This window comes from Aethalodelphis obliquidens, unplaced genomic scaffold (assembly GCF_003676395.1).
Source record: "Aethalodelphis obliquidens isolate GAN/ISIS:26980383/991018 unplaced genomic scaffold, ASM367639v1 scaffold52, whole genome shotgun sequence".
NCBI lineage: Eukaryota > Metazoa > Chordata > Mammalia > Artiodactyla > Delphinidae > Aethalodelphis > Aethalodelphis obliquidens.
Genome location: NW_020837996.1, coordinates 280,754 through 348,320, shown reverse-complemented (window position 1 = coordinate 348,320; position 67,567 = coordinate 280,754). Strand labels below are relative to the sequence as shown.

Genomic DNA, 67,567 nt, shown 5'->3' with positions numbered 1-67,567 from the left:
CACACACACACACACACACACACACACACACACACACACACACACACGGCTGAAAGCATACATCTGGTCGACCTTTGGGAGAGCACTTACCCATGAATCAAGGAGATTCCACCTTGAAGAATTTTCCAAAGAAAATATTGGACCAGTTCACGAAGATGCAAGTTCAAGGATGATGACATTGTTGGTGAGAAACCTAGAAACAACCTAGGTGTTCATCAATAGGAAAATCATCAACTAAGTGGGACAGCATGTCAGACAGTGGCCCTGTGATGCCTGGCTCCTTGTATTCACACCATTGTTTAATGTCCTCCCCTTGAGCGTGGGCAGGACCTATAACATGCTTCTAACCAATAGAACACCTCAAAGTTGAGTGGGTATCACTCTGTGATTGGATTCCAAAAGATCCTGACTTCTGTCCTGCTAACAGATTCTCTGCCTCTCGGCTTTGATAAAACTAATTGCTGTGTTGGGGAGGGCCATATGACAAGGAACTGAGGATACCTTCAGGCCAACAGTCGCTGGGGAGCTCAGGCCGTCAACCAAAAGGAACCAAATCCTGTTAACAACTCTGTAAGTAAACTTGAAAGCAGATCCTTACCCCCCTCAAGCCTTCAGAAGAGAACCCAACCCAGCTGATACCTTGGCTACAGTCTAGTAAGAGACCTTGAAGAGAGGACCCAGCTAAGCTGCACCCAGACTCCTGACTCACAGAAACTGTGCGATGATAAATGTGTGTTGTTTTGAGCCAGTAGGTTTGTGGTCATTAGTTGTGCAGCAGTAGATCACGGTTACAGAATCTATCACTTTTCAAAAAAGTTACATTAGATTTATTTGCATAAATGTGGGGAAATATCCATGTTACTCTTGTGTTTAAAAAAAAGTAGATGGGGCTTCCTTGGTGGTACTGTGGTTGGGAATCCGCCTGCCAATGCAGGGGACACGGGTTCGAGTCCTGGTCTGGGAAGATCCCACATGCCGCGGAGCAGCTAAGCCCGTGTGCCACAACTGCTGAGCCTGCGCTCTAGAGCCCGTGAGCCACAGCTACTGAGGCCTGTGCGCCTAGAGCCGGTGTTCCACAACAAGAGAAGCCACCGCAATGAGAAGCCCGCTCACCGCAACGAAGAGTAGCCCCCGCTCACCGCAACTAGAGAAAGCCTGCGCGCCGCAATGAAGACCCAATGCAGCCAAAAATAAATAAATTTTTAAAAATATAAATAAATAAATTTAAAAAGTAGATGGCAGAATAGTATATGTGATATGATCCCATTTTTGCAAATAAATGTCTAAAAATATTTGTGTGAATAGCTAAAAGTCTGGAATGAGATATAGATCAAACTACTCATAAGCTTATCTCTGGGAATAAGATTTCGGGAAACTCATGAAGGCCATATAGTTTGAATTTTTAAAACAAGCTTTATTGCTTTGAGAATCAAAATGATAATAATAATGAAAGTATTTCCATTTAGAAAAAACAATAATAATATGCAGTTAAAATATCAAAGAACTTTAAAAAATATATTTTGTCGTGTGTGGGAGATACTGCTTAATGGCCAACCCAACACTTCCATTCCCGGCCCTCTTCTCCTTTGCCTGCTGTCCACATAGAGGCTGGAAGGGTGACATGAGATGGCCATGTGATAGGTCTGGACAAACGAGACATAAGTGGAAGTCCAAAAAGAGGACAAATGTCACTGCCTTCTCCCGTTCCCCTTTCTTCCTGGCCTCACAAAGCGTCCCCTGGTGGAAAGAGGCCATTGCAAAACCATATGATGTGTGCTATGATAGCGAAGGGGCATCAGGTGAAGGCTTCATGGAGGGGCATGGGATCCAGACTGGGAGCTTGAAGCTGAACTTCCAGAGAAAGTTAATACCTAAGCTTGGCAGGGGAGCAGGTGGAGAGGAAAAAGGAAGAATGCCACAACAGAGGAAAATTGCCTTAGTTGCGGCATGCATGTGGGATCTAGGTCCCTGACCACGGATCGAACCCAGGCCCCCTGCATTGGGAGTACAGAGTCTTACCCACTGCGCCAGCAGGGAAGTCCCTGGGACCTTGTTAATCCAGTGTGAGCTACGGACCAACATCATCAGCATCACCTGTGAGCTTTTAGACATGCAGACTCTCAGGTCTCAGTCCTATTTAATTAGAATCTACATTTTAACAAGGTCCCTAGGTGGTTTGTATGAATATTAGAGCTTGAGAAGGACTGGTCAGACACAGGTTCTCAAACTTACCTTCATGTTGGAATTACGGGGCGAGATTTAAAAACTACCAATGCCTGGCGTGGCGGAGGGATCGACTGGGAGTTTGGGATTAGCAGATGCAAATTATTATATATAGAATGGTTAAACAACAGGTCCTACTGTATAGCACAGGGAACTATATTCAATATCCTGTGATAAATCATAATGGAAAATAATATGAAAGAGAATGTGTGTGTATATATATATATGTATAGAATGTGTGTATATTTATATGTATAACTGAATCACTTTGCTGTACAGCAGAAATTAACACAACATTGTAAATCAACTATACTTCAATAAAATACATTTTTTTTTTTTTTTTTGCGGTACACGGGCCTCTCACTGTTGTGGCCTCTCCCGTTGCGGAGCACAGGCTCCGGGCGCGCAGGCTCAGCGGCCATGGCTCACAGGCCCAGCCGCTCCGTGGCATGTGGGATCCTCCTGGACCGGGGCACGAACCCGTGTCCCCTGCATCGGCAGGCGGACTCTCAACCACTGCGCCACCAGGGAAGCCCTAAAATACATTTTAAAAAACTAAAAAAAATAAATAAATAAAAACAGAATGCCCCAACAGAGGAAAATTGAGTCACCATATTCTCAAAGAGCAGCAAATTGAGGATTCCGGATGGGATCACATTTTCTGCACATGTGTACGTTTCTTCCTTGAAGCAAGATGTGTTCAGCTGCAAATTGTAAAAACCCTGAATCACAGTGGGTGTTTCATTACTTCACAAGGGAAAAAGTTGGCAGGTCGGTGTTTACGGGGCTGGTGCAGGAGCCCTACAGCGTGTGTGTTCTGAGTCCATTTCTTCCATGGTTTTTCCCTCACAGTCACAACATGGCTGCCTCAGCTGCACGATCCAAAGAAGGAAGTAGCAGAACAAGCAGGTAGGGCAGCAGGAAAAGGTGTGCCTTCCATCCCTCTTTCCTGTTACAGGTGGGAAATTTCCCACCTCTGCCCCAAAGATTTCCCCTTTGTCTCATTGGCCAAACTGGGTCACATGATAGTCTCTATCTATAATGGAGGCTGGCAAAACAAGTCTTGGACTTTCTAGCCTTTAAGGTAGGTAAAGCAAGGACAAAGCAGGGGTGGAAATTGGTGTGGTAGACAACAGCTCTCTGCTCTCTGCCCCTGCCTGGATGAGGGACAAGCTGCCTAAGACTTCTTAAGCTGGGCCCCAGTCTCACCTCCAAACTCCTTGCCTCCCAGGACTCTGATTATTGACCCAGCCTGGCTCCCAGAGGATCAGCCTAGCATGAGGCCCAGACCTGGCTTTTCCTTTATTCCAGGAGTCCTCAGTTCTGGGCTGCCTGTGTCCACCAACACATCCTCCAGCTGCTCTAAATATTGTCTCCCATCCTTGCTTTAAGACGTGGCTAATAGCTCCTATTCTGTGCATTAGTCAGGGTTCTTCAGAGAGCAGAACCAATAGAATGTGGAGAGAGAGAGAAAGAGAATTATTTTAAGGAATTGGCTCATGCCATTAAAGAGGCTGACAAGTCCAAAATCCACAGGGTGGGCTGGCTGGTTAGAGACCCAGGATGAATGCATCATCTCCTCCTTTGGATTCCCATGGAACAGTGTATTTTCTAGTGGAGTGGGCTGGGAGAGCAGACTATTTAAAAGCAGGGGCTTTGGAGGTAGTCAAGAGAATCCCCCAGCTAACTGCAGGACCTTGGAGAAAACTCGGACTTTCTGAGCCTCAGTTTCCTCATCTGCAACCTGGTGGAAATAATAGTATTTACCTCACAGGGCTGTGGTGAGAATTATTTGAGATGATGCGTTATACAAAGAACACAGCATAGTACACAGAAGACGGTAGCTGCTCAACAAATTGTGTTACCTCCTATCCTGTGAGCCAGAACTGGGGCATCGTGCAATCTTAAAGTCACGGGGAAAATAGCCAAGTTGGGTTCCTTGGAGTAGCCCCAGTGGGGGGGGGAAACTGCTGCATCTGTCTGGGGACTCCAGCCCTGAGACCTTTCTGATGTTTCTCTCAAGGCTCAGAGCACATCACGGTCAGGAAGTGCACCCCACGCATCCCAACCACAGTCTAAGGTGCCCTACCACAAACCCAGAGCCACCTCAGAGCGCAGAACAGAGACAAGAAATAACTGATGACAAAACCAGTGGGTTTCATTGGAATTTTCTGCAGACCACTTCAGTAAATATTATCGCTATACCATGTCATTCGTTACGTTCATTGCCGCAAAATTTTTGTGGTTTTTTTTTCAATTTTAAACTGTCAGACTCGGCAGAGATTACTCATCCAAAGATGAGTAATCTCTCTCTCTCTCTCTCTCTCTCTCTTTTTTTTTTTTTTTTTTTCTATTTTGGTCAAATAGTGACTTGGGTTTCCTCAGAATGAGAAAGTTCTTCTGGCTTCCTTTGATAAATGGTTCTTACCTATTCAGAGCAAGGAGGAATTTGAGGCCATCAGATCCCAAAGCCCTCTTGCATGGTAAGCAGCCTACCAGTAATAATGATGACATCTTCTATGATCAAAGTGCTTAGCTTCCAAAGGGCTTCAGATTTTTAGTACAGAACTGGAAACTTTCAGAGCTGGAAGAGTTTGCAAATGTCATCCCAATCTGTTGGGTGGCCAACCATGGATTGCCTCACTTTACAGTGTATGAAGTGTGTCAGTTCTCTATTAAAACCCTCCAGTGGCTGCATTTCATTTAGGATGAAATCCACATGCCTCATCATGACCTTGCACCAATACCATTTCCAGCCACTGTCCCTCCCCCTCCTACACTCAGCCATGATGAACTTCCTCGTGTTCCTTGCCGAGGCCAAGCGTGTCCCTACCTTGGGGCATTTGCACCTACTGCTCCTTCTACACGGGACACTTCTCCCCCTTATCTTCATAATCCTGGCTCAGCTCAAATGCCACAATACCTCAGAAAAACTTTCTCCAACTGTCTTAAACAAAGTACCGCTCCCCGTCACGTTCAACTACATTACCCTGCTTTGCTTTTCTCATAGTAATTCTCTTTAGCTAAAATGATCTGGCTTGTTCATTGTCTTTTTATGCCTTCTAGCATGTCAGATCTTTGTCTATCTTGTTCATCACTGTATCCCAGAGTTAACTCAGTGCCTGACACAGTGTAGGTCCAGTATATCATGTGTTGAAAGAATGAATGCATTTAATATTCATTCCTTTTTTCATGTGAGCCTCATCCAAACCCTTTGAGGCAGAAGTTACTGTTACGCTTATTTAATGGTGAGTTGACATGGTTGAAATAAAGACACCTTTACAGATATCCAAGAAATGTATAGGTAACCCTTCAGTAAAAGGTCATAAAATGAATATCCGTCCATGTTTTCTAAATGATTAGCCTCAGTTTTGTAAACCATAAAAACTGTAATTCTCAGACCGTTATATCAGAAGAACAAGAATGTTTCTGAATGCTTGTAATCTGTATTTTGATTAAGGATCCGACAGTGGATTTTGAAAGGTTTTATTTAGACTATGTGTGAACTTCACACATGTTAACTAATAAAACCGAATGTTTTTTAATGTGTTTAAAAAAAAAAAAAAAGCCTATTTCCTAAGTGGGCTTAGAGATGCAAACTGATTCCCAAGGCCCCGTATCTAGTTATTCATTGCTTTGTAATAAACCACCCCAGAGCTTACTGGTGCAAAACAACAAGAATATGTCGTTTCTTTCGGTTTTGTGGGTTGGCTGGGTGGGTCTTCTGCTGGGCCTGCCTGAGCTCACCCATATGGCTATAAGAGCGGGGACAGCTGACCCTCTTCCTCCATGTGGTCCTTCAGATGTCTTCGCAGCCTGGTGGCCTCAGGGCCTTATCCCAAGAGAGTGAAATCCGAAGCACCAAGGTCTCTTAAGGCCTCGCCTCGGAAATGGCACAGAATTACTTGCTCTGGGTTCTAGCCATCAAAGGCAGGCCCAAACTAGGGGAAAGGACATGGACTCCACTCAGTGGGAGGGGCTGTCACATTGCAAAGGAGCCAGGGCCACACTGTGGCCATCTTTGAAAATCTGTCACAGATAGTTAAGGGCTGGAACCAGCTTGACTGAAGCTCTGACTCAGCAAGGAAGACCAAGGGACCATGATTACCCGTGACTCCGCAAATCTAAATGGCCTAAATCAAATTTATCTCTCACTCACATTACGTGTCCACCAGGGGCTGGTTGGGCTTCTGAGACTTCACTCTGGGACCCAAAGTAAGGGAGCAACCTCTTCCTGGCATATCTCCTGAACAGAGCCAGTCTCGTGACACACGGGAAAGGGAAATGACAAGGACTCACTGGCCCAGAGCCTCTGCACAGAAGTGACACAAATCACATCCACCAATACATCAGTGGCCAATCAGGCCACAGACATTTCCTCCTCTCCTGGGAGGGGCACTGAATATGGGTGGACAATAATCTCATCTGCATGGAGCCCATTTTCCTCTTCAGATCCTTTAAAAAAAATATCCTTCACAGAGCCAAAATCTGTCTCATTCTATTTCTACTGTTGGTCCAAGTGCTGCTGTCTCATCTGCTCCCTCTGCCCACAGAGCAGAGAGAAAAAGGTCACTGGAGCCGTTTCTTCTCCAGGACGCACATCCCAGCCCTTCCAGCCACCCAGTGCAATAACCTGCCACAGCCTCCCATTGCTCCAAAGTCCTACCTGTGTCCTTATAAGCCCCCCACGGTCCGATTCCTGCCGGCCTGCCAGTCTGCACTCCATGAGTGCCCCAGGCTGTTTGATGCCTTGTGCGGGTCTCCATGCTGTTTCCTCTGCCTCTGTGGCCCTTCCACTGTGAAATGTTTTCCTTTTAAGATCTGCCTCGAAAACCACTCCTCTCTGAAGACAATTTTTGTTTCCTTTGGCAGGGTCAACCAACTTTTCCTTTTTCTAAACCTCTTCATTATAGCATCTATTCATTCACTCGTTTGACCAACACTTTTTGATCATTTATGACTGCTCCAGGCTCTGAGGAGACACAGGAATAATACAAACAAGGTCCTTGCTCCTTCCTTCGTTCCATTCTGGTGCATTAAAGCAGGCGATAAGCACATAAACAAATGAATAAAAAAATAATTTTAGACAGTGATACGTGTTTTCATTACAATAGAAAAGGGATGGTAGGAAAAACCCAGTGGCATGGAGGTGACTGCTTTAGGTACGATGATCAGGCTTCGTGGCCTCTTTGATATTTGGGCAGCCGTGGGAAGATGTGGGGAAGAGCATTCCCGGCGGAGGGAACAGCCAGTGCAGATGGCCTGTCGTGTGGTCCAGCTTGGCCTGTTCTGGGCACGAGGAGGAAGCTACTGCTGCTGAGGCACACAGAGGGAGGAGGAGGATGGTGAGACATGAGCTCAGAGAGGTGGGCCGTGGCCAGATCACGTTGATGGTGAGAAGAAGCTTGGATTTAATTCCAACGACAACAAGAAGTCCTGGAAGGGTTTTCATCAGGGGGGTGGAGAGGCGCGATCTGATTTATACTTTTTTGAGATGACCTATATTGCTTCGTGAATTGCTGGTGAATAAGAGTAGAGGCTGCAAGACCAGCTTGGAGGCTCTTGCTGTCATTCCAAGATGCTGGTGACCTGGATGCACAGCCTTCAGCAGCCTCCCGGAAGCTGTGATCTCATAGGTCCAGGGAACTGTGACCTTAGTCTCTGCATCTCAGCACACACATAGCACAGGGTGGGCCCACAGTCACAGAATGACTTAGGATGCTGTGTCAATCATCAGTAGCACATGCCTGAAACCGACACTCAGCAGAACCAGCTCCCTTTCCCTCTCCTTTGTCAAGCTCCTGCTGAAACTCCCCTCCAGGTATCCTATGGGGCAGCCCATCTGACCACCTGCCTCGCTTACTCTGGGTTAGCAAGCCAGGCCTGGCACGGCCCTCGCCATCCTGCCCACCCAGGCTCCGCTCCACCGAGGTCTGCGTGGTTAGCAAAGCAGCCTTGACACCTTGATGTTTAAGAGAGGTTTCTCCCATTAGCCTCCATGTTTTCATCTGGAAGGTGGGTGTTATTTTCCCTACCCCAAGAGCCCCTTTTCCCAAGACCCTCCTCTCCCTACCTCTTCTCTCTCTCCGTCTATCCATTCAACTAGAGCAAATACACTCTGGGGGTTTCTGAAGCTCTACTGATTTTTTTTTTTTTTAATTAATAACCCCTGAACTGATTTCTCTGTGCCTTAAGCCTCAGGGCCCTCTGTCTTTCCAGACTTCAGATCCCAGAATTATCCAGACTTTTCCCTTGAAACTAGTTCTTTCTCTCTCTTCTAGCTTGATTCCAGGTGGCTAGGAGCTGGGCACCCAAGGGAAGGGGTGCCACCTGACCCCGTGGGTCTAGCCCTCCCGGGGCAGGCCTTCCAGCTATGGGCAGAAGCCAGCGCTGGGCCACAGAGGGAAGTCCCCTTCCACTCGGCCGGTTATTGCACAGCTGGAAGCTGGCTCCCAGGCCAGGCAGTGGGGGGAGTGCGGGGAGTGGGCGGGAGGGAGGGGGGAAAAAGCCAGAGAAATAGGGGGCAGCCTGACAGAAAGAAAGGCAGAGGGAAAGTGTCAGAGCCAGAGAGAGAAGGAAAAAAGGTCCAGGAGAAAGGAAAAGAGAGGATGTGGGAGAGCGTGCGGGGAGGAAGAAAAGCCAAGGAAGAGAGAATGTGAGTGTGTGTGCGCCGCGCGCACGGAGTGGGAGAAAGAGAGGAGAGAGGAGGAGAGAAAGAGACTTGGAGAGGGAAGGAAGGGAAGGAGCGGTTGGAAGCCAGGAGGAGCGAGCTGGAGGCGGAGACGAGGAAGTGGGGGCGAGGCGCAGGGCGCGGGCGGGGCGCACCGCCAGCTCCATCCCTGGCCGGAGCGCAGCCGGCGCGGGCGCTGGACGGAGGCGAGCCGGAGCGGAGCCACTTCAGCGGCAGCAGCTCCAGGTAGCGCCGCCGCCGCCTCCCCGCGGGGCCTGAGCTCGGGGTGGGGTCCCCTGGCGGGCGCTGGTGAGGAAGGGGGGCCGCCTCGGGCGGCTGCTCCCGGTTCCCCGCCGCCGTCTTGACTCTGACCCCGGGTTCGAACCCCGGCCCCTCCGCGCGCGCTGACTGTGCCTGACCTTGGGAAAGTCGCTCCGCTGGCGAGCCTCAGTTACCTTCTGTGACTCGCGGGGCCGGGGGCGTGGGGTGGCGCCCTGGGACGCCTTGCGAGCGCGGGATGCAACCCTGGTCGGCCTGCGGCAGTGACTCTGGGCGCGGGGTCGGGTGGATGTGCGCTCAAACCCCCTTGGGGGTGGATTTGGAAAATCCACTTTCGCCGAAATAGCCCCTGTTTTGTTCCCGGGTCTGGGCGCTGGCGTGTTCTCAGGGCCATGTGTCTGTGGGCACAGGGCACGACTTTCTGCTTAAGGAAAGCAGGTAGGGCGCCGGGGGTGGGCGGGGAGGAGACCCCTAGCTCCTCAGGCAGCCTTCGTCCTCCTGGATGCCCGATGCCCGGGGGATGGAGCTTCCAGGATGAGCCAGGCAAGTGGCCTCGGCTTAGCGGCTTGGAAATCCAATTGTGCCTCTTAAGTAGTACAGCTGACCTTGAGCGTGGGAGCCTCAGTTTCCTCCCCCATGAAAAGGACCATGTTAACGCCGCCTTTGGTTGTGAGGGTAAGGAGGTGGGGCCGGGGGGGAAGTACCTGCGGGTTGTGGTATTCCCCAGTGGCAGCTGTCATATCCTAACTCGCGTGGCCAGAGTCCTGGCGATGGTTGCCTCCTGGGAACTCACTTGTACGTGCCAGGTCCTCTCTGGTCTCCTTTGCCAGAGATGGTTAGTGGTCCAGCTGAGCATGAAGCCGGGCCCAGAGAATGGGGGGCGGTGGTATCAGGGGTCCCACTCCCCAACTCAGACGTACATCTTGGTGGTTCTTTTAGACATGAGATCTTTGAGATGACAGCTTATGTCCAGTAAAGCCTCCTGGCTGAATCTCTCCAAGCCTCAGTTTCTTTATTTGTGATAGAAAGTTATGAATTCCTCTCTATTCGTGAGTTTCCTGTTGCTGGAGGTTATGAAAGGCAATTAGTAAATTAGATTTATTGACATCTCTAGCTTGAGATATGAGGAGATTGAATAGAATGAGAAAAGAACACTTCTCTTGCACCTGCCCCGTGAAGGTCTGGTACTCAAAGCATTATGTATACAGTATTGGCTGTAGTCATCACGATAATCATGGAAGCCAGCGCCATTCAACCCCAATTTACAGATAAGAAAATCAAGGCTCACAGGGTCTGTGATTTCCACAGGGTCACACTGGTGGGATGTGCCTGCCCTGGGATTGGCCCCAGTTCTGTCTGACTGTAGAGTGCTTCTCATAGGACCAAACCACCCCCAAAATATGCCTGTGAATGGTGTTCCTGGCACCTGGCTAGTTGGTTTCTTGTTAAACATGTAATTGGAAGAGCTGCTACATAATCACTGGACAAAGTGGGTCTGAAGGCTGCCAGTGGGGTGGGGGGTACCTTTGCCAGGTGATTTCTCTCGGGGTCTGGAAGCAAGGAAGGTCACGACTCAACACCACATAGGAAGCAGACACCAGGCTGACTCACTCCAGCCCACCAACTTCTCTTCCTTCCTCTACCACCTTGTCCCAGTTCACCTCACCTCAATTAACCTTAGCCTAGACTTCTCTGGGCTGCAAGAACAATTTCTGCATCCTCCCCTGATGACTAATGCAACTGACCCTACCAGCTGATGTGTCCAACGAGAAAAGAAGGCCAGCTGATGTCCGTCTCCACTAAGGCCCCCAGAGAAAGGGAAACAGGATTAAGTCCCAATCCCAAGGATTTAGCTCAGTTTAGGGAGAAAGTCTCTGGTGATGGGAAAATGGACTCCTTGCTATGGGAAAATGGGTGTCCCAGCAGGCTGGAGAGGTTCCTTTGCCAAAAATGTTTTAAGAGAAGAGGAGGACATCCAAACAAAAGGATGGAAATACGGACAAAGGCTCTTTCAATTGGAAAGATATTCATCAACAATCAGAGAGCACCTAAATGTCTGATAGTAGGAGATAAATTAAATAAACTATGGGACAGCCATGTGGCTACTAAAAATGGACAGTCCTTTTTTTTTTTTTTTTTTGCGTTATGTGGGCCTCTCACTGTCGTGGCCTCTCTCGTTGCGGAGCACAGGCTCCGGACATGCTGGCTCAGCGGCCATGGCTTATGGGCCTAGCCGCTCTGCGGCATGTGGGATCTTCCTGGACCAGGGCACGAACCCGTGTCCCCTGCATCGGCAGGACTCTCCACTGCGCCACCAGGGAAGCCCGACAGTCCTTTTTTTTAATGATAAATTTTATGTTATGTCTATTTTACTACAATATTAAAATAAAAAACAAACTTGAATGGTCACCCATCTCAGGCTAAAAGCCTAAATTCTTTTTTTTTTTTAAATTATAGTTGATTTACAATGTTGTGTTAATTTCTGCCATACGGCAAAGTGATTCAGTTATACATATACATATATATGCATTCTTTTGTTAATATTCTTTTCCATTATGGTTTATCACAGGCTATTGAATATAGTTCTCTGTGCTATACAATAGGACCTTGTTGCTTTTCCGTTCTATATATAACAGCTTACATCTACTAACCCCAACCTCCCACTCCATCCCTCCCCCAACCCTCTCCCCCTTGGCCACCACCAGTCTCTTCTCTAAGAAACAATGGACAGTTCTTAGTGGATGGGGACATGCTTATGCTTATGCATATGCGTATATATGGCATAGTCACAAGTTGGTGACAAGCACATAAAAAAGACTGGAAGGAGATAAGCCAAATGGTGTTAACAGTGTTTGCCAGTGGGAGATTTATGCTTTCTTTATAATTTTTGAACTTTCCAGATTTTATGCAATGAACATATACTATAATAATTAGCAGACATAGAACTGTCTGGCTTCTAATGACAATGTACCCCACCCTCTCCCACCTCCTCCTGCCCAACACCCAGGACAGGGCTGGAGCATGGATGCTTGATAAGGACACCTCTGTGTTGAGGTCTGGCAGGCACCTTAGAAGGAAGAAGGAATACTAAAATTTTAATACCACTAATATCTGGCATTGGTTATGTTCTTACTGTGTGCTCGTGATAACCCTATGAGGCAGGTACTATCAATAGCCCATTTTACAGAGGAGAAACCAAGATTCAGATACCTTCAGCCACTTGCCTAGTGTCACACAGGATTCAAGCCCAGGCCATCTAAATTCAGAGTCTACATTCCTAGCCAGAGTCAGGAAGTGTCAACAGACTCCATTGGCTGACATTTTAGTACCTATTACAGAAACCCTGGGGGAAGCAATGCATCTCTGCACTTTACAGGTAAAGAAATGGCTCAGGGAATTCCCTGGTGGTCCAGTGGTTAAGACTCGGCACTTTCACTGTGGGCCCCGGGTTCGATCCCTGGTCATGGAACTAAAATAATAAATAAATAAAGATGGCAGCATCAACACCAATGTTCATAACAGCACTATTTACAATAGCCAAGACATGGAAGCAACCTAAATGTCCATCAACACATGAATGGATAAAGAAGATGTGGTACATATATACAATGGAATACTACTCAGCCATGAAAAATATATATTTTATATATATATATATTTATATATATCTCCTAATGGTTCTGTTTCTCTTCTCTGAAGAACTCTGACTTATACTTAGCATGTCAGAAATGGAACTCCCGTCCTTCCCTGAAGTCTGACCTACCTGCTCTCTTATTCATCTCAATTCATTGGCAACTCCATCCTTTTGGTTGGCCCAGAGCCATCCTTTTCTTTTGTATTTATTTTAAAAATTTTTAATCAATTTTTTAAGTTGAAGTATTGTTGATTTGCAGTGTTGTGTTGGTTTCGGGTGTGCAGCAAAGTGATTCAGATACCTATATGTACGTGTGTTCTTTTTCAGATTCTTTTCCATTGTGGGTTGTTATGGGATGTTGAGTATGGTTCCTGGAGCCATCCTTAAAAGTTCTCTTTTTCTCATATATCACATGCAATGCATCATCAAACACCATTGGCTTTATCTTAAAAATATGTCCAAACTTACAGACTGGGAGAAAATATTTGCAAATGATGCAGCCGACAAGGACTTAATTTCCAAAATATACAAACAGCTCATACAACTCAATAACAAAAAAACAACCTGGACTTCCCTGGTGGCTCAGTGGTTAAGAATCTGCCTGCCAATGCAGGGGACGTGGGTTTGATCCGGTCTGGGAACATCCCACATGCCATGGAGCAACTAAGCCTGTGCACCACAACTACTGAGCCTGCGCTCTAGAGCTCGTGAGCCACAACTACAGAGCCCGCGTGCCACAACTACTGAAGCCCGTGCACCTAGAGCCCATGCTCCACAACAAGAGAAGCCACCACAATGAGAAGCCCACACACTGCAACGAAGAGTAGCCCCTGCTCGCCACAACTAGAGAAAGCCCACATGCAGCAACGAAGACCCAACGCAGCCAAAAATAAATAATAAATTTATTAAAAAAAAATCCAGTCAAAAAATGGGCAGAAGACCTAAATAGACATTTCTACAAAGAAGACATATAGATGGCCAATAGGCACATGAAAAGATGCTCAACACTGCCAATTATTAAAGAAATGCAAATCAAAACTACCATGAGGTACCACCTCACACCAGTCAGAATGGCCATCATTAAAAAGTCCACAAATAACAAAGGCTGGAGAGGGTGTGGAGAAAAGGGAGCCCTCCTACACTGTTGGTGGGAATGTAAATTGGCATAGCCACTATGGAGAACAGTATGGAGGTTCCTTAAAAAACTAAAAATAGAGTTGCCATATGATCCTGCAATCCCATTTCTGGGCATATATCTGGAGGAAACTATAATTCGAAAAGATACATTCACCCCAATGTTCATTGCACTATTTATAATTAGCCAACCTAAATGTCCATCGACAGATGAATGGATAAAGAAGATGTGGTACATATATACAATGGAATACTACTCAGCCATAAAAAAGAACAAAATAATGCCATTTGCAGCAACATGGATGCAACTAGAGATTATCATACTAAGTGAAGTAAGGCAGACAGAGAAAGACAAATACCACACGATATCACTTATATGTGGAATCTAAAATATGTCACAAATGAATGTACCCACGAAAAAGAAACAGATTCACAGACATAGGGAACAGACTTGTGGTTGCTGGGGGTGTGGGGAGAGGATGGAGTGAGAGTTCGGGGCTAGCAGATGCAAACTATTGTATATAGAATGGATAACCAACAAGGTCCTACTGTATAGCACAGGGAACTACATTCAATATCTTGTGATAAACCATAATGGAAAAGAATATGAAAAAGAAGGTATGTGTATGTATAACTGAATCACTTTGCTGTACAGTAGAAATTAACACAACATTGTAAATCGACTATACTTCAATTAGAAAAAATTTTTGAAATGTCAAAAAAACCAGAAAGATCCTACAAGCCGCATGGCATGGCCAAAAAAAAGAAAAAATAATTAAATTAATTTTTTTTTGTTTTAAAGAAAAGAAATGGCACAGCAGTGACCTCCAAAGGGCCAGGCTTAGTGCTGGATGCTGGGGACCCAAAGGTACATGAGGTGCCCTCCCTACACGGGTGTGGGGAAGAGTGGTGTGTAAACAGTGTCCTCAGGGCTTTCATGCAGGTGGGGTTGTTTAGGAAACTGTGGGACCTCAGAGGACAAAGGGTGAAGGCTCCCCAGACAAGATGATATCTGAAATGCTTCTGAAAGGATAAGCAGGAATCCACCAGGTGAGTTAAGAGAGGTTAGAACAGTGATTTTCAACGGGGCACAGTTTGGTCCCCAGGGACGTTTGTCAATGTCTGGAGCTATTTTTGATTGTTACAACTGGGGTGGGGGGCTGTGCTGTCATCTAGTGTGTAGAGGGCAGGTGTGCTGCGAAACATCCCACGATGCCCCCGTGACAGAGAATTAACCTGTCCAAAATGTCAGCCATGCTGAGTGGAGAAACCCTGGCTCAGAGGAGAAGGGCCTTCCTGAACCATGGATAGTTACTAAGTGCCTCCTTTGAGCCTGCGATTGCATTACTGGCTGTCTGGCCTCCCTGCTGCCCCTCTCTCCCCACCACCAACCAGAGCGGTCTCTTATTTTAAAACATAAAAGCTGTATAGAGATACAAATCGCATGTCAGAAAATTCACCCCCTTAAATTATACAAGTCCGTTGCTTTGGGTATATTCACAGAACTGTACAACCATTACTGCTCTCTAATTCCAGAACGTTTTCATCACCCCAAAAAGAAACTTTGCAAACATTGGCCGTCACTCCCTATCCACCCCTGCTCCCACCCAACCACTGATCTACTTTCTCTCTTTGTAGAGGTGCCTGTTCTGGACATTTCATACCCACGGGATCATACGGTAAGTGGCCTTCTGTGTCTGGCTTATTTCGCTTAGCATAATGTCCTCAAGGTCCATCTATGTTGTAGCGTGTGTCAGTACTTCATTGTGTTTTTATGGCCCAAATGATATTCCCTTGTATAGATACACTGCATTTTATTTATCCATTCATCAGTTGGTGGCTGTTTGGGTTGTTTCCACTTTTTTGGCTGCTGTGAATAATGTCGCTCTGAACATTTGTGTACAGGTTTTTGTCAGGACATACATTTTCATTTCTTTGGGGCATATACCTACAAGGAGAATTATTAAGTCATATGATAACGCTATGTTTAATCCTTTGAGGAACTGTCAGAGTGTTTTGCAAAGCAGGGTTCCCATTTTACATTCCCACCAGCAGTGTCTGAGGTTTCCAGTTTCTCCACACCCTCACCGATGCTTACGACCTGATGTTTGGATTCTAGCCATCCTAGTGGGTGTGGAGTGACATCATCGTGGTTTTGATTTGCATTCCCCCGATGGATTATGAATTTGAACATCTTTTCGGGCGCTTATTGGCCATTTGTGTATCTTATTTGCAGCACTGTCTCTTCAGATCAGAATCATCTTTTGAAACTTGGTTGCGTCCTTCCCTTACTTAGTCTGAAATGCAAACCCCATTAAGGTGTACAGGCCCTACAGGACTGGGCCTTTTCCCCACCTTCTACTGCATCTCCCCTCACTCACTCTGCTCCGGCCACGCTGGCCTCGAAGCAGCAACTGGTCCCCATGCAAGACGTTTGCACGGTTGGTCGAAAGGTTGGTTGTTTCCTCTGCCCAGGTCATCATTTGCATAGTAGCTCTGGGGTCAGCCTCAGAAAGGGCTTCACTGTTCTTTCAAGGGGCTCCCTCCACCCCTAGGCCTTTTCTAGCACATCTCAAGGTTTCTTTTGATCGTTCTTTTTACTATCTGGTAAGATCCAGAGGAACTGGCCTCCCGTGTGACCCTGGGCAAGCGTATGCCCCTCTCTGGGTCCCAGATGCTCCCTCTGAAAACCAGAGGGGGCCGTATTGGCTGATCTCATAGGGCCTTCTCAGCTCTGCCCTTCTTTGACGCTGGCTTCCCTGTGGCAGTGCTGTCAGGAGGGCACAGGCTTGGCGCCGTGGCAGTGAGAGAGAGCTGTCTGGAGCCAAGTTGGTCACGGATCGGAACGGAGCAGGTGGCGTGACAGATTATCGCCAACCCCGTGGGGACAGTCTCTAGGAGCATGTGGCAGCCTGGACCTGGTGCCCAGCCTCCAGGCACAGCAGGAAGAATTGTCAACAGCTCCAACAAGGTCTCCAGCTTGGCCACTTTCAGCTCTGGAGTCACCCACTTTTCCCATGAGAATAATCTTCTAACTTCCAAACCCTCTCTGAGCACTAGAGCCATTCGGTCCCGGGGGCCTGCTTGTGCCTAGTCCTGGGCAGTGTGACACAGAGATGGATGAATGTGACACCTGCCAAAAGCTTCCCGTGTAGTGGGGAAGGCAGACGTGTAACCCACGGTGGGACAGATGCAGCCCGGAAGCCATGAGCAAACCTCAGGGACTCCATTACCCACTGCCCTGGGGGGAATCAGGGGAGGATTCACAGAGCTGGATGTTCGGGTGGAATGGAGCGCGGCAGGTAGACAGAGGGTGTCCGGGTACTAAAGGTGGAGAAAGAGGTGTGCGGAGACACAGCTGCGAACCCTCCAGGTGCGCTCAGGGCATTCAGAACAATTAGGTTTCGCCTGAGGCGCCAGGGACCGTGGAAGGAGGTAATGGAGGATTCGATTTGCCAGGGCCCTGATCGTGAAAAGCCTGCAATGCCAAGCTGAAGAGTTTGGACTTTGCCCCGTAGGCTGCAGGAGTCACGCAGAGATTTTAGGCTGAGGATAGAGGCGATCAGGTTGCACTTTTGAAAATGCCCTTTCTTCAGACAGCAAGGAGGCAGGTGGGGCTGAGGAGAGAGCTGGAGGCCAGGCACCTAATCGGGATGGCCTTGCTCTTGTCCAGGTGAGCAGGGGTGAAGGCTGAAATGCTGCAGCTGGAGAGAAGACAACAGATCCAAAAGCTGTTGGGTAAAAGCATGTGAAGGAGATGGGAGAGTCTAAATAATGCATGACACGGGAAGAGCCGATGCCAGCCTCCCAGGGTCCCAGCTATGAGGAAGGAGGCACGGGCGCTGCAGGAGCTGGTGCCTGAGTGTGGCATTTTCCGGGTGGCTGAGAGACAGGATAGAGGCCTCGGGAGAGGGTGATCCAGACCCAGGGGTCAGGATGTACAAAGGCACGGAGGTGTGAGAATGTCGAGAGTTAAGGAAAGGGTGAGGCTTTCTGGTTGACTGGAGCACAGAGGGTGTGATAGGAGGGGAGGGGAAACTGAGGCGGGGGAGGGCAGAAGGGGCAGAGACTCTGGCATCGGGAAGCTGTTAGATGCCGGAGCAGAAGTCCCGGCTACAGCACTATTAAACCATCACTTCCAGACGCAGAGCGCTCTCTACCCCCGAGAGAGCCCATTGCTAGGGTTAGTTACCCCTCTCCTGGACTCCTTAGCAGACTTCCAGGGCAGAGATGGGTAAATGTCAGCCTGATCTTCAACCAGGAAGAAGGCAGACGCCGCCCCCCGAACAACCGACCAATGAATTTGGTCTAGGGCAGAATTCTCAAAGGCATAATGAAAGGTGGGAGGCTGGTTAGACGAGCAAGGAAATCCTGGGGTCTGACCTTGCTCTGCGAGAATGCCGGGAGCATGCCAAGGTCATAGACGGTAGCTGGTGGAGGACATGCGCAGGGAACTCTAAGATATTTTTTTTTAAAAAGAGCCAACATTTAAAAATGAGGTTTCATTGAAAAGTTTGGATTTTATTTTAAAGCCAGAAGAATTCATGTAAAACCCGATTTCCAGCTTCTCTTGCAGAATGTGGTGACTGGGGGGCACTGGGCCCATAATGATCACAGTGTCCACCCCTCTGGCCCAGGCATGCATCCTCTCTCTGGGTCACCAGGCCCGCACCAGCACAGTCCCACAGAGGGTGCAGACAGTTCACACACAGCCCGCCTGGGTCAGGAGGCCTTTGGATCTGGGAGGCAGAACCAGCCTCCTAACTTTCTCTTCCTTAGTGCCTTTCCCTTGCCCTGCATTCCCTCAACAGGCCCTAGGAGCATCATTCTCAGGGGAGGCTCCATGGTCAAAATAGGGCTGGGGTGGGGGGGCAGCAGAGAGAGGGTTCTAGGACCTTATTTGACTTTTGGGAAGCCCTGCAATCCATAGCGCCTGTCAGTCACAGCACACGCCCGTGAGCTCAGTCAAGTCCACAGTAAGACCCCAGCTGACTTCATTTGCCCCTGATTCATTCCCAGCACAAATTCCTTTGTTTAAGTAGCACCCTGTCCCCATTTGGGGAAATACTGCCTTTTTCGAAAGGTTTATTAGATAGTTAGGCCTTTTTCTTTTCACTTTATGATTAAATAAAACACGGATACGGTTCAGAAGTGCAACATACAAAGGCCCCCTCCACCCTGGCCCTGTCTGCCCTGCCCAAAAGAGGGGGTCAATTTTGTTATTTTGTTGTGATGTATCTTTTCAGATTTTCTTTATCCGAAAACATATACACTTCATATATAAACACATGTCTATGTACATATGTATTCTCACCTTTGACATAAGGGGAGCGTATTATACACAATTTTGCATCTTCGTGTTGATTTTTTTTTTTTTTTTTTTTTTGCGGTACACGGGCCTCTCACTGCCATGGCCTCTCCCGTTACGGAGCACAGGCTCCGGACGCGCAGGCCCAGCGGCCATGGCTCACAGGCCCAGCCGCTCCGTGGCACGTGGGATCCTCCCGGACTGGGGCACGAACCCGTGTCCCCTGCATCGGCAGGCGGACTCTCAACCACTGCGCCACCAGGGAAGCCCCCTTCGTGTTGATTTTTAGTCCCTGTAGAATTAATTCTTAGTGTAGAAGGTTTTGAATAAGGAGATGTAGAAGAAAACAGTAAGAAATCATTGTACTACCATCCAAAGAAAGCCACTATTACCATTCAGCCTACCCTTCTACACATAAATTTTTTTTTTTTTTTTTTTATTTTTATTTTTCTGGCGGTCCGCGGGCCTCTCACTGTTGTGGCCTCTCCCATTGCAGAGCACAGGCTCCGGACGCGCAGGCCCAGCGACCATGGCTCACGGGCCCAGCTGCTCCGCGGCATGTGGGATCTTCCCGGACCGGGGCACGAACCCGTGTCCCCTGCATCGGCAGGTGGACTCTCAACCACTGAGCCACCAGGGAAGCCCTACACATAAATTTTATTTGTTGTGTTTCTCCCCTGCAGGTTAACAGGGTAGGCGTAGTTACAGTCACCCTCTATATACAATCTGAATCCTGCTGTTTTATTACTTAAATATAAGCATTTTCCCTTATTTCATAGTTTCCAAAATGTGTTAGCAACAGCTCTAGTAATTCCATTACGGCATCATTTACTCAACTGTTCTTCTAGTTTTGACCGTGTAAAAGTCATTTGCAGTATTCACGTATTGTAAATAATAGTGAAACCTACAGTTTTGTATGTCTTTGGAGTTGTGTTGCGTGAGCACCTTCAGAAAGCCTGGCATCTGGAGCAGAAGCTGAGTAGCCATGAGTTGGTCCCCCAGGGCTGGTGGCTGGGGGGCTGGGAAAGCATAGCTGAGGGAGGGGATGTGGGTGAGGTCCTGGAAGGGGAAGGGACAAGGAGGCCAGTGGGCAGCTGCAGGAAGGCGGGTTCTGGGCCCAACATTGTGCTGAGTGCTTGTACATCCATGGAGTGTTCACACCCACTGAGGGCTTGGTAAGCGCTGGGGCTTCACACACATTTGCCCAGTTACTCCTCACAACAGTCAGATAATGTGAGGATTATTGTTATTTCCATTCTGCCAGGTGAGGAACCTGAGGTGGGAAGAATGCAAGCCGCTGTTCCCTACGGCTGCAGAGAGAAGCAATGCGGCCAGAATAGGACCCGGGTAGCTGGTTCTAGGAGCACCTTGCTCTCAACCCCCACAAGCCTCTCGACACCCTTGTGTAGTTGGGATTATTATCCCCACTTCTCAGGAAGAAAAACTGAGGCTCAAGGCAGAGCCACCCAGCGAACAGTGCCTCCCTGGCAAGTAGCAGAGCTGGGATTTGAAACCGCAGCAGCTGCTGGAAAAGACCTGATTTTCATCAGGGTCCTGGAGGCTGAGATGGGGGTGGGGTGAGGGGTGCACTGGGAGGAGAAGCCTTCTGCCCCAAACTCAGACTCCGGGAGCCGCCCCTGTGCTCAGACTCTTCCAGATGAAGATGTGTTTACTCGGGTGCCTTCTCTCACAGGAGAGGAGGACAAGAAGACCAGAGAATGGCCATGGGGAGGGGAGGGACATTTACCGAGGAGCCATCGCGCCTCTAGCGCCATCCCCTTACCTTCACATTTCATCTTCCCAGCATCACATGCTGTGGTTTTATGCCCATTTACAGGTGGGAAAACTGAGCCTCCGACTGGTTTCGGGTTCCTCTCCACTACACGGTGTTATCTTCCTGGCATGAGCAAAATACTCCCTTAAATGTGGGGCAGGCAGTCCTGGGGGTCCTGAAGTGGACTTGGGTGGTCAGTGGCACAGATAACAACAGCCATCCAATCATACAGTGAACTGGGTTTTGCTTTTTGGTTCTCCTTCAGGCTTTCCTGTTTGTGTCAAAGAAAGTTATCAGTTAGGTGCTAATCTATCTTTAATACCTTATAGCACAGCCTTTCTAATTAGGAGAGGGTTAGGAGGGCTTTTCAGGCAGCAGTAGCTACACGGAATTTAACAGCATCGTCTGTGTTTCCACTGCCTTTATTTTCAGGGTAATCTATTTGAGGGAAAGTGATTCTGGTGGTTACTGTAATGATAAAACAATTCCGTTTGCAATTAATTCCATCACTTTAAAGAAAAATGTTAAGTACAAAATAGAACTGTGGGTTTGGCAAAAATCATGCACTTGGTACCTGAACGCATGAGGTTTGGGAAACACAGGAGGCTTAGGACAGGGTACACTGTTGGCAATTGGAAACTCAGAGGGCTCTTCCCGCCTCTGACCGGCTGTGTGGCCTCGGCCCAGGCATTCGGCCTCTCTGTGGCATCTTTGCCAAGTGGAGTAATAGTGACTCTGCCCTGGCGGTTCCACAGAGTTCTCCGGCAGGACTCAGGATGAGGTAATGAGCCTGTGGAGGGGCCATGGAAAGTGGGGGAGGGCAAAGAGGATTACATAAGATAACCAGTGTGTGTGAATGTTCCTGGCAAGCGTTAGCTGTTTGCTGTGGATATCTTTAAGGTGACCCAGCCGGCTTCAGGACTTTCGCCTTGTAAGAGCAAGCTGTACCCTGCTGGAAGGGCAACACCTTTCTGGAGTGAGTTTGGGGGAAAGAAGAACAGAGAGAAAGGAAGCTATGATGTTGCTGGGGGCAGTTCTGGTGCCCAGCTCTGCTGCCGCCGCTGGTGGTGATGGAGGTGGTGGTGGTGATGATGGTAGTGATTTTGGTGAGGGCAATACTGGCAGTGACAATGGCAATGGTGTGTCCAGTTGGAGGGCCTGAGGGCTTTTGTATCCATAGAGAAGCAACAACTCAGGAGCTCTGTGGGGCTGCCCGGAGGAAGGGACTTAGATGTGTTCTCTGGGCCTTCAGAGCTTTTCAGGAGCCTACGAAAATGTCTGCAAACTCACACACACACACACACACACACACACACACACGTACACACACAACTACCAGATCTAAAAGACAAAAAAGACCCCACAAAATTTCAAGTAATAATTGTTTAATTGGAAATTTATGACAGCTAGTGAGTGTCAGCTCATTATACTGAACAGCTAAATATGAATCCTATTTTCTGTGGAATGTGTCCTATGGACATTACAATGCATTTATTATGCAGTATGGGGTATGCCTCCAGAAAAAAGAATACGTAGGGCTCTATAAGGTTTTTAAATGGCCATGACTGAGTGGCAAATAACTTGTAAGATAGTAAGCCCCCCATCGTTGGAAGTATGCAAGGCAATCAGGGATGACTGCCTCTCTGGGATGCTATAGAAGGGGTTCCTGAACACCAGATGACCACTGAGTTTTGTTTCTACCCAGAGCCCTCCTATTTTATTAGTTTGGGGGCTCCTGATTCCTTCTCTCCCACCCCCTCCAGACACACACACACACATCAAGTTGCTGGAGGAAACCTTTGAAATATTCTAAGCTTTTTTGCTGAGGAAACTGGGGGTACTAAACTAGTGGGAGGTAACGTGGCAAGTCAGAGTCACACCAGGGACTCAAACTCAGGGTCCAAATTCCCAGCCCAGTGCCCTCTCCACCCCTCCCCTCCCCGCAGGGGAGTTTTGCCCCTGGGTGGCAGAGATTCAGACCCCCCTGCAAACATTGGCGATCCAGGGTCTCACCTCCCCCAGAAGAACCAAGGTAGAATTTTCATTTGGCCCTGTCCAACCCCTGCCCTGAAAAGTCCACCCCAGGTCTTTCCCACACTTGCCAGCCCACTGCTGGCCGTGGGCTTTGGCCAAGTTACAAAACAGCATAAGCCTCAATTTCCTCATCTATAAAATGGAGATGAGTAATGGTGTCCATGTAAGAGGGTTGTTGCAGAGAGATTAAACTGGATAATCTAAAATACTTAGAACATTGCCTACACTTTCCAAACGCCCCATAAATAGGATATTATATTATGATGGTTGTTTTCAGTATGCATCAGTCAATCCAATAAATATTAATTTATTTAATAAATTAAGAGCCCCCATTAAGTGCCTGTCCAGGAACAAAAAATTGATCCTGGGGCTTCCCTGGTGGCGCAGTGCTTGAGAGTCCGCCTGCCGATGCAGGGGACGCGGGTTCATGCCCCGGTCCGGGAAGATCCCACATGCCGCGGAGCAGCTGGGCCCGTGAGCCATGGCCGCTGAGCCTGCGCGTCCGGAGCCTGTGCTCCGCAACGGGAGAGGCCGCAACAGTGAGAGGCCCGCGTACCGCAAAAAACAAAATTAAAAAATTGATCCTGGTCCTCACGATGCCTACATTCCACTTGGGAGAGAGATATAGGGAAGCAAGAAAAAAAGCCAAGAAAAGTTGTGCTCTGCAGAAATGGCAGGGATGTGATGGAAGGTCAAGGGAGCTGCTTTGGGGGTCAAGGAGGACCCCCTCCACAGAACTGATATTTGCTCCAAGGTGCCAACGTCCGCATCGGCAACAGATCACAGGCAGAGCCCCAAGGAGGAGAGCGCAGCATGTCCAAGGCACTGGGGCAGGGGCACCGTGGCCAGGTAGCCACTGAGTCCTGAGGGTAAGGTAGGAGGTCAAAGAGGTGGGGCACAGATCCCATGGGGCCTTGTGAGCCAGAGGGAGTGTGTAAAGGGACAGTGTGGGCGTGACAGAAGCAGGAGGGTGGTGCCGGGGACTGAAGGGAGTTGCAGGATGCCTGTCGGAAGCAAAAGTCCAGGCAAGAGATGGCGCTGGCTTGGACTAGGACCAGGACGGCAGCAACCAGGGAAAGTAGCCGCATCCGAGATGTAGGTATTTCAGAGGCAGGATCCACTGGCTTGCTGATGGGTTGGATGCTGGGGATGAAGGAAAGACAGGAGTCCAGGACGATGCTTGAATATGTAGCCTGATCCCCTAGGTGGATGAAGGGGAGGCAGAGGCTGGACAAGAGACTCAGGGATCTTCCCTCAGTCCCAAGTTACGTGCACTTTGTGCCCACGATGTCCAGAATAGTCAAATCTAAGGAGCCAGAAAGCAGGTTGGTGGTTGCCAGGGACCAGGGAGAGAGAGTGATTGCTTAATGGCCGCGGAGTTTCCTTTTGGGGGTGATGAAAATGTTTTAAAAGCAAATAGAGATGGTAGTTACACAACGTTGTGAATGGACTGAATGCTACTGAATTGTACACTTTGATTTTACGTTATGTGCCTTTCACCTAAATTGAAAAAAAAATATGAAGGAGAAATAAAGACTCTCTTAAACAAGCAGTGACCGAGGGAATTTGTTGTCACCAGATGCGGCTTCAGGTTCCCACATCAGCCATTGGCAGAAGCCAGGTAAATGGCCTGGGGTCTTTCACTGAAAAGAAAACACCACAAAAAGAACCGGTCGCACAAATAGTCAGCGAATGAACTGGATTAGATGCATGTCTTGGAGGGGTGGTTGGCTTGGACACTCAGAGACTATGGAGTCAGTCAAAGCCCTGCCTGCCTCTTTACCAGCTGTGTGCCCTCGGACAAGTGACTTAACCTCTCTGAACCTGAGTTTCACCATCTGTCAAATGGGAATAATAATAATCTCTGCCTCACAAAGATATTAAATTATCTGTGGGTGCTCAGTAAATGGAAAAGGTCAGTGTCCTGGCCTCTGGTCCAGGTCACCTTCCCCCTCACCGTGATGCTCGAGTGATGACATTCATCATAAGAAAATGTCTACTTTGATGCCACCATCCCTTTCTGGGCTGGTAGACACACATTGAAAGGGTGGGTGGGGCTCTTCAGTCACAGTTACAGAACCTGCCCCAAATTCCAGACAATATTTGAGTCTGTTCACCTCTCAGGTGGTGCAGAGGGGACCCCCACCCCCCCAGGAGGCTGCAGTGCTTGGGACAAGATGAGCTTGAGAACAGAAGTGAAAATGAAAACAATCCTGGTTTCTGGCCCCTCGTGGCTCAGAAGAAATGAAAGAGTGGGACAAAAACTCAGACCACCAGCAGCCCAGGGCCTTTCTCTCTAATGAACAGCCTCAACCAGAAATCTGTTAACTGCCTTAAGAGGCTCTTACCAAAGGTCCAGCCCACTGTGGGGAAATAGTTAGAAATCTGCAACCGCAAAGATCAAAGACACCCTGGAATGGTATTGCAAAGGTGGAAGTATTTTCTGCTGCAAATGCCCGGGCACTCGAGCCCTCTCTTTGAAAAGCCCTAAGGGTGGTTTCTTTCTCTATAGGAAAAGTGAAATAGTAACAGCTGAGAACAGGGATTCTGGAGTCAGACAGACTGGGGTTCAAATCCTGACTTTTCCACTTGGTGATGTTGAGACTTTGGGCAACTTAACTTTTCCGAGCCTGCGTTTCTGCATTTGTAAAATGAGGAAAAGGTCCCTTGCCACAGGATGTTGCAATAAAGCATAAGTGAGAGGATGTGCAGAGAGCCCCAGGCGTGTTATGAAGTAAGCATCCTACAGATGTTAATGAGGGAGAGAGGCCTCATTGATTGATGGCTGACTGGGATCCAGAGATCTGGGGTCCCAGATGCTACCAGTTCCCTGGGCAACCTTGGGCCTGTTGATTGAACCTTCAGGGCTGCCTAGTGCTTTCAAAACTGAATCCAAACTCCTTAGCACGCCACCCACAGCCACAATTCCACCCCCACCCTGAGAATCAGCTGGAGAGTTTGGCAGAGGCCAGATCATGCAGGGCCAGGGCTTGGCAGGCACTGGCATCTTTATGCAAACAACAGGGGAAGCATTGGAGGGGCCTGGCCTGACCGGCCCAAGGCCTGCGCAGTGACTGGGGAGAGAGGTCCCTGAGGGTGATGAGCTTGGAGCGGTGGACTTACAATTAAGGGGCTCCTGACTGAGCAGACCGAGCGCCAGCCCTGGCCTGGAGCCCTGATCAACCAGGTCCCGCTCCTAAGCACCCCGTGAGCACACAGCTGCCTTTCCTTTGCTGTTGTTCCCTCTTCCCCGTGTGCCCTCCCTCTTCCCTTCTCCACCCGCCAAACCGTGTGGCCTGGATGTTAGTTTGGCAATAGGTGACATCTACCCCAGGTAAGAAGATTCAAAAGGTCCCAAAGGGCATATGGTGAAAGAAGTCTTCCCCCCACTCTTTGCCCAGCAATCAGTCCCTTTGCACATGTGCCCTTCCTGGGCCAGTCTGTGTGTCAATGCATGACTGCACACACACGTTTTCCCCTTAGGCATGTCACACTCCACACATGTGGAATCCATCCCACATCAGCCCGAAAGCCTGTGACAGTCCTTTTTTTTAATTCTAATTTTTATTTTTTATTTTATTTTTATTTTTATTTTTTTGTGGTACGCGGGCCTCTCACTGACGTGGCCTCTCCCGTTGCGGAGCACAGGCTCCGGACGCGCAGGCTCAGCGGCCATGGCTCACGGGCCCAGCTGCTCCGCGGCATGTGGGATCTTCCCGGACCGGGTCACGAACCTGTGTCCCCTGCATCGGCAGGCGGACTCTCAACCACTGCGCCACCAGGGAAGCCCTAATTTTTATTTATTTTTTATTGACGTATAGTTGATGCACAATATGATGTAAGTTACAGGTATACAATATAGTAATTCACAATTTTTTGATTAAACTCCATTTATAGTTATTATAAAATATTGGCTATATTCCCTGTGTTGTACAATATATCCTTGTAGCTTATTTTATACATAATAGTCTGTACCTCTTAATCCCCTACCCCTATATCACCCCTCCCCCCTTCCCTCTCCCTACTGGTAACCACTAGTTTGTTCTCTATAACTGAGTCTGCTTCTTTTTGTGGAAAATAGTGTGGAGGTTTCTCAAAAAACTGTAAAAAGAACTACCATATGACCCAGCAACTCCACTCTTGGGTATATATCTGAAAACAACAAAAACACTAATTTGAAAAGACCCATGCACCCCAATGTTCATAGCAGCACTATTTACAATAGCCAAGGTATGGAAGCAACCTAAGTGTCCATCAACAGGTGAATGGATAAAGAAGATGTGGTACATATATACAACAGAATAGTACTCAGCCATAGCGAAGAACGAAATCTTGCCATTTGCAGCAACGTGGATGGACTTGGAGGGTATTATGCTACGTGAGATAAGTCAGACAGACAAAGACAAATACTGTATGATATCACTTATATGTGGAATCTAAAAACTACAACAAACCAGTGCAACAGTCCTTTTGATGACTGCACTGCATACTGTCACCACAGGCAATTTTACACCATTTCCAGGTCACACGACAAATTCCCAGGAGTGCAACTGCTGGGTCAGTAGTCTGTTTTTAATATTCATGGGGTTTTCCAGGCCCGATAAAACGTTGCCTCCTGCACACACATGTGCACACACACACACATGCACACAGCTGTCACCGGCCACCACCCACAGCATCGAACCTCATTCCCCCAGTTCGCACAGCCTCTTGCTGCCCCCATCACGGGCCCTGCGACTCACCGCTAGGCTGTGTCTGAACCGCCGGGGGCTGGGACCCCCCTCGTCCTTTAGGTTAGTCTCCCGGCCCTGGGCCCACATCTTGCCCTGGGCTCCTGTGTGAAGGTAAGAAGGGGCCCCAAAGCGCTGTCGGCCTTTCGGAAGTGGAGCTGCAGCCACCGTCCGGGCCTCAGTCATATGGGTCAGCATCCCCTGTGCGGCGGCCACTGTGGGGTTTGGAAGGCTTGTCTTCCCTCCTTAAAGAATGAAAGTCACCCCGCTGACGTAACTCCCACCTCTCAGGCCCCTTTGGGACTCCTGCCAGGGGCAGAGCTCCCGAGGGTCTGATGCTGCCGCCAATTGCTGATGCCCTCGGCACCAGGTACCCAGGACGTTCAAAACGGCCAATGACAGGGGGAGCGTTCTGAGACGTGATGGCTCATAAAGCTGAGGGACTACCTGCCAGGGGCCCAGTGACACCAGCATCTCATTACCTGTGGTGGTAACTGGGAGCGGCCAGCAGGGCCCAGCTGGGCTGACCCCCGTGCCGCTCCCCCCAGCGCCTGATGTCCCAGCAGGATTAGCCAGACCGGAGCAGTCTTCTGCCTTGCAGTCACATCAGCCTCCGCTCACACTCCCCCCTCCACCCCCGAGGCTTCCCATGGTTCTGTGGTTAAAATCCACCATCTCTCCGCCTCCAAGTGTTTATAGGGGCTGTTCTCTGTGGCATCTGCTTGTTCCCCGTTTTCACTGAGTTACCTTTTTCCTGTCTGTACAGATCTCAACTCACATATCCCCCAGACCAAGTCAGGTCTCCACACGACATATTCCTGTGGCTCCCTACGCTGCCCCTTTATATAACTGTCAACACACTGCAGTTAAATCAGCAGCTCTGCCGTGAGTTACTTCACGTTCGCCCCACGCCAAGCTGTCGTAGAAGCTCCAGGATGTGTCTGCCGGGCTCACCGCTGTACCCCAGCACCCAGCACAGTGTCTGCCTCTAAACAGCACTCCATAACTATATGGAACATACGTGAATGCTATTTCCTGGTTGTGCCGCTTTAGATAATAATAGAACATAATATTTATTATTATGAAATAATAATCTTATACTATTATTATGTATCATGTAACCTGCCATGCGCCAGGTACTAAGTGTTTTACAGACTTTTACTCTCTGCATTTTCACATTCACCAAGTGAAGAAGGACATATTATTATACCCATTTTACAAATGAGAAAACTAAGGCTCGGAGAAGTTGCAGTCTTGTGCCCAAGGTCACAGAGTTATTAAATGATACCACTGGGATTAAAACCCAGATCTGTCCAATGTCTAAGTCCTTGCCTTTCAGCCCCTGGGGCTCCCTTCGCTTCTCTGAGTGTCAGTTTTTGCAGAATAAGGCTCAAACGACCTACTCCGCAGACTTGCCCACCGGCTCCCCCAGAAGGTCCCTGGCACGCAGTGGTTACCTGCTGAATATCGTTTGAAGAAAACAGTTGTAAATGATTGCCTGGAAAATCAGATTCATCTTCAAGGTCAAGTGAGAAACCCAAAGGAGCCTTAACTGATTTCCCCAAATTGCTGGCTACTCCCCCAGTGGCTGTGCCTGGGGTAACAGTAAAAGGGAGCTTCATTTTAATTCCTAATGAAAAGAGAAAAGTGTTGGACTTGTTTTGATAAAATTTGATGGGAGGAGACTCCAGCCCCCAGACTAGTTAATCTTCTAGATGACTTCACCCCTCTGTTGGCAAACAGAACGTACCACCTGTGGCATCTCTTCTGGGATTTTGTGGGTGAGGATCAGTGAGAGGGGAGTTGGGGCATCAGGCAGACCCGGTTGGCCTTTGGGCTATACCTCCGCTGGTGGGGTGACCTTCAACCCTTCAAGCCCCCATTTTCTTTGCTGCCACAGGGGAGGGTTGAGGAGGGTAATGATATTCTGTATTCCACCCACCACAACTCATTCCTAGGGAGACACATTCTGATGGGGAATCACCAAGGACCACACTCAAAGGAGAATTTTCCTAGGGCCCTGGAAACTCAGAATTCTACCCACTGGGGTTAAAGAACCCCTCCTTCCTGTGCACCCCAGAAATCACAAGCCTCTGCCAGAGGTGGGTATAAGTGGGAGGTAAAAGTGAGAGGGGATGGAGCAAGAAGACTCTGGAAGACTTCCTGGAGGAGGTGACAGAGGAAGCCAAGTCTTGAAGGAAGAGTGAGAGTTCCCCAGACATGGAAGGGAGGAAGGGCACTCCAGGCAGTGGGAAGAGCATGTGCAAAGGCACAGAGTCAGAATGGGCCTAGGACTTTCAAAACCAGGAGGAATTAAATGCCACCAGAGCTGTTTCTCAAAGTGTTGTCCAACTAAAGGGCACTCGGCAGCAGGAGCTAAGGCTAAAGAGAGAAGAGAGAACCAGGTCACGAAGAACCTTAAATGTCACATCAAAGATCTATCTATACTTAAAGGCAACCAAGGCTGGTATTGGGAAGTGATCAAAGCAGACTTCCCCGGGTGGAGCCCAGCACAGTGGGTTTCATACACACCTGTGAGCACACTGAGTGCATTTAACATACTCAACTGTGGCTGTTCTTCAGGGCCAATTGGCCACCGTGGCCTCCCAGAGGCACTTGATGAGATGAGTCAGACTGAGCGGGGCCCTGCCTCTTGTTACCGCCGCATTTGCTAGGTGATGACCGTAGGTGAAGGTCAGAAGACTCCCCAGGGAGCAGTGAGGGGCACAGCAACCCATGAGCAAGTTCTCCACAAAGTGCCTTTTCAGAGGTCCTTAAGGCAAAGATGAGATGATGTAAGAGGAAGCAGTGTGACACATAGAACTGCAGCATCTGTGGTCAACCTGCGAGATGGGGAGAGGAAGTGGCTGAAGCCGGTTTTAATGAATTCCGTATCATTTTCACACGCACACACACACTCTGTGTACCCTGGACCTCTCCCTTAGACAACAAGAAATGTTTGCTGGATGGATGGATGGACAGGACAGATGGATAGGTGGATGGAAGGGGGAGAGAGGTGGTCCAGATCCAGGACCTGCTTGCTGACAGACACAGAGCCATATTAACAATGCAAGGTGACAGCCGTATAACTCAGTACAAAGTGCAGGAGAGGGTGCCCCTGCCTGCAGGCATTCAGGACGGGTTCAGGGTGCCCCTGATTTTGGAAAGTTCACTTTACCCCACTTCTCTTTTACAAAAGACCTACATTAGTACCTGTTTTTGCTAACTGAAAGAAACCCAAGGAGGATTTTTGCTTTGATGAAAAAAAGTGAAAAGCAAAAATAGCATTCAGGTTTGTCTTGCGGTAAGCCATTATAGAGGCAGCCTGCACCCCAAGCATAAGGTGGCGCCCCTCAGAGCTCCTTCCCCAGGAACCACAATCAGCATCTCAGCATCGAGCCCCCGTAGCTGTGAACTGTGTCTGAGCATCTGTGCTTTATCTCGATTTATTTTGTGCATCCGTTGGCAAGACGTGTCCTAAGGTAACTTCTTCTTTGCTTTACGCCATTTCAGCTTTCTAAAGGTTTCAAAAGAATGCTGTACTTTCAGATTGGGGCGGGTTGGTGGGGGGAAACGTGTTTGAGCCAGGCCTTGAAAAGGGAGTAGTTGACTGAAGACAGGGAAGAATGGGACTCCAGGTGAGAAGACAGCAAAGGCAAAGGCAGGAGGGAAGAGACGTGCTGCATTTGGGCAAAGTCCTGGTTGCCTGAACGGCAGAGTTAGGGGGACAATTACAGGGCTGTTTGGTGAGGTCCACTTAGAAGGACAAGTTGAAGTCGGGTGCAAGAACGGGCATGAGGGCAGGCTGGAAGGGTGTGAGCTGAGTTTGAATCCAGGCTCTCTGGACACTTAATGGGGTGAGACGTCACTTGGCCTCTCCAAGCCTTGCTCTCTTCAACTGTTAAATAGAGACAGTGATTCCCCTCGCTTGGGGGTTATTGTGAGGATGAGATGATATTTCACTTAATATGTATGATATCACCTTGCCCAGGACTCTTCTACAGTACAGACGTGCCATCCTTGGTTGAACCATTCCCCTGCTGATGGACACTCGGGTTGTCTCCCATTCTTTGCCACTTGCACACCTGCTGACGCAGACGTCCTTCTTCACGGCTCTTCTCGTGGTGGTGCTTGTATTGCCACAGCCTAGGTTCTCAAAGGAATGAGTTAGATCTAAGTGATCCAGAGGGGTGTCCGTTATATAATAGGAATTTTAAGAGAAATGAGGAAAAGAAGTAGCAATGTAATGTGTACAGTGTGTGTAAAAAATGTGTACAGTGTGTACAGTGTGTAGTGTCCTACATGGGTCTGGTACATGCAGAGCCTCAGAGAAAGAATGTATGGTCTCCATCACACCAAATGGTGAGCAACGGTCACCTCCCTGGCGTGAGGGCTTGGGTATGTGATGGCCCAAATAGTTGGCCCTTCCTGTATACCTCAGGACCCTTGGTTTGCTGCAATAAGCATGTCATTGCTTTTAAGATTTGAAAGGAAAGTTCAAGAAAGTGTTTTTTTATATGAACCGTGATAGTGACAATGACGGTGATCATGGTTAACAGTGATCTTGGGGGTGCCTTGACCCTCTAGGGCCATCATTCTACCCACAGATTGGCAAAAGATCCTGCCTTCACAAAGGTCACTGGAAACTTCTGGGAGTTAGGCTGCAAGACAGAAACATGACAGGGGTGGTTCTTATTTGAAACCCCAAGAAAAAAGGAACCACCACTCTAGCCCAGCCTGCTAGAGTGGCAGAAGGTGACCAGGAGTTGGTGATCCCTGCACCAACACAGTGGTTATGACTAAATGATGCCTCTCGTATTCAGGTTGCAAAACCCCTCCAGGCAAGAACCTAGGAGAGGCTTAATTTATGTCAGATGGTAATGAGCTTGTTTCTGAGAGGGGTTCCGCCGTCAGCCTGATTTTCTGCACACTCCCGGATCCCAGGAGATTGCCTGCTCTCTGGAAAACCAGGATCAGCTTGAGATAAAGGGTCCAGGAATCAATCAGGGCCTTAGCTTGTTTTGCATCAATTGGAATCACAGAATATCACCAGTAGGAAGGACTTTAATCTGAGATTTAACCAAGAAGTATTGCACGTGCAGCCATCCTGTTGAAGTGATGTTTGCCGAGAGACAGGAGGTAAGAAGGAAGGAGGAAGGAAGGAACTAGAAACAACAGGAATACCTGTGATAGAGTGATGATAAATAAAGCACAGCCAGCCATCCTGGGGACTGTTATGCAGCCATTAGAGTGAGCTCTGTACCAGCTGACCTGGAAAGTGAGGTTTAGAGAGATGTTAAGAGCGGGTGTGGAGAGGGGCTGCAGTTGGCAGACTACAACAGCAGGCTAGATCTTGTCCTCTTCCTGGTTCTGTGCAGCCCATGATCTGAGAATAGCATTTACATTTTTAGCTGGGAAATTGTTTTAAAGAGTTTGAGAAAAAAAATTCAAAGAAGAAGAATATTTTGCAACACGTGAAAATGATGTAAAATTCAAATTTCAGTGTCCATAGTAAAGTCTTCTTGGAGCACAGCCATGATCACTCATCTGCACATTGTCTGTGGAGGTGCTTTCACACTAAACAAGAATTCAGTAATTGCAGCAGAGACCTTGAAGAATGCAAACAGAAAATATTCGCCACCTGGCCCTTTCCTGAAAAAGTCTTCTGGCTCCGCATTTAGAGTACGGTGACATTTTGTAAAACGAGAGTGTGGAACACTGTTTTCGGCGCTTTATCGGAGTAAATGTATTACATTTGCTTATTTTTTCATTCATTTTATCATTTTATTCATCATAGGCTTAATGCCTACTGGTGGGGCCAGGTACTGGGAACTAGCAGTGAACAAGCAGATACAGCCCCTGTTTTCATGGAGCTTAGAGTCTGTGTCTAGATCTTTCTTTCTCTAGTATAAACAACCCTAGCCCCTCCAACCGTATCTCACATGATGACTTGGTGGTCCAGCCCCTTGCATCCTGTCTCCCATCCTCCTCCCGCTATGTATCTTGATTGCTTCTGTCCCTTCTCAGGAGTGGTGCCTGACTGGTCCCATGCCTCCTGGCGTCTAGAAGGGAGGTCAAGGTCTAGAAGGGTTCGTCTTGAATCAGGTCACACTCTCGGTCTGGTTTCAACATGCTCAACACTCAATCTTTACATTTCTAGCTCACGCTCTCCAGTGGACTCCAGAGGGAGAGGCAACAGTGCTAGACCCCCGTCATGTGGATGGGAGCAGCCACCCGCTATGGAGAAGGCTGCAGCCATGTCTCCACATGATGCCTCCCCAATAAAACCAAAGCCACCTCCAGACTCATGCCCCAGTGCGTCAGTCTCTATGCAAAACCTGGAGAGTGGAGATCTGTTCAGTCCCAGGAGGAAGCCGGCTCTGCCACGGGGTCATTTGAGGACTGGGGTTTGAACCAGGAACCTCGCTTCAAGGACTAGCTTTCCCTCATCTTCCTTCATGCTCATGCCCAACACCTCCTAAGAGACAGCTTTACTTACCTCTAGAAAAACAGCACTGGATCGGTCATTGCAGCCTCTCCACATCTGTACACTTCTCTTGGCTCTGTTGGGCAGCTTGGAGCCCAGTGGTGGACATAATTGACCCTTTGGGGAGCTGGAAGAGAAGCAGCCAGGGGCCGGAGGCAGGGGAAGGAGTCATAGGGTCCCAGGATGGCGTCCAATGGCACGACCTCTTCCTTTTGTCTGGACCCTGCTGCGTTGAAGATCACCGTCAGCGTGGTCCTCACCCTCTTCATCCTCATCACCATCGCCGGCAATGTAGTCGTCTGCCTGGCGGTGGGCTTGAACCGCCGGCTCCGCAGTCTGACCAACTGCTTCATCGTGTCCTTGGCCATCACTGACCTACTCCTCGGCCTCCTGGTGCTGCCCTTTTCGGCCTTCCACCAACTGTCCTGCAGGTGGAGCTTCGGCAAGGTCTTCTGCAATATCTATACCAGCCTAGATGTCATGCTCTGCACGGCCTCCATCCTCAACCTCTTCATGATCAGCCTCGACCGGTACTGCGCCGTCACAGATCCCCTGCGCTACCCCATGCTGGTCACCCCTGTCCGCGTCACCATCTCCCTGGTCCTAATCTGGGTCATCTCCATCACCCTATCCTTCCTGTCTATCCACCTGGGGTGGAACAGCAGGACTGAGCCCAGCAGTGCCAATCACACCATCCCAAAGTGCAAAGTCCAGGTCAACTTGGTGTATGGCCTGGTGGACGGGCTGGTCACCTTCTACCTGCCTCTGCTGGTCATGTGCATCACCTACTACCGCATCTTCAAGATCGCGTGGGATCAGGCCAAGAGGATCCATAACGTCGGCTCCTGGAGGGCAGCCACCATCAGGGAACACAAAGCCACAGTGACCCTGGCAGCCGTGATGGGGGCCTTCATCATCTGCTGGTTCCCCTACTTCACCGTCTTTGTTTACCGTGGGCTGAAAGGGGATAATGCCATCAACGAGACCTTCGAAGCCGTGGTTCTGTGGCTGGGCTATGCCAACTCAGCCCTGAACCCCATCCTGTACGCTGCTCTGAATAGAGACTTTCGCACAGCATACCAGCAGCTCTTCTGCTGCGGCCCCACCGACCACAGCACCCACAGAACTTCTCCGAAGCCCAACAGCTCTCAGCTGACGAGGATTCCAAGCCAAGGACCCAGGTGGCAGGAAGAGAGGCCCCTGAGGCTCCAGGTGTGGAGTGGGACAGAGGTCACGGCCCCCCAGGGAGCCACAGACAGGTAACTGCCCCGGCAGCTTGTGTGTGGGGCGGGGCACAGGGACGGGGTCCCACTCATGGTAACAGCTGTTCCCGAGGCGCTGCTTTGGATGTTATGTGCTGGGAATTCTTCATGAGCACTTGGCAAACCTCGTGTTATTCCATCCTCCCAAACACCCCCTGAGGTAGAACTTTTTACCTCCATTTTTAAAAGGAGCAAGTCAAATCGCAGAGAACTTGGCCAGGGCCACACAGCTGGGATCTGGATAGAGCTCCCCTGACTCAGAACTGGTGGATCTTTTTCCTAGCTACCTCGTCCTTAAAATCAGGAGTCCTAAGTTTGAGGTCCAACTCGGCCACTTAGTTAATGGTCATAAGTGTTCACCTAAATCTGCCAGGACGGCCCTCAAATGGCCATGGAATAATGCTGCTGCCTGGGGGTTAAATCAGACCCCACTCAGCCCACCGTCACTGAGCACCTTTTATGCATCAGCTCTTACTTTGGGGGTGCTCAAGTGGAAGGAGAAAGAGGACTGGCCAAGGTGGGAAGGCAAAGCCTTGAAAGCCAGGCTTGGACATTGTACTGTAGGTCTTAGGGGAAGATGGAAGGATTAGAAGCAAGGATGGGTATAACCCAAGCATCTCTCTACTTTGGAAAGAGGGCTCTGGTTGTCCCCTAAGACATGGACCAGAAGAATGAGATGGGGACAGCAGTGAAGGGGGGATGTGGTACTGGTCCATGAGAGAGAAGAGAACAGAGCAAAATCTAGGAAGCTATTAAAACATAGTCTTGTAGACCATTGGATGTCTGGGATGCAGGAGATGCAAGAGAGAGGATGCCCCAGGACTCCACCCCCGAGAGGTACCCAGGCTGAAAAGATAAACAGGATCAGAATGACACTGAGATCAATTCACTGCTGACAAAGCCCATGCAAGGTATTAAGGGGTACCTCACCAAAGACCTGAGTGGCCTGAGGAAGCTCACACATGGAGAGAAGGTTTATAGGTCTGAGCAAGCTCTATCTAGCTGTCGAGAGGAATAAATGAAAGGATGCTGGTAGAACATCTGACACATACAAATGCTCAATAAATGTCGCTTTCCTTTGTCTTCCCACAGACCATGCCTTTGCCCCCCAGAATGCTGGTCTGTGTGACCGACTCATCCATCCATCCATTCATTCATTCATTCACAAACATTTGTCAACTTCCTATCACATGCCAGGAACAGTGCTGAGCACCAGGGATGTAGAAGTGACATTGTGGCATCTGTTTTGATGGACAGGTATGGCTAGTCAACTGTACAGCCTCGGTCTCAGCTCTGTGGCTTGAGCAAGTCTCTGCCCCTCTTGGGCCTCAGTTTCCTCATCTCGTAGAATGTGGGGTCTGTCCTCAAGCAGCCTGCCCAGAGCCACCTGAAGCACACATGTGCTAAGGGGCACCAACAGGCTCTATGACCCCCGGTAGGATACTTGTCCTCTCTCGACCTTTGAGCATCAGACTTGAGAAAAGCTTGCATGGACTCTGCACACTCACACCCTCTGGGTGCTGGTCCCTGTGGAGCACTGTGGGGATGAAACTGCCCAACTGGACCCCTCGGCCTTGTGTCCCTCTGGTCCTTGTAGGAACCAGGTGTGGAGGGTCCCGCCATAGACTTTGGTCCCGGGCCCTCCACCCGTCCACTGCTATCCTTATGGAGCAAGCTTCATTGCTCCTGCAACCAGCCTCCTCCAGGCCTCCCTGCCTCTGGACTCTCCCTCTCAAATCCATCCTCCAAGCCACCTAAAGGCATCTCTCCAAAATGCAGACGGGAAGGCTTCCACGTCTGGCCTTGATAGATAAGATGACCCTGTCCTCCCACACTGCCTCATTCAGGAAGCAGACTCTGGTACAAAGCAAATTTAGTTCACAAAACAAACAAAGGACAAAGCACGGGGTGTGGACTCTAGAGAAGGCTGTTGACGCTGTTCATTCTGGTTGCCATCCCACTTCCCACTGCTCTTACCTGTGGGACCCGGGTTAATAGGCTGCCTCTACCCCCGATCCTTAGGGAGCCACGCAGCAGGCACTCACCAGCAATGGCCAGGCCTCACTGAACACCCACTAGGTACCAGTTTTAGGTTTGCCACTATTTCTATGTATTAATCTTTCTGTGACGGCATCTCATCCCCACCCCTGTACCAGGTGCTAGGGTACAAAGGGAAATAAAGCCAGCCCCCCATCTCATGCCACCGCCTGTCTGGTTGAGGAAGAGACTGGCCATGTTTCAGAGCAGCACGTGCCCAGGCTTGACACCCAGTGTGCAGGGCAGCCAGAGGAGGCAGCACCTGGCCCAAAGAGCCCATCCCCGGGAGCAGACCTCTGAGCTGAGCCTCCAATGTGGAGGGGAAAGACCCGTTCCTCCAGGGTGGCACGCTGGGGCAGGGAGCGTCCACCTCCTCTTCTGATCATCACAGCCACCCTGGCCACCAAGGCCAGCTGAGAGGCCGTGCCTGCCTGGGTCACACACAGCAGCCGCGGAGCAGAGGGGTCCGGCAGAGAAGGCTGGGGAACCAGCTGAAGGGCCTTATACTATGGTTGGGGGCATGGGGATCCAGGAAGCCAGGAACAGCCCGAGTTTGATTTTCCAGTAGAGGCTGCCAGGGCGACTGGGGACTTGCGTGGCCCACCATAAGGTTGGCTTCCAGCTTCCCTGATGACCAATAGTGTGTCCTTCCTGCTTCCCGTCTGGGAACAAAACCCAGCATTGGCCTGACAGAGAGCCCTTATCCCTGCCAAGGGGCCAGGTGTCTGCCCTTGGTTGGTGATGGCGGAGGTTGCAGGGGATTCGGGCGGGGGGCGGCACAGTCGCGCAAGGGGAGACTCCAAGAGACAGTGGCTGAGCTGTCTGGTCCTCCCTGCCCTGAGGCCAGCCAGCAGTCATCTCCCCAGCAGGATGCTCTGTCTGCCCCTTCCTGATCCCATTGTCCACCCTTACCCTGCCCCTCGTCACCTCTACCCTTCTCTGATCCCAGCTCCCCAACCTCACCCCTTCTGCTCCACCGACCCTGCTCAGTAACCCCCACTGCTTCTACTGAATACAGGCCTGCATTCGTTTCCAAGGTGGGGCTGCTGTAACAAATGACGGCGAACTTGGTGACTGGAAGCGAGACAGATTTCTTTTCTTACAGTTTGGGAGATCAAGATGTTGGTAGGGCTGGTTCCTTCTGGAGGCTTCAGAGGAGAATCCATCTCCTTGCCTTTTCTGGCTTCTGGGGGCCACCCGCCCTCCTTGGCTTATGGCCCCTTGCTCACATCACGCTGACCTCTCGCCTCCATTGTCACATCGCCTTCCCCTCTTCGGTAGCCAAATCTCCCTCTGCCTCCTTCTTTTAATAAGGGCACTTGTGATTCCATTTAGGGCCCACTGGGATAATCCCGGATGACCTCCCCATCCCAAAGTCCTTAACTTAATCACATCTGCAAAGTCCTTTTTGCCATATAAGATGACTTTCTCAGGTTCCAGCGATGAGGATGTAGACGTCTGGGGTCCACGTTCAGCTACCACAAGTCCCAGCTCCCCAGCTTAGCACTGGAGACCCTTCATGATTTGGCCCCTGACCACCTCCCGACACCATCCCCAGGCCCACACCCACCCTCCAGCCCCTTCTGCCCCCACCGAAACAAACCACTGAGAGTTCATTCATTCGCAAGCACTCACCGAGAATTTGCCACATGCCAGCACTGTTGGGGGTGTAGCAGTGAGCCATGCAGAGGCCCTCTTCCCAGAGGTTCTCAAAACGTGGGCCCCCAGCCAGCAGCAGTCTTCTGGGAGCAAAGTAGCTGACGTCGGGCCACACAGCCTCATCCGTCCGTGGCAGAGCTAGGATTCCAGCCCAAGCCCGTCTGACCCCAAAGCCAGGCTCTTTCCGTGAGGAAGTGCTGAATGGACATGAATTTAGCCCAGGCTCTGAGTGCTACTTCCATAGACAGCAGATGGGGAAACTAAGGCCCAGGAAGGCAAGTGCCCTGAGGCCCAGAGCAAGCTGGGGTTGGGGCAGGGAGTAGACCCTGTACCTCTGGACCCCTGCCCAGGGCTCTTGGGTCTTTCCCCATACACTCCCTTGCCCTGCGTTATCTCCCCAGGCAGGGAGATAAGACTCCTGGGCACCAGCTGTCTCTCTCCGGGGTTGGGGGCGGGGGCAGGCTGGTACTTCCTCCTCTCTGCAGAGGCCCTGTGCTTGCGGCTGTCACCCTCCCAGGGGCTGGAGTTTGAGCTCAGGAAGAAGAGGCACAAAGGGAGGCCAGGAGCCACAGGTGCCCCCCGACTGCCAGCTCTCTCCCCTCACAGGCCTCTTGCCAGCATTGCCAGGGCCCGCCCTCCTTCTGCTGCCAGTGAGACAGCATTTCGTCCAGCTGGGAATGGGCCTCTGCTCTGCCCTTCTGGTGCTCTTGGACTATGATACAGAGCTCTTATCCTGACCGACAAGGCCCTGCCCTGGCCGACGCTTTCCGCTGCCCTAACTCCTCCTCTGGGCCCCTCGGTCCTGTCCCCAGGCCACGCTTAGTCCCATCCCACGCACCCTCCTCTCAGCCCAAGGCAGTCTTCTTACCCGTCTTGGGACAGCCTCTCTGTTCTGTGTCTGCTCCCCAAGACCGCAAGCTCCCTGAGGGCAGGCTCACATCTCTGTTGGTCCCTGTCTAACACCTAGCACAGTACCTGGCACAGGACGCCCAGTAATATTTGTTGAATGAATAAGTGAATGAATGAATGCATGAATATCTCATTCTAGGTCCCCAAGAGCCCTGAGAAGTGATTAATACCACCAGTCGCTTTAGAGATCAGGGAACCAAGTCTCGAAATGCCAAGTTCCAGGAACACAGTGGGAACTCAGAAATTCCTGGTTCCCTTTTCTAACTTTGACATCACTGTGGGCCTCCCGCCAAGTAGTGGTGTCAGCAGCGGGCCTCACAGAGGGATCCACCAGCCGCTGTAAATCATAGAGTCTGCGGGTGGAAAGACTCACACCCCTCACCCTGCCTCCCAGGAGAGATGAAGGGATCCCGGAACTGGGGTAGGAATCCAGACTTCAGACAACCTGGAAGCGGTCCATTGCGTCTCCACGCCATGTCCGCATTTGGCCAGGGTTTGGGGGCTGGGGAAGGGCGGAAGTGGCTTTATCTTCTGCTCAAAGTCTAGTCTGGTCTGGTAGAGGAAGCCGCAATTCCCTTAGCAGTAAAAAGGTTACATGACTGATGTACACACACTTCTTAAGAAGGAGGGGGCTTTGCTCAGAAAGGAAGTTTTGCATAATTTACCCTTTCAAGAGCCCAGACTTGTTTATTTGTATCATTTGGGTCCTGAAATAGTCTTAACATTTTGGCACATTGATTCCAGCATCTCTTAAGGGGCCTTTCTGAGCACTCTTTGCAGAGGCGCCCAGAGCAGCTGGTGCCCCTCCCTTCTCCCCCACCCCCACCCCCAGCCCCCGCCCTACCCCCAGCTAAGGGGCCTGGCTGTCCCCTGCACACTGGCATCCTGCTGGCTGCTGCTTTTTCACCTCTGCCTGGCTTGGTCACACCACAAGGCTCCTGGGGTGTCTTCCTGCCTCCGTGTGGAAGTTAGGGAGCCCGGTATGAGCCCTGGTCCCCCGCTAGTTAGGGGTTGGGTGATGTTAGACAAGTCATTGACAGTGTGAGCTGAAGTTTCCTTACCTATAAAACTATGATAATTATCAGACCTACTTTGCAGAATTGTGAGAATAAAATGGAGTCAGGGATACAGGCACTTAGCACAGTTCCTGGCCGGTGGCAGGTGCTTTAACAGACCGAACAGACATGAATTCTCCTTCTTTGCCATCCGTCTCTTTCTCTTTTTCTTTCTTTACATTTTGTCTCTTTTCTGTCATTTTCTATCTTTCTTTTCTATAACAGTTTTATTGAGATATACTTCACATGCTATACAATTCACTCATTTCAAGTGTACAGTTCACCGGTTTTTGGTCTGTTCACAGAGTTGTGCAACTATCACCTCAATCAATTTTAGAACATTTTCATCACCCCAAAGAAACCCTGTAGCCTTCAGCTCTCAACCTCCCGATCCCTGCATTCCCCAGACAACCACAAATCTACTTTCTATCTCTATAGGTGTGCCTATTCTGGACATTTCAGATAATCCATGTGCTTTTTTTTTTTTTTTTGGTACGCGGACCTCTCACTGCTGTGGCCTCTCCTGCTGCGGAGCACAGGCTCCGGACGCACAGGCTCAGCGGCCATGGCTCACGGGCCCAGCCGCTCCGCGGCATGTGGGATCTTCCCGAACCGGGGCACGAACCCGCATCCCCTGCATCGGCAGGCGGACTCTCAACCACTGCGCCACCAGGGAAGCCCCAATCCGTGTGCTTTCTTGCCTGGTTGTTTCACTTAGCATAATGCTGTTGAGGTTCTTTCTTTCTTTTCTGTCTGTTCTTCCTTCCTTTCCTTTTTCCGTTCTGTTTTGTGTTTTCTTTCCCTCCCTTCCCCCATTCCCTTCTGTGTCCATGGTCCCGTTTCTCCTTCACCGAGGGCTTGGGCTTTATGGCAGCTCTTGGCAGTTGGTAGGCCCTTGGGGAGGGGGCCGGGAGGCTGCATCCTGGACCCACAGGTGGCCCACGTTCCTACCTTCCGCCTGGGTGGGCTCGGAAAGGCCGTTCTCAGGCCTGCGGGGCCTGCACTTCTACACAGCTGCGGGCAGAACAGCGGGATGCAACAAGGTATTAACCCTTTTCATCTTCTGTCTCTCCAGAGAGTTTGGGGAGTGAGACCCCCTTCCCAGCCCTGGAGAGGAAATCATGGGAAGAGCAGAGGGAGAGGAGGTGGGAAGCCTTTTACAACCTCAAAAGTCAAGGAGAATAAATCGTGGCCCCCCCAGGAGTCACTCGAAAGGTAGAGAACCCCTCCTTTACCTCCCTGGTGATTGTGCCTTTGAAGAGAGCTGGAGGCCCCGCCAGTGCCCCGCCAGCCTCCCTCCCTCCCTGGCTTTGCACAGACCCCTGCCCCAGCCCTTTCCCCACCTTCCCTGCTGGGTCCTTGTGCCGAAGATCTGACAGGACTGCTATGGAGCTGCCTTTCCAGGGGCTGTGAAGGGGAGGGAAGGGGAACCATGCCTTCGGGGGCGCTGCTAGTAGCTTTGTACCCATGAGAAAAAGGTGAACACTCTAGGTGAACAAATTAAGAGAAAGCCCTTTCTGCAGGGGACCCAGCCCCAGGCCACACAGCTTGGCAAGCAGAAAGAGGTCTGGATTTCAGCCCCCATGCTCTTGTGCAGAGAACAACCTGCACAACTACAGGGAGGCCCTGCGGACCTTCCAGACCCCTGGGAGACAGCAGGGTGGAGGGCGGGGCTCTGCGAGCCTCTTCTGCAAAGGGCCGCATAGTAAATAAGTTAGCTTTGCGGCGCCTATGTTCTCCATCACCACCACTCAACCCTGGTGGTACGGCGCAAAAGCAGCCCCAGACGATACTTAAGTGAATGGGGGTGGCTGCCTTCCAATAAAACTTTATTTATGGGCACCCAAATTGGAGTTCCATATCATTTTCACCAGTCACAAAATGTTATTCTTCTATGCACCTTTTTTTTCAACCATTTCAACAAAATAGGTGGTGGGCTGAGTTTGGCCCACAGGCTATCGTCTGCCAACCGCTGGTGTAGGGGAAAGGAAAGGGTGCCAATTCCAGCCCCAGCACTTGCTGGCTCCTTGACTTTAGGCAGGTGGCTTGCCCTCTCTGAGCCTCAGCCTGCTCATCTGCAAAATAGGGATAAAAATACCTACCTGTGAGGACTGTGATGAGCCTTAGCACCGATTTGTGCAAAGCTCCCAACACAGGGTAGATGCTTGTAAGGGGTAATTTTTCTTTCTTCCTTTCTTTTCCCTTTATTTCTTCCTGCCCCGCTCCCTCCTTCCCTCCCTCTCTTCCTTTCTTCCTTCCTTCCTTCCTTCCTTCCTTCCTTCCTTCCCTCCTTCCGTCCTGTGGCCCCTCTGTAAAGGAGCGGCTGAAAAGTCCATGGCAGGCTCTGTGGACTTGTGTCTCAGCTGTACCACTGAATCGCTCAGTTTGGACCCTGACCCTGAGCCTCGTGTCCCTCCTCTGAAAATGGGGGGCTTAGATCCATCTCAGGGGACCATTCCAACACTAATTATACATAAATGCTTAACAAGAGAGAGAAGTTATGCCAAACCCCCAACTGTGTTTGTGTCAAAAATCTTCTGGCGAGGGCGAGGGGGAACCTGTTTCTCATACTAATGAATCACCCTGAGTATGCAGGCAAATTCAGTAAAACATACCTTGTCGCAACCTGAGCTTTGAGTGCAGGGGTCACAGGCAGGTAGGGATGCAGACTGGGTACAGGACAGAGCTCCTAGAGAGACCCAGCCTGGCAGACAGGGGACTGGGGTTTCTCACTGCCTCTGCCACTGACAGGCTGTACGGCCTTTAGAAGATCACATCCCTCTCTGAGCCCCAGTTTCCTCATCTGTCAAAGAGAGATAAGGCTTCCAGCAGATGACACTGCTCTTAAAGAAACAGCAGTAAGTCACAGGGCTCTCTGTTTTAGGGTGATGCTGTGTTCATTAAACCTACAGCAGCTGTTTGAGGTAGTGTCAGGGGACGGGGACAGGGTGTGCCTGAGACCCAATGGGTATTTTAGGGTGTCCTTTTTTTAAAAAAAATAAATTTATTTTATTTATTTTTATTTTTGGCCGCCTTGGATCTTCGTTGCGGTGCGCGGGCTTCTCATCGCAGTGGCTTCTCTTATTGTGGAGCACGGCGCGCGGGCTTCGGTAGTTGTGGCGCACGGGCTTAGTTGCTCCGCGGCATGTGGGATCTGCCTGGGTCAGGGCTCGAACCCGTGTCCCCTGCATTGGCAGGTGGATTCTCAACCACTGCGCCACCAGGGAAGCCCTAGGTTGTCCTTTTAATGCAAGGTTGAATAAATCTTTGTGTCTTCTTCTCCCAGCCTGAGGCTCCCTTGAGAAGTGAGGACCATTCCCTCCCTGCCCATCTCTGGGCAGGGAGGTGGGGGGCAGGGGAGTTTGTCCCAGTTCCCAAAAGTGGCATGTGGCTCTGCTTGTCCACATCTGATCGTGCAGAAGGCTGCAGCTTTCAGGGAGGGCCACAGGCTTTGGGACTCACGGGCAGGTGGACGAGACTCAGGCCTTCCTCATTCCAGGACTGAGCACATGCCAATGTCACCCAGGGTCAGACGCTCTGGGTGGGCAGCAGGGCATTCCCCAGCACCCAGAGGATTGGAGGGAACTTCCCTTTTCCACACTGACTTGGGAAACACAGAATATTTATAAATACTTCATCATCATTGAAATGGAACGCTGACAGTCAAAGAGAAACTCCATTCCTGTTGCCATCTCACACAAGCCCTGAAGCCACGCTCTGTACTCCCTTTCTGTCGCTCATGAGAGATGTGGTCCTGATATCATGGCAACAAGAGGATCCACGTGTGGAGATCCTAAGCAGGTCTCTGCGTTAGGGGCTGCCGAGTCTCTCTGATTCATTCACTCAGTCATTCTTTAGTGCCCCTTCCCCATAGGGTGTGTGTGTGGGGGCGGTAAAGGGGGTGACTAATGGATCTATGAGATGAGCTGTTAGGGTACAAACATGTGGGATAAGTGCTGGGACCTGGCAGGTATGGGAACCAAGAGGGCCCCGGGGTGGCCCAGGAATCGGGCAAAGCCTCCTGGAAGGGGTGATGGCTCAGCTGACTCCTGAGGGACAAGCGGGAGTTTCCTAAGCTGAAGGGCAGAGGTTAGAGGTGCCGTCCTAGGCAGAGGAGGCTGGAAGTGGAGGAGGAAAGGAGGGACGGGGAGGGGAGAGAGGGACCAGGGACTCACAGACGATGGGAAGGCGACTGATGGGCAGGTACTTCCTTTTCTGAAACTCTGTCCCCATCTGAAAAGTAGGACTGACCATCCCAGCCCCTCCCTCCCAGGGCTGGGCAAAGGACCAAGGGCGTTAATGCTTGGCTGGGAAGGAAGCTTAGAGCAGAGCGCGGAGTCCGCTCAGGTGTAAGAGTCTTTGCTTCATTCTGCTGTGGAGGCCCACAGGCCACCACTTCATGGATGGTGGAGAAACGTACATTTTCCAGGTCAGGGGCTCTCAGGCGCTTCCAGCTGTAAACACGGTGACTTTGGAAGTTGAACCCAGTCAATCCAAGAGTCTCTCCACTGCCCCCTCCTTCCCTCCAGGGCAAGCTAAGTTCCCGGAGGCTGTCTGGCCCCCATGGCTTCCTTCTCCATCCATGGTGCCCATGCCATGCCTGGGCCCTGGGGACACAGCTGGCCTGCTCCTGGCCTTACCTGGATTGCTGAGGAAGAGCCACACCCTCCCAAGGGCCTCGGCCTCTGCTACAGGCGCCCAGGAATCGCCCAGCAGGCAGGCCCCAAGGCCCAGCCACAAGCTAGGGCTCACTGTAGGTCTGGGAGATTTTAGGGGCCTCTTGTGCCCCATGTGAGAGCAGAGGACCTGGGGTACAGAGCTCCGTGAAGCCTCCTCATGGCCATGTCTGCAGGCCCACCCCCCTTGTCCTAGGAAGTAGGACACAAGCCCCTCTACTTTCAGACCCTCACCTCACCTCCAATGAGCATTCTGACCCCCAAAGGAGAGGCTGGGGGCGGGGCCCACTCTAGCAGCTAACTCATCCTCCTGCCCCAGCTTCCTCTCTGGGTGGTGGGGAACTGCTCTCACAGGCTCCTGAAAGCCAAATGCCCTTGAACTCTCTCACCGTTGTTTCTGCTTCTGTTCCGAGTCACTGCCTGAATGGCGGGGCGTGTGTGTGTGTGGCACTGGCAATGGGGACAAGCCCACTACATCTCAAATTAGTATCCTCTCCTACCCCGCCAGCGACACACCACACACCTGACACACTGGCCCACGTTCAACGCCTAACTAGCCGGTGATGGTGACTAGTAACCACCACTGCCCTGGGAATGGTTGAGCCTGGGAGAGTCAGACTGCCTGATTGCCCTTGGGCACGTTACCTCTCCTGCCTCCATTTCTTCATCTGTAAGTGGGGATGTTACTAGAGAATAGATATACAGGCCCGAGAACAGTGTCGTCCACAGCAGCTCACTGGCAGGCATGGGGCTCCATGAGGAGCCTCGAGACTGACTAAAATGCTCTCCTATTGTTGTATTTTGCCCTTGTCTCGGCGTTATTTTTGCTCTTATAAGCAGTCCTGTGATGAACATCTCCATGCAGAGAACATTCTGTTTCTTTCAGATTATTTCCCCAGAAACTGAATTTCTGGAACCAGAATTACTGGTGAAAGGAGAGGGATATTTGAGGCCTTTTGTTACACTTTGCTTAATTGTTTTCTAGACTGGCTGTACGGGGGCCCACCAGCCACCTCTGAAGGCATTACTTACTGGACACCACTCAGGGGGAGGGTCCTAGAAGGGCTGTGAGGGGGACGGACTAGGGCAGAGGTATAGCTGGTAAGGAGAAGGGGTCTCTGGCATTTAAGGATGGACAGAGGGGCAGGGAAGAGGGAGAAGAAGGGGCTAAGGAGGAACCATCAGAGAGGTGAGCCCACGTCCAGGGCCTGAGCCGTTCAGAGACTACAGAGCAAATAAGTCTTCAGTCAAAAGAACTGGCATAGTGATGCCAGGAGCTGAGCCCAGGATGCAGTGCCCGACCCACCTGGATGACCTTGGGCAAATGGCAGCCTCTCTGAGCCTCAATTTCCCATCTATGAAATGGGCGTGACCTTTCGCCTGCCTCAGAGGGGTGGGATGGAGTGAGTGAGAGGACATGACTTTGAGAGTTGCCTTGGGCACTGTGGGTTCTCTTTCCATGAGCACTGGTGTGAGTGGGCAGGGTTTTGGGGGTTTCCTTCGGTTTTAAAAAACATTCCAGAGTTTCAGGGAGAGGATTGGGCAAGCCAGCCAGTCTCAAATAGATGTTACTTAGGGTTGAAGCAGCCGGGCAGGGTAAACACAAGATGTCCCTTGGGACTGGGGAGATCTGAGCATGGCCCAGAGTCCACCTGCATTGGACGGGGAGGGGAGGTGGGGGCAGGGAACCTCCAGCTTTGCAGGTGGGCCAAGCTGGGCTCTTTCAATCCTCCACCACTTATTTGCGGTGCAAGTGAACTAAAGTTCTTTGGGCTCAGACTTCCTCATCTGTTGGAGATAAGAATATCGTAACTCTATCATATGTATCACGTGGATATTGTGAGAGTTCAACGTTAAGTGCCTGACCCATGATCACTCTCAACATTTTATTATTCTGCCGTCTCATTCGTCAGCGAAAAGTGGGTGACACGGAGGCAAAGGAAGGGTTGAGTGGAAGTAGGCCGCGCCACGCCTTCACTTCTCCTTCAAGCAGCAAGCCCAGCGTGCTATAACAATGCCCAACACTCCTCACCGGCTGTGTGACCTCGGGCAAGTTTCCTAACCTCTCTGTGCCTTAGTTTCCTCCTCCATCAAATAGGGGGACTAATAGTACCTAGCCCTTGAGGTCGAGCTAATATTTACAAAACGCCCAGAACCAGGCCTGGCGTGCAGCAGGAGCTCGGTGTATGGTGGCTGTCGTTTGGCTGCTCTTAGGGCTCAGAGCATAGGCTTTGGACCTAGCAGACGTGGCACAGAGCCCCGTTCCTCCACACACTGGTGTGACCTTGGTCAGGCAGGTCACTTAATCCCACGAAGAGCCAGTTCCCTCATCTGTAAAGAAGTGGGTGGTGGGGCCCCCAAGGTACCCCAAACACACAGTAAGCACTCAACGTGACTATTGACTGAGGGCCAGACCCATGCCCTGAGGCCTTGGCTCTCCCAGTGGTGGGTGCATGCTTCTCCCACCTTATTTGTCATGAAAATGAAGACTGTTTTTGCAAAACTCCTGCAGGAAGCCTTTGCCCAGCTTGAAGGACAGAAAGAGAGCTCCACCTATGGACTTGGCCCTGGGCACCCATCATCCTGCCCCGGCCCTCCACCCTTCAAAGCAGACGCTGACACAGGCAAACCCTCTGTGTTTACTTCCGGAAAAGTATGAGAAGGCCCTGAAAAAAATCATTTCTTTCATGAGTGGAGGGCTGAAGTTTGGTCATTTCGGCCAAATACTGGGAAGTACTGGTTTGTGGTAGAAAACAAAGTTATTTGAAGATAACACTCATATGAGTGGGCTCTGGGTAACTTGGCATCCTGAAATTTCCACCTCATAGCTTATTTTAGGACAACGAGAAATTAGGTCTGCTTGGAGAAGAGGGTCGCCCCTGATTTTGGCAAAAGTGTAAGGCAAGGGAACAGACACTTGGTGGGCTGTGGCTGGCTCCCAGGGCACTAGAGGGCCATTTCCCCTTTCTAAGCTCTCCCACTTCCCTTTCCTCAAAAAGGAGAGGGGACTTTGCACTGACCCAGTTCCCAAGATATACGTGAAACTGCCCTTCTGGGTGTGGCAGTTCCCCCAGATGCTTGGGTGCAGGATAAGCAAGGGTCTGGGTTCAGGGAGCAGCCCAGCCTACAACACGCAGTCCCTCAAGGGCCAGTTCTTGGTGACCCTCAGGGAAAAGCAGCTAATGGCTGTACCTGTCTTGGGAAACAAAAGAGGAGGGAGAATGGGAGAATCTTCTGGAATTTCTAAACATTTCTCTTCTCCCATGACTTCTCCTGGCTTCTACAGCACTTCCCCTGGGATTATGCTCATTTTATAGATGAGGATATGGGCTTCGACAGGGAGGTGGAGTTGTCTGAGACCCGACAGCAGGGGAGTGAGGAAGCCTCAAACTGAATGCATGACTCCTGCTTCTAAATCTCACATTTTGTCCCAATCCTCCCAACGCAGGGCTGGTGCTCAGCAGGTATTTGCTGAAATGGTCACCATGCCTCACTGTCTGTTCCAAGGTCCTGGTTCACAATGCTCTTCTGGGCTGGTAGGAGTGGGAAGGTAGATATAGAAATAAAGCCAGCATGAGACACCACACAGAGTGTGGTAAGGGCTGCCCCACAGCCAGGGGAAGTGCTTTTGCTTCTGCTGATCTGTGAACTTGGGAAGTCAGAAAATGGGAGAATCACTATCGAAAATGAGATTGGCTGGCTTTTTCATTCATTAGTTCACACACACGATTGAGCACCTCCTATAAACTTGGACAGTGGGGTAGATGACGAAAGATCCAACACCTGCCTTTAGTCTGGGAGATAGGTAAATTGATGGTTAACCCAAGGAGGTAAGTGTCTCCGCAGAGGGGCTGTAGGAGCCAGGAGGGAATCAGTAATCCTGGGAGACCTCAGAGACAGCTTCCCAGAGGAGGTGATGCCTGAACAGAACCTTGAAACACTTCAAAGTGCACAGCAAAGGAGGTAAAGGAATTGCAAGCAATGGGGATGACATGTGTATAGGTGCAAGTACAAGACAGAGCAATGTGTGCATGCGGTGGTTCTGTGTGATAATTTGTACTATAAGCCGTAGATGGTAATGGAAAAGGTCACTGACAGTCATTATCTGTAGTCCTTACAATAGTCCTGTGAGCTTGATATTATTAACATATTTCACAGATGAGGAAACCGAGGTTCAGAGCGAGACTGAGCAAGGCTTCCCACTGAAACTGGGTCCTGACCCCTGGTGGCTGAACATATTATAGCACCCTCATGTGAAAAGATATTCAAAGAACATTTATTTAAGAATGCTATTAGGACACTATTAACTGTCAGTTGCAGAAACCCAGTTAAAAGTGGCTGGGATTGGTGGAGGTAGGGAATTAGCTTATAGAACTGAAGAAATCAAGAGTAGCTTCAAGTTGGATTCAGGAGCTCAAATGTCATCATAAATTTGTCTTTCTCCAGCTTTCAACTCAGTTTCACCCTGTGTTGCCTTCATTTTCAGTTAGAGTCTCCCCATGGGGCCACCAGGAGCTCCAGGCTTACATCTTACCATCTTAGTAGCCCCAATGGAAAATATTTCCCTTTCCTCCCGTTCCAACAGAAAGTTTTAGGCTTAAGTTTCATTGGCTGGATGGGGTCCTGTCTTTACCTCTGTACCCAGACCTGGAGCCAATGCAATGAATAAGGTAAATCTCACCTCACCCACATGGGCAAAGAGTAGGGAAGTTTACATTCCAAAGAAGAATCAAGGTGTTATTACCAAGAGAAGGGGAATTGATGATGGGAAGGTAAAAATAAGATGTTTACCATAAGCACTTGGCAGACAATCTATTATGTGCTCTCCTAGAACCCCATATACACCTCCGAGCCTCAAGTGTCAGAACTCAGGGCAAAGAAGGGCCATAAGGGAGTCCAGGAATATTAAAAATACAAGTATCTCTAGATGTGTGTGATGTAATAAAGTCTACACAGTGTGGGACTCCAGCATAGTGTCTTATCCCAACTTACATTTGGCATGGATGGCAAGCTAAGTGAAGGAGGAAGGGCTCCACACCACTAGACATTATTAAGTTAAATATGCATGGCAAACAAATTTAATAAGAGGATGGAATTCCATATGGTAAGGAGGAAAGAGAAGGAGAAAAAAGGCAGTTTAAAACAAAGCAAAAAAAAAAAGACAGGAAATTTTAGAAAAGATGGGACAAATGTAGAACACAAAATCACATTGAAGAAATTAGTCAAAATATATCAGTAATCACAGGACATGTAAATGGAATAACCTGGGCCAATTTAAAAAAATGGAGATTGCCAGATTTGATTTTTTTTAAACCCAGACAAATATTTTTACAAGAGATAGACTTAAGGAAACAAAAAATTTGAAAGTATAAGGAAGGAAAAATAAGATATACTAGGCAAAACTAACCAAAAGAAATCTGGGTAGCTATATTAATATCAGACAAAGTGAACTGTAAGCAAAAAGTATTACTAAAGATAAAGACCATCTTTTGAAAAAAGATTCAATTCACTAGAAGGGTAAGAATTCTAAACTTGTATGTACCAAATAAACCAGCTGCAAAAAGTAAAACTGACAAAGTAACATTGACAAAACCACAAAGAGAAATTAATCATTAACCTCATAAGCAAACAATATTAAGACTAAAAGGGAGATATTATTATAGATTTTGCAGCGATTAAGAAAGATGATAAGAACATTGTGGTCAATTTTATGCCCCAAACAAGGGAAAATTCAGATACAGTGCACGAATTCCTAGCAACAGAACTTACCAAAACTGAGTTGGGAAGAAATTGAAAACCTGAATGGTCCTATAAACATTAAAAAATAAAGAAAGTGGGCTTCCCTGGTGGCGCAGTGCTTGAGAGTCTGCCTGCCGATGCAGGGGACACGGGTTCGTGAACCGGTCCGGGAAGATCCCACATGCCGTGGAGCGGCTGGGCCCGTGAGCCATGGCCGCTGAGCCTGCGCGTCCAGAGCCTGTGCTCCGCAACGGGAGAGGCCACAGCAGTGAGAGGCCCGTGTACCGCAAAAAAAAAATAAAGAAAGTGAATGAAACACCAGTCGTACTTGGTTTTGCTAAGGAGTTCTACCAAACACTCAAGGAAAAGATCGTTCCAGTCCTGCTCAGAGAAGAGAAAAAGGGAAACTCTCCTGTTTATTTGATGAGACCAGTAGAGTATAGATTCAAAAACAAGTATGAGAAGGGAGAAGATAAAAATGAGAAACAACCCAGATGTCCACCAGCAGGTGAATGGATAAATAAATTGGAGTATCTTTCCATAATGGAATACTTTATGACTGTGAAAATGAACTACAGGTTCACGCATTGACAGAGTTTAATCTCAAAAGTATAATGTTGAACAATAACTAAAAAAAGGAAGCTGCAGAAAAGAATCCTAAAACATGATTCCATTTATATAAAAGTAAAATCCTGGCAGAACAACACAGTATATTATTCAGGGGTACATACATATTTGCTGAAACAAATCAGGGGCTGGTAAATTCTATTTCTTAACCTGAGAGGTGGTTACACTTGTATTCATTTTAATATTCTTTAATATTTTAAGCCACACACATGTGTTTTTTATATAGCCTCTTTGATGTATTTCACTTAAAAATATTTTTTGACACAATCTCCACGTAGCAAAAAGATATGTCTGAGTAGTGGAGTTATTTGAGATGTTTATTTTCTTCTTTTTGCTAGTCTCTATGTTCTGAATTTTTTACTATGAACATGTGATACTTCCATAATAATATTATTTTAAATGATTTTACAGCCTTTTAGAAGAAGGGAGGTAATTTCCCAGCCTAGAGCTAGCTTGTCTTGGATCATTTCAATCTAATCTACGTGAAAGTCACTTTATCACACTACAGGCTCCATCTGGAATGTTAATCCAGGGGTAGATACCTGCCTACTTGGTCAAATATGTACACTGCTGGCATGGAGAAGAACCGGAGCCTCTGAAGTGCAGGGGTGTGACCTGGAGGTCCAGGTGAGGGCAGGTGTTCTGGGGACGGTGGGGCTGGCCAAACCCACGAGAGAGCTTGGGCCATGCGAGGCCTCCAGTACTGGCTAAGCCAGAACATGCCATGCATCCAGGGAAGCTGGGGTGTTGGCTGTGGGTGTTGGCTGTGTCCTTGTTCACAAAGCCTTTACAAAAGCAGGGATCCAGATCTATACTCCCCTCCGATGGACTCTAAGGGGAAGCACGATGCTGTGCTCTCTCTCCGTGTGGAAGAGAGTGAGTTTGATTCCTCTGGGGGCCAGAATACCTTAACAGACGAGGGCTAGAGCTGAGGCCAGGCACGAGATTCACGGGACATCCGGAGGACCCGCAGTGAGCGTCAGGACCAAGCAAGGGCTAGCTTCCAGCCTGAAACTGGATGAAGAAAACTACTGCTCCAGCCAAGGCAGGGAAGCAAGAAACGAAGTAGCAGCCATTGCCTTAGACAGAGCTCAAGCCAGATTTTGTCCTGCCCTGGAGCTGCAGAGACCCCAGGCAAAGTGTCTAGGGACACCAAGCAATGCTTAGCTTCTCCTGCATTGGGGCCGAGCATGAGACAGGATGGGCCAGGACTTGCAAGGACACTCCTCAAACCACAGTTGCTTGCAAATCCCCTTCTCTGTGCGGCCCATAGTCCTCTCCCAACTGCATAATTTACACTTAAGTCTCTACACCACCTGGCTGTTTTCACTGAAATATATTTATAAGACTTTATATCATCACCATAAATGGAAATGCAGTATCACTTGTGGAAAACAGAAAGTACTTGTGAGCATAGAAACAATGACACAAAACAATGCCACCCAAGTTTGGCCAGATCCCATTGCCTGATTAAACCTCTGAGCCTGCCCCCACTCCGGGTTATAAAGGGACACCTGCGTGTTGAGTACTAAAAACACAGGCCCTCCACACTGAGGCTTTTTCTCTTGACCTCAGAAGGCTTGAAATAAAAACAATGAAGGAATTCTTACTCACTGAAAGTATCGGAAGGAAAAAGCAGGTCAGCTGTCCACATCTTAGCAGGCAACAGGCCAAAGGAATTTTGTGTACCCAGATATGGGGCAAGTCTTCATCTTTCTGAAAATGTATGTCAAATACTTTGTTAAAAACTTTCCTCCCAAGTGTTTGGCTAACTTACATTCAGTGACCTTCAATCAGCTTGACTCAATGGACATAACTGAGGACCTACTATGTGCCAGCAGCCACTTAGTAGGGGTTTGAAAGGCAAGCGCCTTGCCTTCAGGGACCACACATTCTAATGGAGAGACAGACACATTCACAACTGATTTTAACGCAAGGCTGAATAAATCTTTGTGTCTTCTTCTCCCAGCCTTCCCCCAACTCATGCAAAACATGATGTAGGTGTTCAGGAATCATTTTATTCAGACACAGAAATAGCAAACATTCACTGGGCTCCTACCATGAGCCAGGCAATGTGTGGGATACTTTTAAACATATTTTATAACACTTAATCCTTTCAAGAATTGGAAAGGTGGTTATTTTTACCTTCACTTAAGGTTCAGAGAGGTTAAGTAACTTGACCAAGGGTACACAGCATGTTAGAAGCTGATTTGGGGTTTGAAAGCAAGTCTCCTGAATGCTCCCCATTGTGGGTTGAGGGAACAAGTCCCTGTTTCACGTGGGAGGTTCTCTGCCCCATACCACCCCCCCCCTTCCCAGCTCCCGGCTTAGAAGAAGCAAAGGCCAGAGGCAAGGTCTGGCCCAACTGGCCTTGCTCAGTGGTCACCTCAGCCCTAACCTATGCTTGTGTCTCCCCAGGAAGCCAGCGATGTCCTGCACCCTGTGCTCCAGCAATCTTCTGAGCTGCTGCAAGAGCCTGTGGGCGCTTAGGTTCTTCCAGAGACACGTGGGAGGCCCCTTGGAGGAGCAGCCGGGAGAGCCACTGTCTGAGGAGCTGCTAAGGACACTGGCCCAGGAATCGGTGAGGATGCTGCCCTCCGAGGCTGTCTAGACCCAGCCCCAGAACGCTGAACATCCTGCTTCTGGTCACCAAAATTTGACTCCTGGAGCCACTAAGGACCCAGCAGCCGCCCCCAAACCACCGAGGACACACCCTAGCCTGAGTCTGGGGACTCCCAGAGCACATGGTGGGTGCTGGGGTCCTCTGGCCTAGGATGGAGCAGACTGCTCTGCGCTCAGACTCCCCTGGGTCAGGGTTTGCTGAATCCCATGGGTTCAAAGCTCAGGTTGGTGCTGGCCCTGAGTCACGGGCAGAGATGGTGGGACTTTCGGGGATGTGCACACAGGTGCGTACACAGAGGTGTATGTGCCGACACACGCCTGCCCTCTGAGCACGGCAGAGGGTTGTTGCCACGAAGCATTGGCCTCTCACTCCCTCGTGGGTTCTGCGGGATGAAGGGAGGGAAGGGAAGGGAAAGGAAGGACATTAGCTTTAATGAACACCTACTGTGTGCCGAGTACGTCACCCGCCTGAGCTCACGTCATCCTCGTTACATGTGGCAGGGATGGTCGACCTGTCTACAGGAATGGAAAATGAGGTTCAGAGAAGTAAGGGGCCACTCAGCTAGAAAGTGTGCCTGGCACATAGGAGGCACTTGAGAATAGTTACTAAAGGAAGGAAGGAACAAACAGACGAACAGACAAATGGGAGGATGGGTAGAAGCCCATGCTCTTGACACAACACTACACTGCCTCTCAGGAGAGGCCACGATATTTCCTTGACTCAGCAGACCCTCCTGCTAGCGAGGCTCAGACCCGGAGCCTGGGGGGGGGGGTCCCTTCATGCTGCAGTTCTGACCCTCTCTGGTGCTTTCTATCAACAAGGAGTGGCATGGAACAGACTTGCTGGGGCAAGTGTGCAGGGCCACAGGGAGGGACAGGGAGAGGTGGGGTGGTGAGGACATGACAGGCAGGGGTGGGGAAGTTGGCCCCGCTGCACCCTCTGCTGGATGCGGGACCGTGGGTGTGGCGGCGGACACCTTGGGGCAGCTCTTTTCTCCTCTGTCCTAGGGGCTACGCTCTCCTTTCCTATTTTCAGGGTTGTTGAAGAGACCCAAAGAGGTGAAGGAGGTGGCAGCCCCAGAGAGATGAGGGTGTTCCTGGGCTCTCCTCGCTGACCGCTGCCCCTCCCTGAGCCCACTCTTCCCTTGGTTCCAAGAACCCCTGTTGTGGTCCCCCTTCCCCATCCACCCCTGCCTTTTCAGTCCCTCTTTCAGCCCACCGTTCTCTCCCCAGCCACCACATGCGCTGTTCCCCAAGGCTCAGTCCTGAGTCTTCTCCTCTCACTGCGATTTCTCGCCCTCTGTGGCCTCGTCTCCACCCACTGAAGGTACCAAGAGACTTACCTCTAAGGAGATTACTCACACATGTGTACCTGGAGCCCAGGCTCCTTCTGGGAGCCTTTGACTAACTTTCAACCTCACCGTGAGCATGTCCACAGCTGCACCTTGACCATCTCCCTGCACCGCTCCTCTCCCAGGGTCCCCCTTCTTGGACAGAAGCCCTGCCATGGGCTCCAAAGGTCAATCTTGGCATCAACTTTCTCCTGGCTCTGCGTGGTCCATCCTCTTGTATCCTAGCTCCCGCTTGTATCCACCATTTACCTGGTTCTCTCCACCTGCCCTGTCATCACTCAGTCCCACTGCCATCCCCTCCATCAGGACAATTGAAACAGCTTCCCGTATTCCCCACTGGCCTCCCCCAAGCCCACCGTCCACCCCACGGCCACACTGGGCTGTGCAAAATGCAAACCCATACAGAAAAACATCTTTCCCACAGCCCTCAGGCCCCGCGTGGTGGGCTCCGACATGCCTTCCAGCCTCCTGTTGCCCCCCACTCCCTTCCATCTCTTCATCCCAACCCTAGCGGCCTTCTCCGTTGGGTTTCTTTATCTCACAGCTCCTCCAGCTACCAGGACACACACAGAGCTGTTTCCATGACTTGAAAAGCTCCTCTTGCCCTTTCAGCCACAGGATCTCAGCCAAAACATCACTTCTTGAGGGAGTCTTCTTTGACCCTCCCTATTGGGTCAGTCCTCCCACCCATACCCACAGAGCTGTCCTTGGAAGCCATGGGCATGGTTGTCACTTACAGTCATCTGTGTGGTTCCCTGACCCCTGTCCGTCTCCCCTACTCAGGAGGTCATGAGTCCTGCCTATTTCTGTTGACCATTGTATGTCTAGCCCTTAGAAGACTGTTTGGCCTATATAAGGCACGATTTGCCCCAGTGGCCCCCAGAGATGCTCAGTCTCTTGGCTGGATTCCTTCTGGAAACCCCAGGATCCCCTTCTTGGAAATTTCCCCAGGAGTCTGAGACAGGTGAATCTCTAAGTCGTGGCCAAGTCAATGGAGTACAAGACTGGTCTGGCTGATCACAGACTCAGCTGGTCAGGGCCAAGGTCAATGTGCTCACATGCCACTTGCCACTGCAGGTCTGGCTGTAGCCGCCCCTGCCCTCCTGGGGGCCTCCTGGAGCCCCTGATGGCTGCAGAAGTGGGGCACATGCTCCCTAGAGGAGAAGCATCTGTGGTGGGCCCTCAAATCCATGTTTTGTGTTACCATCGTGTTCCAATAAAGCTATCAAAACAGATGCTGCCTTGCGGTTTTATTTTTTCACTTCCTGGTGAGGAAATACTCCCCAAACTTCATCATATGGTGTGTCTTGATTTAGAAAAAGAATTATCATAAAATGTTGGGGTAAAGGCCAACTGGGAAATTGCCTTAAAAGGTAAAAGAGTTTTCAGGTAATTAGGTCTCACCTTGAAATGCCCTGTTAGAAATGAGGGACGGGCTGATCAGAAGGGTCAGATCTTCTTCCTGCTCACCTAGTGAGCCAGGTACATGGTCGGCACTCAGTAAGTGTTTGTGGAATGGAATATTTCAGAAATTGTCAGATCCAGAGATGCTTTTGGTAGGTGGGAGAAAAAGACATCTTTAAAATGGAAAACTTGTCAATCGGGGAAGTCTTCCACAGTCAAGAGTAGGTGGGTGAAGTGTAGGTAAAAAACCAGGTCAACAAAAAAAATTCATTGATTCTGTGCAAGGAATGATTCCCAAAGGCACCCATGAAAGGGTTTGGAAAATGGAGGGAGTTGACCAGTGTCAAGGTCACCGTTTGATAACTGCAGTGTCGGCGGTGAGCAGTGTCCCCTGGGGTGGAAGGAGGAGGCTGTAGGAGGCTGCGAGATCCTGAACTTCGGGCCCTGCAGAAGGGTGCACCGAGACACACCTTGATGCATTTCCACAGGAGGCAGAGAAGAGGTCGTGAGTCATCACAATCAAAGCTTACAGGAGCTGATCTGCCAGCAATGGATTTTGATATATTTCAGGGCAGAGAAGACAGAGCATGTTGAGAGGTCCTTGGGGAAGATGAAAGTAGTAGACCGATGGAGTCGTTAGATGACGTCAAGCAGTTCTATGTAGATGGTATCAAAAGGATGGGGAAGTGTCCCCTGAATGATAACTGTGCGTGCAGTAAATATCGGGGCACTGTATAGGCACCCAGCCAGGGCTGGAAGCCTGGGAACCACAATTTCCAGAATTCTGTTCCAACAGGTTCAGCTTCCACCAGCGGGAAGCAGAGGAGAAGCAAAACCATTGTTGTTAAGGTCAAGGGAGGAGGGACAGTGGGAGGGGAAGTAGGCCCAGGTGGGTACAAGGGCCTACCGCAGGAGTCTTGGAGCAGAGAAGTTGTAGAGGGAGCTGCACTAGGGAACATCGTCTCATCCTGTGGGTAATGGGAAGGCTTTGAAAGGCCCTCATCAAGAGGGGCCTGAAATGATGAGGTCTGTACTATAAAAAGACCTTTCGGAGTCCAGTCTGGGGAAATCCACTGAGGGAGCTGGGGGGAGAGGCAGAGTGAGCGCAGGCAGCTCCACTGCAGGGGTGGGTTCACAGTGGCATCTTATTAGGATCTACTCCAGACCCTACAGCAGACTTCAGGCTACAGGCTGGGAACCCAAAGGAATCAGACCCTCCATGCCCTCCAGAGAGACAGGCATTACCAGGGAATCAGAGAAGGAGTGGGACAGGGGGGCCAGTGCTGGGGTCGCTCGGGGTGGAAAGTGTGGGAGGTGTGTGTGTGTGTGTGTGTGGGTGTGTGTGTGTGTGTGTAATGTGGAAGGATGTGGACCAAAGAAGCATGAACTTCTAAGAGGAAACATTCCTGGTGCGCATCGGGCTGTGTTTAAACGCAGGGTAGAAGTGTGGCAGGTGGTAGAAGTGCTCGGAGCCAGGAGGGAGGGAATCCACTTGGCATCTCGTCTCAGCTAAACCGCTGACAGTCAACACTTGGCTGGTCAGACTCCGTCTGGAGCCTTGGGGGAGAGTTGATCGTCTTCACTGTCCATTTTAGGGGGCTCTTTCCAGGTCACTCAAGCAAGGAATGACAGCCTAGAACACACTTCTCCCACCCCAGTTCCCAAATCCCACCAGAATTCCAAGCATTCCAGTGATAATTCAGGAGCCCTCAATGGTCACCAACAGCCCACAGGGTGACTGGGAAAAGGCTCCCTTCACCTTGCCAGCAGCCCTACGGGGCTCATAATTTTGTGATTTTGGAGGCCATTGCACCATGACCGCAACCTCCCCATTCAGGGTCACGCAGAACAACATGTTTCTCACACCCTGAGATGCCACCTTGTGAATCAGAGCACTGGCCTGGCTGGACCTCGGCCCTCACTCCCTGGGGCTTTGCGAAGGCTCTCATGTACCCGGTGGGCCTGGCAGGATTCCCAAGGAAATAGACCCCCAGAGGGACATGCCCTCTGGGCTGTGGTATTCCCAGATAAACCAGTCCTTCACTTTCAACTGACAATTCCAAGCCCTTTCACGCATCTAGACGTTACATCAGCCCCTCCACAGGCACTGGTCCAGTTTTTCTACTGGGCACAGGCAGAGGTTAGCATCCCCACCACCTGGGGCCTGAACAGGGACAGGGCTCACCCCAAGTTCAAAATCCAAGTGACATGGCTTCCAGCCCACAGCTGCTTGTCTCCAAAGTCCAGATATTTTTTTAATCATTCATATTATGAAATTAATTTGTAAGGATTAAGCAATAATCAGACACAGCCTCTTTTCAAAATTGTGACATTACAGAGAAAGCCGGAGTTCCTTGGACTACTCCTCCCCATCCTTTTCCTCTAGTGATCTCCAAGGCAACCACTGCTAACAAGTTTGCTGTATGGTGTTTAGTTCAGTTTTGCTTGGTTTTCAACATAAAAGTTATACTGCACCTCAGGAACTGAACTCAATAATCTGTCTTCAAGTTTCAACCATATTAGCACATAAAGGGCTCCCTCCTTATTTTGTCCCATGGTATCGGTACCCACAGTTCATCTAGCTGTTTCCCCTAGCCATGGACATCTGAATCGCTTCTAATTTCTAGCTATTTAAATAATAATATGCTTTTCCATTATAGGTTATTACAAAATATTGAATAGAGCTCCCTGTGCTATACAAGAGACCCTTGTTGTTTATCTATTTTATATATGGTAGTTTGTATCTGTTAATCCCAAACTCCTAATTTATCCCTTGCCTGACCCTTTCCCGTTTGGTAACCCATAAATTTGTTTTCTGTGTCTATGAGTGGTGTTTCTGTTTTGTAAGTAAGTTCATTTGAATCACTTTTCTGTACACCTGAAACTAACACATCATTGTAAATCAACTATACTTCAATTTAAAAACTAATAATATGCTGACCATCTGAAACAATGTTTCCCTGTGTACACCTGCCAGTGGGTTCTGTTGTTATCGGGGGTGGTGCGTGTGTGTGTCCGTCTGTCTGTGCACGTGTGTTTAGCGTACCTACAAGTGTAACTGTGGATATGGAGCGTGTGTGTTGCTCAATACCCCTCCAGAGAGGCACAGCTCGTTCAAGCTCCCACCAATAACACTAGGCGTGGCCTGGCTCCCCAAAGCCCCACCGTCCACTTGTGCCTTTTCTACCATGCCCTCTGGCTTCTTTCATCTCTGAGAAATTAGAATATTCCTCCTAGAGATGCCCTCCCTCCAGTCAGTGCAGGCAGGTCATTTAGGTAGAAGAAATTTTCAGAGACCCCCTTGGTTTCGCTCCAGGTTTCCCATGAGCTCTACCAAGCCTTGCCTTCCTCCTTGGGGTCTCTTTAGCGGAGGACAGCCTTGCCGAAGCCACACCACTGGAGAGAGGTTGTATCAGTTCACAAGAGCCACAGTAGTGCTGCGTAACAAACATCCACAAACACTCTCAGCATATGACAGTAACATTTATATAACTCATGAAGCTGTAGGCTGGCTAACAAGGATGGGCTCTGCTGGGGTTGTTCATCTTTGCCCCATAAGTCTCTCTTTTTCTCTTGGGACCAGCAGGCCAACCCAGGCATGTTCTTCTCACAAAAATGGCAGGGGCACAAGAGAGCAAGCCCAGGCACACAAGGGCATTTCAGGTTCCTGAGCATCTTGCATGCAAACATACCATTAACCGAAGTAAGTCTCATGGGCAAGTCAAGGACGGAGTATACCTACCCCTCCCACGGAATTGAGGTGGAGTGAAGGATGAATGTTAACTGGATGACCATCTAATGCACTACAGTGGCAGAGCCTGGGTGGGAGCTGAAGTCTGCCTGACTCCAGAGCTCGACATCCTCAGGATGGAGGAGACCTGGGTCTCCCGAGTGATTGGAAATTCCCTGGAGCTCCCTAAAACTCCTACTCCTCAGTATTACAGTTGCTTCCAGCCTCCTACATACCTTATGCTCGTTCTTTACCCTGGCCTACAGCAAGATCTTTAAGACTCAAATCTGGGCCTTGGTATTGCCTGGCTGTGTTCCACCACCCTTCAGTGTTCCACCACCACCATTTCTACTGTTCCCTCAAATTATCATCACGTGAGCAGGGCAGTCAGGGACACACTATGGTCTGGCTCTGCCTAGTGGTCCAGGATCCTCTTGTACCTCTCTCCCTGTGCTCCACCCTCCCCATCCAGCCCAAGACCCTAGCCTCTTACACAATCTCACTCTATGACTATGTCCCCTGCAGAATTCCCTTCCAAACCTGAAGAATTTCCCTTAGCCATACTTCAAATTTCAGCTTTAGCATCACCTTCATTTCAAAACTATCCCTGCCCCTTCTTAGAATAGCTTATCACTTTCACCCTGGTGCACGCCTCTGTCACAGGACGCATCTTGCTCATCCCAGACTCGGATGACCAGAGGGGCCACCTAAGTTCACTGGTGTAAGACAACAGCAAAGGGCACACTGGTGGTTTTCGACCAACATTCCTGCAGTTGGTCTATGCCCCTGCCGTACTAATTATATACATTCTGAGTAACACCCTAGCTGAACGGGGCTGCAGCCACTCTGTGTACAGTGATGTTACTTTTTGGGGATGTGGGGCCTGATTCTATTTTTTAAGAGAAGCCATAAATCTGGATTTCTATTAGTAATTTTCAATGAATTAATATTTGTAAAGATCTCAGAAAAGTGCTGGGCACATAATAAATATGGCATAAGTGTTAGAATAAATGAATGAATAGATAGATGGATAGATAATAGAAAGCTAGATAAATAAGAGAGAGACAGATAGATGACTGATTGATAGGTAGATAGACAGACAGATAGATCTTTGAAAAGATGGCAAAAATTTTTAAAAACACTGTACAGGCAAAACCAAGACTTTTCACAGGCTACATTTGGCAAGAAGGCCCAGTTCTCGGCCTCAGATACAGGAGAAGTGCCCCGTTTCTCTGCAGGAAACCTTGGAGGAAAGAGCAGGGGTATGGCATGTGGCTTCCCACTCAGAGCAGACATCACTGAGGCTATCCCCACCACCCACACTCCCAGCCCTTCCTGCTTGCCTTCTCCCTCTGGGTGAGGTGGTGAGGGTGAGGAGAGAGCAGAGGAGAAAAATCACGGAGAGAATGTGAATTGCTTCTGTCTTGAAAAAGGATTCTCTGCAGCTCTTGAGAGATCCAAAGAGCCTCCAGGTCCTCCAAAAGGGTCTTCGATGGGCTCTCTCCTCCTATCTCCATGGCCAGCAGCCTGGATCAGGCCTAGCTGTGCTTTCTCGGGTTCCAACTAGCTTTGCAGTCTCACTTCTCTCCTCCTCTAATACGTCCGGCCACCTCGTTGCACCCACAAAGGGTGAGTAGTTCATGGTCTCAGTATGGCTTTGAAATCTGGTTGTGTGAACAAGTTACTTTACCTCCTTGCACACCAGGGTTGCTGGAGATCATGCTTGCAAGGTACTTAGAGCAATGCAATAAAAGAACTTAGATATTAATACATGCTCAATAAACGTCAACCATTGCTACTGCTAAAAGGCAAATCATTCTCAGCACTCTTGCGCTTAAGTACCTGTGTGGCTTTCATCACCTGTGGACACAAACCAGGCTACTTGGCTCGGCATTCACAACACTGCCTGATCTAAGCCATGCTGTCCCTTGGTGCTCCCATCTGGTCGTAGGTTCCCGTCATGAGATGTACACACCCTACCCTGAATGGCTGTGCATTCTTGCTTTGTCAGTTCTGAGCCTTCCAAATGCTGAGACCTGGCAAGCCACCCCTTCCCCAAAGTTGGGGAAATCCCCCACCACCCTTGGAGCTCAGTCCAGGATGTGAGACCAAGTCAGGGCTGTCCTAGGTACCCAATAGCTCATAGAGATTTAGGGATGAAGATCATTCTGAGTTTACTTCGAGCCCTTCTCCCTGGGATCCAGTGTGCATCTGATCTAGTGGGCTGAGCCAGACAGGACAATGAGAGCGACAGATGCAGTCCTTTCTGACCCTCATTTCCTCATCCATGAAATGGTGGTGCTGCATACATTCTCCTTTATGCTATTTTTAACCTAAATGACCTTTTTAAGAGAAGGCCCCTTTATTGTTAACCGAGTCCCCCTTTTTTCTGTTAAGCATCTGCATGAATCTGAAAACACATTTATTTGCAAAATGATGGGAGAAGAATTTGGAGTTCCTGAGGCACAGTCTGGGGTGGCAGATGGTGAGGAGGAGGGATGGGAAAAGAGGAAGGAGACAAGAGCCACCAAGATGGGAATCATGCACATGCCCCAAATGACACTTCAAGGAAAAGGGAATGCCTAGTGTTCATGTTGTTTTTGTGAGCATTGATGTGATGTAAACACTTCTCCACCCCTCCTCCTCCAAAAAGATCTCCAGAAGGGTCCACTGTCCTTGTGCGTATTTCATATGAGTGGCTTTTGGGGGGGAATCTGGGAAGTGGCATTTCACACCTGGGTCCATGTAGAACATAACAGAAGGGACCCTAGAGGAGCTAGGTACCTAGAGGCAGAGGAGACTGTAAGAATCTGAGAGCCTGAGCCCTTTGGTAAGCCACCAGAGTTTTGGGGAGGGCTGTGGACTTCTTAGAGGGTAGTGAATGAGTGGGATCAGACCAACCTTGTCCAGATCTCAAGGGATCGGGAGGCCTCAGATGTCATTTTGGTTACACAGTGTTCATAAAATCTACCTTGTAGGTTTAAGAGATATGATGAATCAAAGCATTGATGAATACACGGAGACAATTATTTGAAGTGGATTTTTCTCATGGTTGCAACCCCCAAATAATGGCTGCCTCGTAATGCTAGACACAACGTGGTGAAATCTCTAATTTGAAGAGCGGGCCTCACCAACATCAAATGCTAAAGCACCGGGTGGATCGAAGCAGGTGTTTCAAATGGTCTGAAAAAGTTTAGACTCATATTACACGTGGGAAGAGGAGATGAGAGGGTCCTCTCAGTTCTTAGAGCCTGTCTCCACTGACACAGGTCACTAAAGACAGACCCAGCCCAAGCTGAACTATGGTCTGAGCCAGGCAGGCAGGGTAGGGAGCTCTGAAACACCATGGAAATAAGCCTCAAATATGTTCACTCTGATATCCAGACCATTCTTTTCTCTTAGATGGCAAAATGTGCATTGACCCCTACACTTGCAACAAAGTAAATGTCACTCTCTTTTGAAATTAAAAAAAAAATCTCTTGCTGTGCTGATCCTTCTCTGGGTTTTCAATTTTGTAAATTGAGATATAATTCACATACTATAAAATCCACTCTTTTAAAATATACAATTCAGTACTTTTTAGTATGTTCACAAAGTCGTGCAACCATCACCACTGTCTAATTCCAGAACATCTCCATCATCCCCAAAGAAATCCCATGCCCTCTGGCAGTCAGTGCGCCAGTTCTGACAACCACTGATCTCCTTTCTGTTCTCTGTGGAGTCACCTGTTTTGGACATTTTGCAGTATACATGTGCGGTCGGAGAGCACTTGGAGTCCACAGTGATATCTGCTGAAATTTAGAAACTCTGTCGTTTCTGCTGCTTACCAATAAAAATCACACTACTTACCAGTAAACAAAAAAATGTATTACCTAAAATTAAAACTCTTTGCTCTGCCTCCCGCTAAGTTATTTGATTTAGATGCTCCCCAAAGGAACCTGAGGAAGGAACCATGATACCCAAAAAAAAAAAAAAAAAAAGGAAATGTTCAGCTGAATACTTTCAGAACTGACTCTGCTGGGATGATAGACATGAAGGAGTAAACGACTTTCTTTCTGTATGTAGTTTTTACTAACAGAAAAATCAGTTTTCCCCTGACCCATCTGCATAAACGTGGAACAGAGATTGAAAGACATAGATTTGAAGGGGTGCCAACTATTTTACCTGCCTGGGTACCCACTCATCTAGGTCCAGCCATGACCGTGGCAAAGACTTGCTCAGGAAACCCCTTTTCTACTGTTAAGAAAATTCATTCAAAACTTGGGGATAAAGCTAAAGGGTGACAACATGTCCTTTGAATGTCATACGGGAGTGTACCTAGCAGTCCTGACCGGGATTACTTGGTTCTCTAGGGGAACATCTCTTTGTTTGATTGACTGTTTACTATTGATTAGGGACCAGACTCTGCAAAGTTACATAACTTGTTTAAGAGTGCTAAGTCGCAAATAATTTTCTTTTGGACCAGGAGAAATGCAAAGGATTTCTGTACAGTAGAAAAGATAAGGCCAAAGGTTATGGTTTATTGTTCTGTGGGACACTAGCCAGTTTTGTGTCTGATTTAGCAATTTCAAGATTCTGCCTTTCCAGATATATAGCTGCTTCTCAGATACTTTGAGCTGGTTCTACCTTCCTTCTTGTTCCCTCATTAATGGGTTAAATTAATCTGTCACATGTTGACTATACATTTGTATGTCATGATTTTAATCTTTCGAAAATTATACTTTAACAAAATGTTAGGTTTCTAACCACAGCCAGTGAGCATTAATGCTGCTGGAAGTGTCATTCTATCCATTGGACACCATGAGCACAAGCAATTCCAAGATGTACAAAGGTATTTGGGACCTGAAATAAATTCAGAGCCTCCAAAATATGAAAAAAAAAGTAAATTAAAGAACCAATAAATGCTTAGTTAAATATCTACAAAATACAATATTTTAAATGTCTATGTAAAGTATAGCTTATCACTCATAGATCACCTCAACTCACGATTATAAAGAAATTATTTTTAATATGGGGTATTGTCCGTGGTCACAATTTCTGTTGTCAGGAATCCCTCAAGACAAGAGGAAGGCATATTCTGTGTGCCAGTCTCACCAACTGTAAAATGCAAATAAGAATAGCTATGTACTTGGAGACAATCTCTTAGAGGGACAGCTGGTCCCACCTGCCCTATTTCTAAGATGAGATTGATTCTAGGCTACAGAATCCCAGGTCCACATGCCAAACCCACCTGGGATCTCCAGGATCTGGTGGGAGAGGGTGGGCACAACTTATGCCCTCCTGTGACTTCCTACACCTCCAAACCACTGTGTCATCTCTCTCTGTCAGGTGCCATGCTTCAGGGCCTCTGGGTTAGGCTGGGGTCGTGATGCACGTCAGCTGTCCATCCTGGCAACAAAACCCACCTCCCCCTCTACATAACCCACCAAACTTCATGGGAAACCATACTAATTGGAGGCTCCTTCTACGACCTGGTGACAACAGCCATCCAACTGGTTTGGCGTCATAGAATCTTTGCTGCAGGCCGTGAGGACCTGGCACTAAGAAATACTAAGAATATTCTGGTTTTGAGCTGTCTTCTGGGTAATCCATTCACCACTGGTAACCATGGTAACATTTAGGGGCAAAGAAGAGGTCTCAACGGGGATTTCACGTCCTCACGTCCACAAGGTCGGGTCATCAGCTAGTTTTTTTAAAGATCCTCATCTCAATGTCTGATAGTCTAGAAGTATCGATTTTGATCCGCCATGGACAGAAAGTAACATTATAAAATAACATTACCATCTGTTTCAAGCACAAGAAACTGAACCACACCAGAATCACTCTTAACAGCCATGGAGTGGAGGTTAAGGCTCCCATTCCCACTTCTCTGAAATTGTGGTCTGGCCCACCCTATCACTGTTGACAAAGCCAAATTCTATTTTGACCCAAGATAGGAGGAGAAAGCAAATACGTAAGCCTTGGATTTCAAGGTTTTTACTAAGAAGAACACCACTCCTCTCTCAGCCTCAAAACCTTAAGATCTGAATTCCTGCTCCAGTTCAAGTCCTAAGGAAACTTTGGGGCTTGTCACTTCCTCATGTGTACCTCAGTTTCCCCATCTGTAAAATGGGAGTGGTCATTAGTGTAAGGATCAGGTCATGATTGAATAAGACAATGTCTACATAGTACCCAGCACCTATTTGGTACCTAGTAAATATTTGCTTTATAACTCCTACCATT

At 49.3% G+C, this 67,567-nt stretch overlaps 1 protein-coding gene across 2 annotated transcripts; it reads left to right on the top strand.

The window, feature by feature from the left end:
* The first annotated feature begins 8,824 nt into the window (after positions 1–8,824).
* Positions 8,825–57,440, top strand: HRH2 (histamine receptor H2). 2 transcript variants are annotated; one of them, XR_003428245.1, is made up of 4 exons: positions 8,825–9,139; positions 33,947–35,532; positions 42,271–42,410; positions 54,656–54,759. XR_003428245.1 is itself a non-coding variant. In XM_027084259.1 (3 exons), exons 2-3 carry the CDS (start codon positions 34,457–34,459, stop codon positions 54,846–54,848), a joined length of 1,269 nt encoding a protein of 422 aa, XP_026940060.1. In that variant the 5' UTR covers positions 8,825–9,139; positions 33,947–34,456; the 3' UTR covers positions 54,849–57,440. The 2 variants fall into 2 exon arrangements, 1 of the variants encoding a protein (XP_026940060.1); XM_027084259.1 differs by lacking the exon at positions 42,271–42,410 and having other exon boundaries at positions 54,656–57,440.
* The last annotated feature ends 10,127 nt before the right edge of the window (positions 57,441–67,567 follow it).

What these genes read in the sequence shown, in the direction of transcription:
- HRH2 (XM_027084259.1), top strand. Translation starts at nt 34,457, where the DNA reads ATGGCGTCCAATGGCACGACCTCTTCCTTTTGTCTGGACCCTGCTGCG. An exon ending in CCCCAGGGAGCCACAGACAG is followed by an intron (nt 35,533 to 54,655) that starts GTAACTGCCCCG and finishes GTGTCTCCCCAG; the next exon opens with GAAGCCAGCGATGTCCTGCA.